We start from the raw sequence: 68962 nt of genomic DNA, 5'->3' as shown, positions 1-68962 counted from the left end.
ACATTTCTTAATGCTGAGCTGATATAGTCCTATAAACCTTTTGTTCCCAGAATGGCGGCCATGGTTATGGGGCATTTTACACAAAGTAACTAGATCAATGTGAAGCACGAGGTTTTTTAAGAAGTTAATAGACATGGAATTCGCCTATTACTGTGTTTCTGTATGTGGTATATGTTATTATGAGTAATAAGAGCTGAACTTGATTATGGGTCACAAATCTTTGCTAAATCCAGCTTTTTGGATATACTGTAAGGTGATGATATACTCCTGAAAATACTGAATGTCTCTGTAGGTAAATTTAGAACCAGCGCTGTATACTGCTGGTGCTTTTATTAGATTATATGACTGCAAGCGCATTTACATTGTTTATAAATGTGATGAAGGAAAAACAAAGTGTTTGGAAGTGCACTGATTTAATTTTTTTTTTGGTTATTGCAAGGATGAAACTGAAGGGTTCTTAAATTTTATTAAAAAAAAAAAAATTGTTGCTTATACCACATGTCCCTAATTGATCTAATTATTTGATGTTCAACTACACCTATGTATAATTTGTTGCTTAGATTACGTTTGGATGAGTGTTGCTGTTATGAAGATTTTGATGCATTCAAACGTGCACCTTTGGTTACTGAGAAAATGGCTGAAAGAGAAGGATATAAGATATTTGATTATGTTCACTTTGGTTTAAACAGACTTTTGAGTCCTGTGAATGCGACTATGAGAATTTTAGGTCTTTTTCGGTTACATGTGTTTATTTAAGTGTTGCTGTTGTAAAGCTTTTGATTCAGTCATAATGTGCACTCTTTGTTACTGAGGAAATGTGTGAAAGAAGGATATAAGATATTTGATAGTGGTGTTTGGTTTAATCAGACTCTGAGTCTTGCAAATGTGACTGTGAGGAGTGTAGATACTTTTTACTTGAGGTTACATGTGTTTGCTCAAGTGTCGCTGTTAAATAGCTTTCCATTCGTAATGTAAAATTTGATTTTTTTTTTGATATAAGATATCAGATAGTGCCGTTTTGTTTATGATACTTTTGATTTTTTGACTGAATCTTTATGGACATTAATAGCATAATTTGGCTTACAGAGTCTGATGAACCCTGCCAGATCCATCTCTCTTCATCTTTAGAGTCCACTACTGCAAATAATGGCGATTCCTGCCATATCTCTTGGAGTGTTAGCTAAATCAAGTGAATTTGATGGCTCAAAGTTTTGTTCTATGGGGTTGAGGTTGTAGCAAGCTTTCTCAAGCAAGCTCGGATTTTTTTCTTGAACGTTCTGCTGGTGTGGATGCTAGATCCAAGAAGCTTCTGGATGCACTGGTTGAGATTGTTATAGAGGGGGACTTCCACACTGTGCCTGAAGAGAGGGACCAAATTGCCAACTCCCCGGTTGCGTGTCTCTTGCAATGGATATGCTTTTGGTGTTCAGCTGCACTTTTCGTGGACCACTGCTATTTGAATTCTTATTGTATAAAGGCAGAAATGATCTGAACAAGCTTGAATGGTAAGACCTCTTGTTTTGGGAGTTGATAATAGTAGGTATGCTTTTACTCTTCCATAACAGAAGGATTATGTTATAGAAACTCTAGTGACTGCTCCTTTTCTTTTTATACTATGATAGCTTGTATTTTATTGGCTCAGTCTAGCTTTTCATGGTTGTGTTATTACTTATTACTAGGAATGAGAACCCGCGCGATGCCGCGGGGAAGAATTTCTACTTTATGCTTGCTAAATTTTGTATGTTTTTAAGTGTTTGATTAGCATAGATAACTAAGATGTGTTTAAATGAAACGAAAAATTCTCAAAATTCGAAAGCCAAAACACGCAGATGGTAGTCTTGCATATAAGTCACATGAAAAGGATTAACACACAGAAAGCAATGAAACAACTAAGATATTGATTCGATAAATCTGTTAAGGTGGAATATTACTCCTATACATATATGCAGGCCCTAGGCTAAAGAAAAACTAATAAAGAGTCAAAAGCACAAGGCACATGAAGTTCAGAATCCTATTTGTCTATCCCTTTTGATTGGTAATCAATTACCTTTTTCTGAGGTTTTTCTGCCCCCCATTTTTCACTACATTACTATACCTTTTAGTACTAAATATCAGTTAGTTAGATTTTCTGGAGCTCCAGCAACTTCTAGAAAGTTGGAATCTAGTTAATGGTCATTTCTGTTCAATATGAGACACTATACACTTACAACCTTCATCTCAATGTTGAAGTAATTAAAAATTTACATGAAAGCATTCCTTGTACAGTCTTCTTAGACACAATTGTTTGTCACCTAGTCCTAGCCTTGATATACAGTATTCAAATTTTACATTCTGTATCCAAATCAAATCAAACAACCAAGCTATTTGTTCATTCACACCACTCATTGGAGAAGAGAAAGTAAGAGATATACTCTTATGGATTCCATTTCTGCATATCGGATCTTCAAAACTGATGATGCATGAATTTCATTGGTGTCGCATAACTGCTTCATCAGCGCCAAAAGTACATCATTGCCTATTCAATAAAATTAAGAAACCACAATTAATCATCAAACATGTCAATCAAATTACAGGAAAAAATTTTGTAAATGAAAACTGTATTTGCCTATTTGGTCAAACCTTTTTTATGATTGTTGTTTGAAGTAATAAAACCTTCTGCTAGAAAGACAACAGCCACACAGAGAATTTTCGCTGTTTGTATCAATTAACCTGTTTGTATTAATTAAGGCTCATGAATTCCCCAAACATCAGTCTGCTCAATGTAAGTACTCTAATATCAACATGACCCTAATCTATTGCATTATTTGCAATAGTAATTAGACCAGACTAACCTGTCTTTGAGCCAGTTGCGGGGGGTTGACTATAGAACTGAAGTGTAATTGAGATCCGCCTATAAGACACATTAATCGTTATAAATTATGACGATAACAAAATAAAAGTCTAAGATGTTTAAATTAATGAAAACAATCCAATTACCGTTTAGCAACTTGATTCTTATATAAGTATAACCTTCTGTAAGCAGCTCTAATGTCTCTTTTCACTATCATCAATCGTCATGGCTGAAAGTCTCTCCAAGGTTATGCCTGCTGCAAACAGATGACCAAAATTGCTACAGCATTGAAGACATAAGGCATACATGCATGATATAAAAACTAAGGAGGATAAGGAGGAAATTTATAGTTTTCTTTTTACCTCTCAACATCCTCATATCTGATGCGAATATTTGAAATTGAAAGTTTCAAATTTCCAATTATTCTGGTGATCAGGGATCCCAACCATGATTAATTCTTCAAGGAATCAAAAAGTATAAATAGCTAAAACCATTATACATACAGAACATAGGACCTCCAGCAGAACAAATCTACAAAATTCACAAAATAATTTACACATCTCCTTCATCAAGAAAATGCAGGTACGTATTATGTATAATGAAAGTAACCGGTAAATTTGAAAACCAATAAAAACCGCCAAAACAAAAGCAGCAACATACAAAGAGAAAATATAAACTGAGACATTCATATATGTTAACATTCTCCATATATCAGTCAATATCAGCAACTAACAGCAATCAATGAACTAATAAAAATTGAACAATCCTAAATTATACACATAATTTTCACTTTCATACCACATAATTTACATGCAGGTTTCAGTTAGCATAGAGAAACCATTAGTACAGTTTATAAAGAGACATCTAATGAATGAAAAGCTATTTGTGTGATACGTCAATTGCAGTTAGAATTTTTTATGCAGAGTTCTCATACATTAAGCAATTTCATGTATGATGAATACTATATACTGTATTTTTTCTTGCAGTAGAGTCCCTGAGTTTTTTGGTAAAACTATAATATTAATGTTGCAAAGTACCTGACCAAGATATGTTTTGCTTTATGACTCTTCCCCGCAAAATGTATACTATTCATCTGCATATATCTAAAAAGTTTTGAAAAAGAACTCAGTAAATGAATTCAAGTTGTAAGCTTCGGTTACCTACATGTCAATATGCACATTCCAGTAATAAAATAGAAATAGAAGAAACAGCAAGGAGAGCAAATGGTACTGAATGGCATTCTAAACACTAAAATTTTAATTCATACTTTTATATTAGGAGGGTATGGAACTAAATCTATTGAAGTTTAAATGGTTTTTACCGTTTTTTAGCTTATTTAACCTAAATCTATTGAAGTTACATGTATGATTGTAGTGATACCTTTGGTTTCCTCTGCTTCAATTTAATGAATGAATCTGAACATTTTAGCTTTCTGTTTTAATTTCATCAATTCTGTTCAAACCAAGAACATTGACATATCAACTTCGGATGTGGATTGTTTCAAACTCATTGCTATAAAAATGATATATAACAATGTTCTAAACCTTTATGTTCCTCTTTATCCTGTTTTCTACTTCAATCATCATTGATTCTGTTGAATTAGTTTCCCATCTCCAATCTCAATAAAAATTCGAGCTCATCTCTATCAAAACCCACCAAAGATTCAAACTTTCACACACATACATACATAAGCAATAGCCAAGAAAACTAAAACCCACAACGTTTTTCTCCAAAGAAAACAAAGCCGTGAGCCGAAAACGGTGAGAAATGAAAACGTACCAAGTGAGTTCCCATTTTCTTGATGCTGAAGCTATAGCTTGAAGCAGTGGTGAAAACTCTTGCTGTGTTGTGAGGAGAGGGTGAGCTTTTGTTGTTGGTGACTGAAATAGACCGGCTTGTGGAGACAAAACCCGACCCGGAATTGGAATCTCCGATGAAGACGCGGTTGAAGAGGTGGCTGTCTGAATAGGTCAGTGGCAGAACGAAGAAAGGAGAGCAAAAAGCCTCAGTCTGGGAGGATTAGGAAGAGGGGGAAAAATAGGTCAGTGGCAGAGCCGTAAAAAAAATGTCAAATGAGGGCAAAATAGTCTTTTCGCCCACGAATGAACAGTTAACTCATCTTTTATATCTATTATTATAGAAGGATAAATGGAAGTGGTTTGTTTCTTCCTAGTTAATAAATACGCCTGCCCATCTTTTCAGATTGGATTAACCAGGAAGCTGTTCCAAATCTAGTAAGGCCAGAAGGAATCACATAGGTGGAAAAGAGGGGAGACTTGGTCAATTGGTAATTGGTAATTGGTAATTGGTTTGTCTCTTTAACCACAAAAATTTCCGGCAAAGCATTTTGTGACCTTGGAATAGAAATACAAAATTGGAGCATTATGCAACGAATTCTAATTTTGTCATTAATGGGGCATTCAGCACTCGGGACAAGAAGAAAAAGCTTACTAATGTGTGTGGCATGACAGCTTGATTTCTCATTATGTTGACATATGTGAATTTTGAATTTAAGTTTCTGCTATCACTCGAGTTTATTGGAATTGGTTTTTTTTTTTTCTTTTCTCTCTTTTCTGCATAATGCACAGAGAGTATCTTTGTTCAAATTGTTTCATTTTATTGGATTTTGATAATCATCCATAGAATTCTGTTTGTCGAACAAAAAGAAAGTTGTGTCATTCGTTCCTTGAGAGTCTCTCTCTCTATCTCTCTGATTACTCTTTTAGTGGATTGAGGTTGCGATGGGAGGCATTTGATCGATATATTTCCTTCTCCTTCTCATCATCATCTCGCTCCCGGAATCCTAAATTCCCGAATTTGATTCAGCCCTTTCTACGATTTCGATTATGATTTGTTGTTTTGCAGGAGTTCTTCAATTCACCAACAAACACTCCCAGTCCGTGCACGATTTGATCAAAGGAGTCAACTTATTATACGCTTATGCTTCCCTAAGGAGAGCTGAATCACAGGGAGATAAACATCCCGAATTATTTACATGGGTTGGTACTCCTAGTCACCACGAGTGTTTGGAAATTTTCAGAGAATTTTTTGAAAACTTGGGCTATTTATTACTATTTTTAGAAATTACTAAGTGATTTTTTTTTTTTTTGAAATGGCGGATCTAGAAACTTTTTCAGGGTGGTGAAGGCTAAACGGCTATCAATACAAGAAAAAAAATATTACTCATATAATTAAAAATTAATAAAAAATGAATCACAATAAATAAATCGATAGAACTTACAAATAAAAATTAATAATTAATTAGAATTCAAAAAGAATTCTCTAAGAAAAAAAAATGAATCGGTGAATTTCATATCAAAGATGTTGTCAACTCCAACTAATAACTTCAATTGATCCATTAATCTAGATAAAAAATGACTAAGGGGGTGTATTGTATTTGGATTTCTGCAGACTTTTTTTAAATGACAGACTTTTTGAAAAGTCCACAGACTCTTTAAAAAGTTGATAGACTGTTATGGATTTCTTAAAACCATTGATTTTAGCAATAGACTTTTATTGATTCATGAAAATCTATATACTTTATTATTAATGACTTCTACAGATTTCCTAAGATGTACAAAATATTAAAAAAAAAAACAAAACAAAACAAACAAAAACAAAAAACAAAAAAAATTAAAACAAATGCAGCTCAAACACAAAACAAAATAATAACTTGTTGTCTCTTCAATGCTCCAGTATCTTCTAATAGAAATTGACTCAAATAAATTATTGTTAGTCTGTCTAGCGAGTTTGTTCTTATTCCTAATCTCCCAACAACATAAATATACAATATAGATCACTTGATGTTTATGGTTAATTATTCTCATCAATTTTGTTTTCGCCGATTAACATATATTATAGCAATATTGGTCAATGTCTTGATCTATAATCAATGAATTGAAATTCAATTGTTCAATCTTTTTTTGAACTATAATATAAATTCAAATTAATGAGAAAATAATTAATAAGATAAAATTTAGTATGGTTCAAGGTCTTAGGGTTAGACCACAATATTTGAGTTTTAGGGTATCATAAATCATTTTTATTGCTATTAGGGTTCAAAGTATCACAATTGAAAAAAAACAAAACAAAAATCACATTCAACAACTACAATGAACATGTTGGGTATCAAAAAAGGTTGATATCATAAAAGGGGAAATTCTACAATATGTTAACGTATGACATGCATACAATTGTCTTAAAGATTAGTCCTCAAAGTAGTAACATGAGTCCTTAAAGTGGTAAATTTTATTAGTTACCACATGAGTTCTCAAGTGATAAAATGAGTCATTAAAGTGGTAAAATGAGTCATCAAAGTAATAAAAAAAGTTGATATATGAGAAACATTAACATACCATAGCCTTACCCTCATAAAAGATTAGAGAAAAGACAAAAAATTAAGAAAGAGAGATGATGAAGGACAAACTTCTTCGTGCGTGGAGAGAAGAACTTTGATAGACATTTTTTTTTTTTTTTGAAGAGGAAACTTTGATAGACTTTTTGAAATCTTTGGTCTGGAGGCTGGAAAATTATTGGAGTTTGGTATATATAGTTAACACTACAAAGTCCATGATTTTCTAATTCCATAAGTATGAATGATATTTTGAATACCTCTACTTTTATTCATTTTTAAAAGTCCTAATTGAATACCCCTAGATTTTGGTGGAATTCATGAAGTCTTTAAAAATCCTAATTGAATACCTCAAGACTTTCATGGACTGTTAAAAGTCTATATTGAATACACCCAGACTAGATTTCTTTAAAAGTTCCACTAATTTCATATACAATACACCCCCCTAAATGAATTGATGAAGGCCCTTACCCACTTGCACGGAAGAGGAAATAAAAAACAATAGTAAGTGGATATCATGCATGATGATGTTAGGCAGCACGTGTGGTGCATGTGATTGCAGTAAACATAGTTTTACTGACCTTAACATCAACAGAGCGTGTAAGACACGCACTGTTAAAATCCAGTTGGATAGCCACCCCATGTGGTCAGCATACACTGTTTGTTCTTCGAGTTCCACTAGAACCCAGCTATAACCTGCTTCTCTTCTCTTCTCTTCTCCTGCAAGTTATTCCATAGGGACTGCTTTTTCCAAACTTATACCCTTCTAGCCAATCACCCATATTAGTTGCTGACAAACTAGTGCGTCCCCTACTAAACCAAACCAAAAGTAAACTCAAATCCATTGCTGCGTAAAATTAAAGTAATTTGGTAAATTTAGTTCTCAACCCGCATGGAGAGCTTTTCGTATAAAAAAAAAAAAAAAAAAAACGCACGGAGAGGTATTAGCAATCGAGTACATCTACCTATGCTTGTTGTTACAATATTATTGCTTGATGCCTTATCCCGAGCATGGGCTAAAAAGGGTTGCCAACAGACCGAAATTGATCGAATCAAACCGCAAAAATTAAGCCGCTTTATATCTAATTATGTTGCTTTGATTCGGTTTTGGCAGGATCAAAGGGTTTGAGAAGTTGATAGTTTTCCTGTGTTGGCCGGAGATGGTTCGAATGTGAAACTGAGTAGCTAGTTTCTAATTAATCCTATGTTGTATAGTACTGGTGTGTCTGTGTCCTTGCACGTTTTGGGTAACCTCTTTTCTATTCATTTAACCATATATATCACTATATCATATTTCATTGAACATGGTCAAGGAGCTGAGATCTGAACATTCTTTTTGTGAATAACCAAAAGTGGATATGTTTTAATGACCTAATACAATCACATCATGGCACTTCCTACATACGACTCTCTCCCAAATTGAAGAGAGCAGAAAGAAAAATAAAATGGATTAAGTTCACAATGACATTAAAAACAAACTAAATAAAATCTAATCTAGATCTCGAAACTAGAAATGTCATGACTAAGAGGGATGTCAAAATTGTCACAACTCACAAGTATGACGTATTATTATTATCTAATGTTCCTATATATGCTGTGCAGATTTGTAGATTGAGTTTTCCAAAAAGTCAAAGTTTGAATCCCTCTCCAGTCTTCACTCATATTACTGGATACCATATAACAAAAGAAAGTGTATACACAAACCCCAGGGATCAATAATCAAATTGGCCCTCACTCATAAAGTGTCATAAATTAGGAGTGCTTTTCATATCTTTATTTTTCTTATTACACTGGAATGAAGGAAATCGAACTCGATCATGACCTACTTAACCTCAATCCTCACTCACTACTTGAGCTAACTCGAGAAACTAAGTACGGATTATGATTACAATTAACATGTTGGACCCAAAAATAGGGAAAAGTTATCAGCTTTCCCCTGTTTTGGAGGTTGAGTGTGACTGACAGCTATAATTAGCTTTGGTAAACTAATGAGCATGCATTACAACTTTAGAGAAAGTTCATCTATCATTAGACCCTCCACCATTGCTGCAGAACTGCCAATTAAGCACCATACCCAAAATTACAGAATGTAGGGTCTAATGAAATTGTTCTTAAACCTCCAGAACTAAACCTGATCAAAACTTCAATTAACAGAATCAACGTACTTAAGAAACGACTAACATTGTTCAAGTTAATAGTTCATTGTCATGAATTAAAACAAGTCTAAATGGCAAGAAATGTGATCTTTTTCTAGTAATCTATGAAACCTTCACAAATATCTGAAGCAAATTTGAACACAGCTGCTAAAGAGCTAGCCGGAAAATGTTGATTTCTTCCAAATTCCAAAGCCAATGCAGTAAATAAAATCAAGTCCACTTTTAACGTACTCAACCCATAATCATAAAATGTATGCCTGTTTCACCCTGTTACGAAATTTCACCACCACAAAAAACCAAAATTATATAATACTAAGACATGTACAGTCTATGTCTATTCATCTAAGAAGCTAAAACAAAACATAAAGGATCAAAGAATCAGAGGGTACAACCACAGAAGAGAAAGAAGAAGCAGAGCATGGCAGCCAAAACCAAGGACTCCACCACAGTCACCAAGGTCCACAGCACATCATCAACTATAGAAAAATCGAACCATATCCTGAAGCTCGACAAGTTCAAGTTCCACCCCGAAGTAAAGTAGGAGAAATCAAACACTCCCGGCCACCTGAAACTTCCAGCTGATGGCAACGAGAAATCTAACTCCTCCAGCCACCGGAAAGCTGGGGAGTACCACGCCGCCATGACCGATGATCTTCCCGCTGCTTAATATCTCCTCAGCATCCCGCAAAGTTGGATTTGTGGAATGAAAGAAAAGTGGGATATGCCTTCTGGTGAGTTTTTTAGTTAGAAATGTGCTGAAATAGTGAAATAGGGATTAAAGGCATATATATATATATATCAGCAAGTACACGTGTTCCAGCTAAGTATGATTGACCCAGTTGCCAATCGGGTGCTAACATAATCGACTTTTATACAGTGATACAGATTCTACTGTTTTCTCATGGTAGGTTCCGTAAGCATATATATGGTAATATGGGAATAGGGTAAGCATCTAGTTCCTTCTCTCTATCTCTTTTTCCATTTTAAAATGACTAAAATCCAATGCTGGAAGTTGCTCGGAGCTGGCAGAAAGTGATGGTAAAAATTTGGAGGTATATATGCAGTTGAAACAATCTTTTTAGTTACAGCTTGGATTGTGGTAGAAGTGAATTGATTAAGTTTAAAAAGGAAGTATTGGAACAGTTGCTGATCATTGTTTGAACTTTGAAGGGAAGGTCGATTTTGATGGCGCTCATATGGTAGCTGACTTTTAGGTGAGCAATTTGATCTCTTCTGGCAAATATATAACATAAACTATGATATTAATTTGTAATGAGTTGTTATCGTGTTGGGTTCTTCTATTGGTTAGCTTATGTAATTCGACAATGAAGTTTGAAAGTTCTAGTTTAGGGATTGAATGGACAATTGCATGTTTCTTGACCTCAAAGCAAGTAGATTTTATTTAATTTTTTCTTATAATAATAAAAAAAAATGACTATAACACGTGTGACATGTTTTACATGCCTAAATCAAATCGAGCATAGTCTACCTCATACTAGATCATGATATTTAAACTGGCAACGAGAAAGAAATTTTCATTTTCCGGATCTAATAATAAACATCGACGGATGAATACAACGTTCTATAAAAATGTCAAGTTTTGACAGACTAATAAGTCTAATACAATATAGAATATGTACAGAAGAAATTATCAGTGATGAATGATGATTTGCTTTGTGAGTTAGCTAGACTTAAACACCAGCTTGTGCTTCGTAGGGACTCTAAACCACATACTACCCAAGTGATGATATATCACATAACCCACAAATCTAACATAGACCAATTATTGTATTCCCAACTTATGCATAATTTTCCGATCTATTATTAGCATGGGAGCTGTTCAATTGCATTATATCACAAATCCACATGTTATTTCGTGCTTGAATAGTCTAACGTCAATATTGAACCGAGAAAACAGGAGAGAAACCTAGGTTTTGGAAAAAGCGAAGAAGAGTGTATTGCTCGTCCGGCGGCGCCGCCTAGTCGGCTGTGGCTTCCCGTCTCAGCGACGAGGGGCAGGTGTTGCCGGACGGGAGATGGGGGTCTCGGGACTCTCAGTTCTGTCTACTTTTCGTTGGTCTGGGCTATGCAAGTGTCTTCTCTACTCTCAGGCAGAGGCGCAGGCGTGGATGGGGAAATCGGCGGCGGCGCAGGCTTGGAGCAAGGGGCCAGAGGCCAGATCATGGCGGCGGCATGCCATGGATCGTATGGTGCTGGTCTCTGCTCGGAGGTGGGTCGCTCGACGATGTTGCAGAGGTGGGTTCGGGCTCCCAGGCGGATGGACACAAATGGGTGGAGCTATTTCGCTCCGAGGTGGAAGGGCACGGTGATTTCCTTCTTGCTTCTCGGTGGTTTGGATTGGAATGGATCTGTTTCTAGATCTGGATCCGGCCAACGACAAGCTGGTGAATCAGTGTGGCTTGCAATATTGGTTGGGTATCTCCGGGGAGGTGAGCTCGAAGGGAAAGGTTTGTGGCGGTGGTCTGCCGGCGGGGAAATTGGAGAGAGGAAAGATGACTGTAATAGCTTTGTTCTGGCCTTGTTTAGAGTATTATTTTTGGTTAGGCTTTTGGTTAGTTTTTTTCTGGTCATTAGTATGTCCCTACTCTTTTGAGCTAGGGTTGGGTCAAATTGAGGTGTCATGGATTTGGTGTCATTCCTGGGGACGAGTTGGTTTAGTTTCGGTCTTATCTTATGGTCAATGTGCTGACAAACGATCCTTGCACGTGGTCTGGTATCATTGGGACACAGTGTGGAAGAGGGCGTTGGTTGTTATGGCGGTTGTCTATGAGGTGGTATCGAGATTCTCGGGATTCTCTGTAGCCCGAGAGGTTGGGCGATCTAGGTGGTTAGGGGGTGGGCCCTTTCGGCTCAAGGAGGTCATTCTGGATGACGGACCCGTAACTGGTTTAGGCTCTAGGGAGGACAGTGGGGAGTTCTTGTCCACCACCGGTCATTCCCATGTTATGTAATTTTGGTTATCATCAATAAAGGTTTCTTATTCTCAAAAAAAAAAAATTTGCATTATATCACACCCATGTCACATATATATAAATGGACCGCTCGGTTGAGTTTTTGACTAAATTGGTATTTGATCGATCACTAATTTTACTATTCTTATCGCATTCAGTATGCATGGATATTAAACAACATAAGGATATGAATGCGACCATGCTTTTTCTTATCCATAAGAACCAAATCCGGCCTCGCGTTTGAGGCGAAGTCATTATTGTAGTGCAAAATTACTTGCCTCCAATGTTGAGCAAAACCAAAGAGCAACATGTATTGTAGTTCATCATAAAAGAAAACTTATCAATAATACAATCGAGTGGAAAGAAATGGAGTCATTTCCATTCAATTATATACACTGAGTTCATGCATGATATGGTAACTATCCTGAAAAAATAGACTCATTCCTCATACATATTCAACAATCCAATTGAAGGAAGACGTAAGAATAAAGAAGGTAGAAATTGGTAGTTTTGAAGAAGGACATTTTCATTCAATTCCAAACCCTCCCTCATCACTTTTAGGCCCCGTTTGTTTTATTGGAATTGGTGACCAGAAAAGGAAACAATTTCATTTTCCAATGCTTTGGCCTTAATTTTAGGTACGGAAAGGAAACGAAAGAGCGAGCTAATATGGAATCAATTCCGTGTTTAGGGTGGAATTAGATTAATGCCTAGGAGGTGGTATTTCAATTCCAACCATATTGGGAATAGCCAAATGACGTTATATACCCCTCATTAATTGTAGACCAATTTTAAAACTTAATCTCGAGTCTATCTCCTTTAATATTGTTGTATCGTCATCAAGGTAGACGAAATAAGATTGATGGAAGTCACTACAGTAACAAATGGATCATCCTTGATATTTATATATTTGCTTTCCCCCAGCCATTTTTTTTTGTCTGCTCCTTATTGATCAGTGTAATTCTACTCTATTCTTCCATGCATAGATCATGACAGAAGCCTTTGCAAAATTCAGTCTTGATTTTACCTTGATCTACATATAACCAACCATTAGTGGTGTTTTAATTTCTCTAACTTTTATTCCTCTTGTACAATTACTGTGGTGAGATACGATTAAAGCAACAAGCTCATGAACTGGAAATTTGTATGAACGAAGGACGCAGGACTCTGCAAATACACCATTATACAATTTCTATATTATGAGTCCATAATCCAAATGAATCATGAGTAAGTGCAATTGCAACGTGTCTCCTTGTCAAGTGCAATTTGTTTGATTTACTTGTGATGGCTATAAACATTACTTTCAATACTTTTGACATTTTATGATCTTTCATATCCAAGGACGAGTATTATTAGTAATAACTGTATTATTGCCCTGGATATTATTGGAAAATCTGAAGACCAGTTACCCATTTTTAACCTAATATTTGCCCAATCACTCCACCTTTAACTGTTTGTGCCCACTTACCCAATTCTACTGTGTCATGACTCATCTAGGCTCCGGATGAAATTGTTATTACGGTAGTGCCACTACACTAAAACCGCACGACTCGTCAGTTACCCATCTCTATCAAGCGTCAATCTGGGTCAAATCTCTTCCTCCCTCCGTAACCGATTCGTTTTCTCTCTCTGCCTCACTCCCTCTTTCACTATCTCTCCCTCTCTCTCTCTCTCTCTCCCTCCGTAACCGATTCTGACCGTTCTACGGCGACGACGCTTCAAGGTCCGGCAATTTTTTTCCCTTCTTCGGCTTCGAAGATATCTAAACAGGTAAAAACACAATTTCCGACTCCGTTTTCCAGTTATTACATGTTTTCTGAAGAACCTATTACAAAATCTTACGTTTAAAGTAATTTGAAGTTTCATTTTGGTTACATTTCTGTGAAATTTCTCGAACGACTTTGCAAGTTCCAGAATCGGTGAAAATATAGGGTGTCTGGTATCCTCACTGAGAAAATCTGATACGAATGTTGCTTGTCGATTCATTTAGAGAAAATGAGGTGTTATTGAACGCCTATTCTGGGGTCATAACCATAAAAGTTGTAACATTAGTGCCCCCCAGTAGACTTTGTATTGGGGGCGAACGATGACTGCTTTATTTATTGACGGACTGAAACTGATATTCCACAGTAAATGTAGTGTTAAACTGCAGTAGTCGATAAAGGAAACAAAATTGTGTGGTTTGTGTCAGTCTACTGGGGGGCAGTAGAGATATTATTGACCATCATAATGTTGGTTTTTAGACATTAACTGTTGCTTTGAGTGTGAATAAATTCTATAAACAGCGAAATATAGGAACCGGTGTAATGTTTGATGGAAAGTGTGAGGTTTGTGTCAGTCTAGTGGGGGGCAGTAGACAGATATTGGGGTGCAGTATGTGAATACTTGAATCTGTTGCAATTTCTGGTGGTTTAGTGGGGGCAGTAGACTCATTACTTCCCCCCCAATTCTGTCTTCCTCAGAAGACAGTCATCATCTCTTGTTGATTCTAAAACAAATATTGTGTTTCTTTGTGATGATGTGCAATACACTGTGAATACTTGAATCTGTTGCAATTTCTGGTGGTTTAGTGGGGGGCAGTAGACACATTACTTCCCTCCAATAATGTCTTCCTCAGAAGACAGTCATCATCTCTTGTTGATTATAGAATGATCATTGTGTTTTGTTTTTCTTTGTGATAATGTGCAATACACTGTGAATCTTTCAATCTGGTGAAATTTCTGATGGTGTAGTGGGGGGCAGTAAACACATTACTACTCCCCAATAATGTCTGCATACGGGGTCAGAACCCTTTTCTTTACTATTTTAGAATGATCATGTTGGTTTTGTTTTGGTGTAGAATGGGTAGACCAAGATTCACCATAATGAGTGACTCAGAAGAAGATGACAGGAGTTCAGAGAGTTCAGATAACTGCACTGATACAACGTTTAACCAAACCCTGCAAAAAAAATTTGACGACATCAGAAAGAGGAAGCGACAACAGGCAGAACATCATTCTGATCAAGAATCTGCTGAAGAAGAAGTGAATGAAGATTCAGGACGACAATCAGAAGAAGAATCCGAATCAGAAGGTGAACAGACAACGAAGAGGTTCGTAATCAAAACAAGACAACAACCAAAAAGGAAACCTGTTCAAGAGGAAGAGGATTCAGAAGAAGAAAAAACAAAGAGGAAGAAGGCCAAGAAGAAAAAGAAAGCTGAAATCAAGAAGGAAGAGCAGAAAAGTGAGACCCAAAAAGCAAAGATTGAATGGAAGCAACAGAAGTGCACGCTCAGTGCATTCTGGAGAATGGTCAATGCACACAAGGATAGAATACCAGACAAGACAAAGGAGATTTTGAAGGGTACATACTTTGGAGAAATGATGGAACCGTTCTGGCAGGACAAGATAACCGAGATCCAGCTACACAAGCATGAAGCGGACCTGGAGATACTCATGAGGCACTTCGACCGCACAGACAACAAGTGGAAGTTTGGGGATGTTGTTATGGAAATAACGGAGGAGGATATCACGACTTTATTTCACCTCCCGGCCGAAGGAGAAGTGTTCAATGTGAACAGGAGGGTGGTGAGGGAAGAGATGGAAGACTCTCCAATTTTTGGCAGCCCTTTAAAGACGCATGCTGTCCTCAGAACAAAGGTGGAATCGTATTTGGTAACTGAGTTGACAAAGCCGGCAAAAGAGAAAGATGCCAGGAATATAGCCGTGCTAATGATCACATATCTATTCAGCACATTCTTTTTCACCCGAACCGGTGCTCAGATCACATGGGATATGGTCGCCGTATGTGAACGGATTGAGAAGATAAACATGTACAACTGGCCAAGATTAATTCTGAACTTCTTGATGGAAGGGCTACAAAAGTATAGGAGGAACAGTCCATCTGTTTTGAATGGATGCCTTCTTCTCATATATTACTGGTTCCTTGAGAAGACCAGGGCAAAGACCTGGATACTTGGAAAGCAGAATGAAACTCCACGATTCATCCGATGGTCGATAAAGGAAATATTTAGCCTGGAACAGCTGTACAGGAACGAGAACTTAGCCGTGGTAAGCAAATTACAAAAACATTACATCTATGTTCTTTCCAGTGTTTACTACACATTACTGACTTGTTAAATGTAACAGGATCTGATAAAAGCTGGACCGTGGCAAGGGAAAATTGGACTGGAAGACCTCGAGATGGGTGATGAGGTGCAGGACACACCAAGCTTTGACAACTGGGTGAGTGGCTCAACTGAGCTTGTCTGTTGCCAGAAATTGGGTTGCAATAGATACATTATTGGGACCCAGTAATTTGTTGACACATGTTCAATTATACCTTAAACTAAGCCTATGACTTGAATAACTGATGTTTGTTTGTTAATGTTTAAAAATTGGCTTGTTTAAAATGAAATATGAGCTTCTATGGTAGTCTACTGGGGGGCAATAATATTATTACTGGCCCCCAGTAAACACATTATGGGGGACCAATAACTTACAGGTTTTGGTTCAAAAATTTTGGCAGGTGCCCCAGGCAAGCCAAACGGAAGAGGAACAAAATGAAAGGCTGACGGGGAATATCAAGGAACTAATCAGGGAGATGGAAGCAGCAATTGGTGAGTCAAAGCCCACCAAAGAAATGGAGGCAAAGCTAGGAAGGCTTGCCAAAGCAAACGAGGAACTGAATGCACAGAACAAAGATCTATGGGTCAAACTAAAGGTTGCCGATGAGAGGATTAAAGAGCTGGAAATTGAAAAGAGGGCAAAAAATAACCTCATCAGGGCGTTGTACATCCGGCTTGAAAAGGAGAAAGGAGAGGTCCCCCCACCACAAAAACAACTTGAGATAGTTCCTTTCATGCCGAAAGTGGTCCCCCAAGATGAAGTTGAGGATGAAAATCCAAACTTTGGACAAAGCGTAGGAGAGGAGACCCATTATGCAGCCAGTGTGGGAAAGTCGACGGACACGGTGACGTCAGCGTTTCCTATTGCACAGGAAATACCTGGACAACAAGATGAAAGCCGTTTACAACCGGGGCAACAAGTACATGGGAATGAAGAGGAAGATGAACAGCTCGATAACATCATAAGGATTATTGCTGAGAAGGAAGCGATGGGAGTAATGGGAAAGGAAAAACCGAGGGAAGGGACCCCAGCCAAACAGGAACCACAGAAGAAAACTCCGGAGATACATTCTATAGTGAAGAACGTGAAGACATACCGGAGGGCTGCCAAGAAGGCTAGAGAGGAGGAGTGGGAGTACGACACTCCGGAAGAAGCAAAAATTACGAAGAGAGCTGCACCTAAGAAAGCAGGAATCATGCAGCAAGCCCAGAGAAAAATGTTGAACAATATCAAGATCAAGGGTGTTAAATGCGATAAGCCAACATGGAGGACACTGGACCCGGCAGTGGCAAGGCACTATAGAGACTTCTTCAACGTTGCTGTGAAAGACACGTAAGTACACAGCCTGGTTTAAAATGGGTACAACAATTCAATTTCTGTTTATCATATTGATAAAATCCGCATTGGAATCAAATGGTTTTGTTTGAATAGGACCGAGTACTGGACCAGCATTGATCTTCTACGCCGGATCACCAAGCACGACCTAAGAGTAATCATCCAAGAGGGGGACATCGAAACTGATGTAAGTCTTTCAATGAAAGGCTCCATTTAATGATTTACTGCCCCCCAGGACAATGATTACTGCCCCCCAGTAAAATGCGTATTTCACTCAATTTTCCTTACTATTGTTCACCTTTAATGTTCTGATGAAAGATCCAATGACCCAATTGCAGGTGATCAGCGTTTATATGGAGTTGTTGAAGTCTGATGCAGAAAAGCTAAATGCGCAAGTGGGATTCCTCACAGTCGACGCAGGGGTAAGTAGCCTAAACCAAACGCATTGAATTCTGTGTTTTTTGGAAAGCAACATTGTGTATTAGTCTAAATTATGGCATACAATTTGTGTTTATTGGGGGGAAGTAATCATTCTACTGGGGGGCAGTAGAGTGATCATTCCCCAATTTTTGGCACTGAATATATATCATTTTGTGTTTTGAAGATGTTCTGTTTATTTCTTTCGTATTGGATGTAAATCAAGTGGTATATGTCGGTCTATTGGGGGCCAGTAGGCACATTTTTGCCCCCCAGTAATGTGTTTTATTGTAGTCAGGAAAGGATTATTACCCAAATTTTTTTAGTTTGACCTTGAATTAACTTGGTTACGTTCTGTATGCAGTACTATGCTATAAAGTATGAACAGACCAAAGAACAAGATGAGGACACTAGACCTTTTGAGTGTGGTGTCGAGACAATGATTTATGAACCCCTGTGGTCAGTCTTCCGTTTCAAAAAGGTGCTAGTACCAATTCACCACACAACAAGCATGCACTACACATTGCTGGTAATTGACAATGAAACAAGGAGGTTCACACATATGAATTCATTGAGGCCACCAATCAATGAATTCACCAATGAGGAGAAGTACCAACTGAATGCAGCAAGAGTGGTATGTAGTAATTCCACAAATGCAGATTTATGTTTTCCATACTGTTATCATGCTTTTGTTGAACTAAAATTCCATGTCTGCAAAAAACAGGTAAAGCACATACAGAAATTCATACATGTTGTGAACTTGACTAAGATGAGAATACGGGGCGAAAGCCAAGATCCAAATATCACTCGAGAAAAATGCAAAGGCGAAGATGATAAGGAAAACCTGATTATTGTTGAAGAAGCAATGACCGAGGAGGAAAAACAAACCAGAAACTGGATCTTACAGAATAACGTTGTGGAGACAGACTATGAACTCTTTGAAGACTTTGACTGCCCGCAACAGAACACATCATCGTAAGTAAATTAAAGCAACCTATTTGTCATAATAGTTGTGTAAGATTTGTCGTTGCTGCCTACATTAATAAACATAAATTATTTTTACTTTTTTACAGTGGTGATTGCGGGCCCTTTATGCTCCATTACATGGAGAGCATAGTAAATGGCATAGAACCAACCAAGGAAGGCGGGGACAACATGAGGAAGAGATTGCTTGAGAGGTTCATGCACCTACTATTGGGCAGAAAGTGAGGAGCGAGATAAGATATAACATATTTAGAAATGTAGATTTTGTATCCGAAGAGTAGGGATTGTAAAGTTCTCGTACTAGCCTTATCTTGAAACTATGGTGAAATGAACTGCATTATTGGGCTGACTTCAATTAGAAGCATGCACCTTACACAAAATGATCCAAAGTAGACATGTTACTACCTCCCAGTAATTTGTTGTTTGTAGGTCAGAATACTATTGGGCCCCACTAATATCCCCAGTAGATGTATTGAAGTCACTCAGTTGGCTTTTAAATTTGTTGGCAACATTTGAACAGGGTTTCAAATAAGTAGATGTCATTTAAAAGATGACATTACTGGGGGGCAGGAATTTGTTTATTGCCCCCCCCCCCCCCCCAGAAACCTACTGTAAGCACTAAAAACAGCTAAACCTGTTGGAAAATTGACTTAAACTATCTAAAAGCAACTGCAAAGAAGCCAAACGTATAATTCTGTATTCCGAAAAGAATAATGCTTGTTTGAGCCTGAATATACAAGGAGTCCTTGAATTGATGTGTTTACTGGGGGGCACTAATATGTTTACTGGCCTCCAGAAACCACCTGTAAGCATTAAACCTGTTGGAAAATTTAAATTCAGCTGTGTAAAAAATCTTTTAATCATCCCAACTGTAAGAATCTGACATATTAAAAGAAAAATGATTATTAGTGCCTGAATATACACAATTACTGGCCCCCAATAAACCAATTACTGCCCCCCAGTAGACAAATTCAAAACGTAACGACTCTTTACAGAAACATATACTACTACTGAACGAGAGGTTCAGTGCAGCTCAACTTGTTATGAGTGCCCATTTTGCCACAACGACCACAACGAATCAGCTTCTTTTCAGCCTCTCCAACCGACTTGAACCGCTTCACCCTAGGCCTCCCGGGGGGCCTCTTCGAAAGGGGAGGTAATATACATTCAGAAGCAGATTCTGAAGAAGACATATCAACATTGGTTATCGGACAGATAGGAAAACTGTAGCTCTTCTTGAACATATCAACCTGAAAGTACTTATCAATATAATCATATACATTTACAGAAGCAGCCTGTAATGCAGCAAGGCCGTGAGGACAAGGAAAACAATTAATCTGCCATTTCACACATGAACATGAATGATCGGAGATGTTGACTACATATGAAAAGTCAGATCGAACCTCATAAACTCCAGGGCTAGAATAATGGACACTGAAACGACGAGATTTCTCCATTTGCTCCTTCAATCTTTCCTCCATTTTGGGAGTTAGTTCTGTGGTCCAACGTTCTGCCTCTTCCCTCCTCTTACCGGCCATCTCCATTTGTTTAATTCTTGTCTGGTCCAGCATACAATAGACTGGCATCAAACGCTCAATTGCAATCCAAGAGTTAAATGATTCAGCAATCCCATTAGCCATAATTCCATATCGGCAACTAGTATAAAATGCACGGCACCAATTTTCCACAGGCAATTCAGCAAGAAAAGGGTCAATAATATCGGCACCACCAACTGCTCTAAGCAACCGCAAATTGAAACGGTATTCCTTCTCAGTAGAGGAATATGCAACCTTAAAAAACTTCTGCTTAACATCTTCAATCAATTTTGAATTACCTTTACCCCTATATTTACCGGCAAGGTTCGCCACCAAGTGCTTGTAACAAAACAGATGAGGATTACCAGCAAATACCTTATCGAAAGCACTCAACAATCCAACACCCCGATCACTAATAAATGTGATAACTCTTCCTTGAGGTTCAAGCAGACTCTTCAAATGCTTGAAAAAGAATGTCCAGTTTGCATCTGTCTCAGAATCACAAAAACATATGGCTAGAGGGTAGAAACCTGCATAAACCAGATCACTGGAAAATCAGTCTACTGGGGGCCAATAATGTTGATATTGAACGGCAGGAACCTATCACAGCGTCGCACAGCAATGTAAAAATGATATCTATCACAATGAAAGAAACTAGAACAAGAAATATTAAGCACACAGATGAAACTATAACAAAAGCCAATATTACTGGGGGCCAATAATAAATGTAGGGGGGGCAATAAACAATACAGTTACCTTGATTCCCATTCCTTCCAGTTGCAGACAGAATCTGCCCCTTGTAAATGCTCTTACCAAACGTTCCATCAACATACAACACAGGCAAACAGAATTGAAACCCTTCTACACAACCTCCATAAGCTACGAAAAGCCTCTGAAAACGATTCGTCGATGGTTCAACTTCCAACACAAAAGAAGAGCCGGGATTACTCTGCAAAACAGCTTCCTTATACCAAGATAACTTGCTAAACGTGTCTGCATCGGAACCATAAATCGCTTCCTTAGCCCGATGCTTTGCTTTCAAGGCAACCTTGTAGGAAATATCAAACCCATAAGTTGATTTGAACTTGCTCATAATTTCCCTTGGCGTCAATGAAAGATTATAGCTAACATCAGCAGCAATGCAAGTCTTGACAACCTTGGATCCCAAAAGCTTGTGCTTTTGAGTCCTAACTACACCCTTGCAAGTGTGAATATTATTCAACTCTGTTATGTAAAGGCAACCATTGGCAGATGATGAAAAAGCACGAAGATGCCAATCACATCCTTCGGTTCCAACATTTGCACAGACTGCATGAATACGGTCCAAATCATTTCTCAGCAAAACAAACTCGAAACCAACTGCAATTGCATACTTCCTGAGCTTCTCACGGAGCTCAGCGGCACCATGAAACTTATCCCCGACATGATGAATATAAGAACTCCACTCATCAGACAAATACGTCTTGTGAACTTCAGTCCTGAATGCATCACCCAAATAATCATCTTCATCAATCACTTCCGACCCACTATCCACAGAACAAGTTCTCCTACAACCTCCCCCAATCTTTAAAACTGAAATATCGACACACTCTAACCTATGTATTCTAGCAGAGCAAAACAGCATCTGGAAATCACGATCGTTACGAAGAAAACAAACTTCACAACCTGGAACTGAATACTGAAGCTCAATAATATCACTTGGCAAAAACTGGAATGTACGGAAAATGTCTTCATACAACTCAGAGTAGCTCATGCATTGATTCAAAGGAATCATATAACCTTTGCCAGAGTAAAGGCACCTAGCAACCAGAGGATCAACCATAGACCTGCGAAGAAAACACAACCGAACGAATCTATTATTAAACCTACATCACATGTTACTGCCCCCCATTAAATTGAGATGTGCCCCCCAATGATTTAATCAAAACTACCACAACGAAATAGCAGAAGTACCAAATTACTTTTAAAATAATGAAAAGGATACCTAGACAACAATTACAGCGATTTAATATCACATCAAAACATTACTGCCCCCCAATACACATACTACTGGTCCCCAATAATGTAGTCAAAACAGCAAAAACAATTTCGAAAATGTAATAAATTGAAATGAATTCAAATAAAAGATCAGAAGGCAACAATTATAGATACTAAAATATCATTGAACACACATTACTGCCCCCCAGTAAAAATATTACTGCCTCCCAAAAATTTAATCAGAGCTACCAGATCACCTCGGAAACAGCTCAAACCCTCATCCAATCATGAATTCACCAATAAAAACACGAAATTAATACAGAAAATCAAAACTAACACAATGCACTCAAAAACACCTGGAAATTCATAACAAAACTGCAACAACAATTCAAAACCAAAACAAACATAACACGAATCTCTGATTCAGAAAATTCAGTTCGAAAATAACACAACAATTCGTACACAAGAAGATCTGTTAGTTAAACAGATTAAATCGAGCTAAAACTCAAACAGATTAGATAGAGCTAAAGAAAAAAAAAACAAACCGCAGTGGAGGAACACACAGAGCATCTCGACCTCGCTCCATTTGAAAATAGCAGCAGATATTCTCTCTCTAGGCTTCGCAAATCCTCTACCACCAGCTCTAAATACAAATCGCCGGAGAGCTTCCCACACTGAAATTGCCGGAGAGCTACGCACGCCGGAACCAGGGAGCTTCTCTCTCCAGAATTTGAAATCGCACGGCTCCTCTCTCTCTCTCTCTCCCTCTCTAAAATGATACAGCTCCACTATCAAAAACCAGGGAGCTTCTCTCTCTACAATCCCGGCCGATTCTCTCTCTCTCTCTAAACTCGGAGAGCTTCGCTCCCTAAATCACGTTTCTGTTACAATTTGAAAGCGTTTCAGTTATAGAGGGGCAAAAGGGTCAGCAAATTTGGATAAAACAGGCACGTGAGGAAAAGATTGGGTAATTGGGGTTTAAAAATGAAAACTGTTGATTAAGTGGGGAATCTCTTAGACTGTTTGGGTAAATGGGGTTAAATGACCCAAAAATTGGGTAAATGATCATTTTCCCATATGTTTTTCCCAATCATGATTGCAATTCCAGTTTCATCCAAACGTTGAAATGGAAATATTAAATCCCTTTCCATTCCAAGGTAGTTAAGGAAAGGAGTTCAATTCATTTTCCCTCTTTATGATTCCAGTAAACCAAACAGGACCTTAGGGTGATCTCTCAACGACTTGATTATAATAAATTTCTAAAAAAGGTGAATGAAGCGTTCCGTCAAGTAGAATAATTACTAAAGCAAGTGCACATCAATTAGTTTGCACTAGGCGAAACCCGAAAATTGCTTCAAGTCCTCAACTACAGAACAAGGATCCAAGCGAGGGCCTCGAGACTAATGAGTTCAAGCCGTGGATCCTCAAAACAAGTATTTATGGTCTCACTATGAGTTTGGATGACACCTAGCGAGGAGAAAAACAATGCAGTTTCACTAGATTTAGACAAATGAATGAGGTATTTGATAATAGTTGGAGAGATTTTTTTTTTTTCAATGCAGGATTTACATTCTCAACACGCTTCTGAACGTGTATGTATGGCTTTAAAGTCGTATAAGTAGAGTCGTGAACAACATAAGTGGAGAACTGGTGTCGTTGCGACATTCAACATAGTAAGGGTTGTTTTTTTTTTTATTTGGGTCAGATTCGGGTCTCAACCCGAAGTAAATGATAACCCGACCTAGCCCAACTACATGTGGACCCACTATCGAGATAAAAGAAAACCCTAGGGTTAGATACCTCGAACGTCGCACGCGTCCCTCGCACGTGAGTAGCCGGGTGATGAGGAAACGAATGTGAAGCGCCGCAGGAGCCCCATAAACACAAAATTACAAACAAGCCAACGAGCACCGTCAGATCTCTCGCCACGTCACCGATCCGCGTGAACGCTCGTTTCAACGGTTGAGATCACTGGCTTGCAGAGCTACTGGTAAAGCGAACCAAGAAGCTTCTCTCTCTCCCCCTCTCCCTCGTCCATCTCTCTCTCTCTCTCTCTCTCTCTATCTCACTCTCTCTATAATCCAACTCCCCAATTCGGTTTTTCCAGAAAACAAAGACCAAAATTCTCTGTGAAATTGTGAAAGATGAAGGTTATGGAGGAAGTTGTGGAGGAAAACGAAGTGAAGCCTTTGACTGCCGAGGAATTGGAGCAGTACGAGTCCGTTTCCGAGTCCTCCGACTCTGACTCCGACGACGGCCTCGAAGACGAGGAAGAGGACGGCGACGAAGACGAGGATGACGACGACGACGACGACGCGGATGACGACGACGATGACGACGATGAGGATGAAGATGACGACGACGACGTCCAGGAGGTCGTACAGTCCTCCGGTGGCCCTCCGGTTCAGTCAATAGACGACGACGACGATGAGGACGAAGAAGACGAGGAAGGCGCTGAAGGAGGCGACGACGACGACGACGGCGAGGGAGATGACGATGACGATGACGATGACGGCGAGGGCGAGGATGAGGTAATTAGCCGGATCTTTTCCTCTTTTTCCTTATTTGTTAAAGTAGCTTTCAGTACTTTCTGGTTGAAAATTTTCAGATCTGGTACTATTTGTTAATTTTTTTTAATTTTAATTCTATAGAACTATTTGATTTGCTTTAATTGGTGCTGCATAAAATTGAATTTCAATTTTTTTTATCCTGTATTTGGTGGATTCTCAATATTTATCCAGATCTGTTTTGTTTGGATTTATACCAGTCAGTTCTGGCCCTCCTGTTACTGAATATGATCAGGAATTTGTTACTTACAAAGATCTGGATATAGTAATTTTGGATCATCTATGATTCTGATACTGTTCATAACTACAACTAGGGGTTCATTCTGCTTTACCCTTTTCCTGGATCTGTAAACAGTTGGTTGTAGTCACCGATCTGTAAGCAATAGTTTTTAGCGTATTAATATTACTGTTTTTGTTTGGTATTTATTTGTTCTGAACAATTGTTTGGGATTTCTTAAAATCATCCTTGGAGGACTGCTTTATATACAGCACCTTATGACTATGGCTTCAGATCTAATACTACTTTGACTATGACAAATAGTTATTGCAGAGCCAATAGTTACCTTTTGAATGTCAGAAGCTTTACGCCTTTGGCAGACATCAAAAACCAACTCTTGAAATTGTTCTTGTTAACAAACACTCTGCAACTTTTATTAATTTTAATTTCTTTTCATCGTCTTTGTTGCTTACAAATTTACTCCTTTGTTTTAAAGTGACTAAAGCTGGTTCTTACTTTTCTGCAAATTTGTCATTTAGTTCACTGCTGGTCCTTTTGGCTCATTTGAAAAATTGGAATGATGTTCAAAATTCTTCATTCTTCAACTTTTATAAGAATCTCCTTTTTCAAAATGGTAGTTTCTCCTTATACCGCCTTTCTCGCAGAGTACTTGTGCACTTGTTTGATGGCACCCTTTTTCCATTTGTTATTTATGCATCTGTTTTGTTATATATGATTTATCTGTCAGTGGAATGTTGACTGACTCCTTGAAATCTACAGGATGACATTGGGACTGAATATCTTGTTAGGCCAGTAGCCCGTGCGGAGGATGAGGAAGATGCAAGTGATTTTGAACCTGAAGAGAATGGAGAAGATGAAGATGTTGAGGAAGAAGAGGATGACGACGACGATGCTGGTGGGAAGGTCGAGGCTCCACCAAAGAGGAAGAGATCAGACAAGGATGATTCAGATGACGATGATGATGGTGGAGAGGATGATGTGAGACCCTCTAAGCGATAGGGCTGGGTCCCAATCTTGGTTTGAGGACTGACTGACCATTAACAACTAGGTCAATCTCTCTCTCACTCTCATTCTATCATCTCTCTCTCTCTCTTAAAAACTCATGATCTGATCGTCTTGTTTGTAGAAAGGAGGATTAGGATGTGTTTCCTAAATTCTGTGCTGGTTCTTGTTGCTGTATTATCCAAATCATGGTGCAGTATAGTTTTTAGGTTTATAAGGAGTTTCAGCATCTGTTAATGCTTTAGTGTTATGTTAATGTGGATGATTCGAAAGGGTCTGGTGGTTTAGGATTTATGTAAGGGTTTAAAGTATTTGGATGAACTTTGTAGCTTTTAATACTCTTTTTTCCATCATCTATTAGGTTGATTGCAGCTTTCAGTGGTAGGGCCTTTTTGCTCATCATTTTTGGTTGTTTTTTTTTTTTTTTTTTTTGTGAGAAGATCAATTTTGGTTGGTAGTTCTCATGTCTCATTATGAATTCAGCATAATGAATCCTTGAATGAAAGGATCATCAATACTGAGTTATGCCCATCAACTATTTATTTATTAATTATTTATATTCGTTTAAATTTTTGTGTTGGGTGCATTTGTTCATAATAGGTGTTTTAACAGAAAAAAAAAAAAAAAAAAAAATTACAGGACCTGTTTGGTAAAATTCCAATTGTATACTGTGGTATTTTACCAATCTAATGAAATGCAATCTGGAATGGAAATATCATTGTCGTCCAACAACGGCGAGCATTTTTTTTTTTGTTGAAAATGGCGAGCATGTGGTTGTGTATGACACTATGACTAAAGTAAAGTAATGACTGGGCATAAATTGTGAGGCAAAGTAAATAAAAAGTCGTATAAATAAAAGATAGTGGATCGGCTCATTTTACGGCTTGGAGTGTTTGCATTTTTCTCTGTCGGTCATCCTATGTCGGCTATTATTATTCAGTAAATAACTCATTGTTTACGTAAATATGATGTTACAGATGACGACCCTGGTGGGGAGGGGTCCCTTGTAGACGTCGTCGATTTGTCTCCCTCTTTTCTATACCGCTTGCGCGTCTGCACCTCATTGCTGCTCGAGGTGAGTAATAAATGAAATTACTTTTTACCTGTTAAGTTTAATTCCGGTAACGTGACATTATTTACTGAGCTTAATTTTACTGTGGTGGCTCTGAGCAGATGTAGGGCAGAGGGAGAGAAAGGGCATTTGTCAATTACCGTTCTACCCTTCAGTTTGGGAAAGCCATTTGAATCTCTATGAGAGAAATATGAAAAACTATTTTTGCCGGCATTGGTCAGTGGAACCAAAAAATGGGCATGTCTATCCACGACCACAAGCACTTTGAATTTTGGAATCATTCCTCCTTAGAAAACAAGGAAGTGGAAGGAAAACTAACGTATAAAATTGTCAAAGAACCTTCAATGAGTTTGGCTTAAGTAATGAAAAAGTGGATTAAATTAAGATGAATGGAAAATGGTTAACCTGATAAATCTAGATAAGGGTTGAACACCGATTAGTGGAACTCACCCTAAACCCTACATTGTCAGTTCAATTCGGTTTGGTTGTCGGTTAGGTGAATATTGGCGAAAACTGAAAGCATAAATGATGACTAACCCAAATATGATCGGATTAGTAGCATTTTTCGTCATATTGCACAAGAAATGGTTTTAGTAACCACAATGGCTGGTTAAGTTTTTAGTTCTGACTAATGCAGTAAACCGCTGGCATCAAGTTCACCCATATCATCAGTCATCAGATCTTAATTCTTTTTAGTTTTTTGGAATACAGATATTCAATTCTTTACAACGGAAATAATAAAAATTCCACCCACATGGTCCAGTTCAGTTGGCAAGTTGACTGTGCTCCTTAAGCAAGTTGAGGGACTTGAGGCAGAAGTCTCAAGTTCGAGCCTTGTGTATGGAAAAGACTATGCGGGGAGGGCAAGCCCACCTATTTGGTGTACTCGATGCCCGGAGGGGGGGTGTCGCTGCGTCTTTGGCGCGGCACTGTGTTGGACTTCGGGTAAAAAAGGTCATTGCGTGCCTCCTTGTGGTCCTTCCCAGTACCTCCTTTTCAAAAAAAAATAATAATAAAAATAAAAATAAAAATAAAAATAAAAATTCCATCGAAAAAACAGAAAAAAAAAAAAAATAATAATTTATGATGATTTAAATGAATAATGATAAGAAATGGCGCTATCACAACAAAACAAGGGTCTTTTCTCATATTTCGAAAAATAAAAAGCGCCGAGTATTTCCATATCACCCATATGGTTGTCACTCATTAACTCACCGTCACCCTCTCTCTCTCTCTCTCTCTCTGTGTGCAACGCGCTCGTTCTTCTTCACCAATCAATACGTCTACGCTCTACGGCAGCGTACAAATTTCCAGACATTTATTACATTCCGCCAAAATCTAATCTCGATTTAGATTCTGAGCAAATCCGAGATCTGTGAAATGCTCGCTCATTGATCTCCGCCTCTCACCCCTTCTTTGCCAGAAATGGTGATCTTCAGCCCTGTGACTGTCGGTCAGGTACTCCTCTACTGCTTCGCTTCTAGATCCTTCTCTGATTTGAGTGCTTGCTTTTTGAATCGCTGTGATTTTGGTTCATGATTGCAGGTCTCGCTTTTGCTTGGAATTTTACCTATTATTGGAGCTTGGATTTACTCTGAGTTCTTGGAGTACAAGAAGAATTCACTCTCCACCAAACTGTGAGTTCTATTTTTTTTTTTTTTTGCTTTGTAGTGTATGTGTTTGTGTTTATGTATGAGAGTGATCAATGAAGTTATAAGCTTGTGTGTTTGTGACTGAATGGGATTTTTTTTTTTTTTTTTGGTGATACTAGTAGGCACTCTGAGGTGAGTTTAGTTGAAGTTGAGAAGGATGTGGTTAAAGAGGACGACAGAGCTGTGTTGTTGGAGGGAGGAGGTCTCCAATCTGCCTCTCCCAAAGCTCGAACTTCGGCTACCGCCTCGCCGATTTTCAGGTTTCTGAATGGCAATCGTTGAACTATAAGTTGTGAATTCATGATTTGTTGTGTTATGTGCTTACTCTTTGTTTTGTCTGTTTAGGTTCATGTTGATGGATGAGGCATTTTTGATCGAAAATCGGTTGACGCTAAGAGCAATGTAAGTGAAGTTTAGTGCAATCGATGGATCAGAGAAATATACTTGTATGGTTATTAGAATGTTGACCTATGCCTTCCATTTTTTCTTGCAGATCTGAATTTAGTGTTCTCTTAGCATACTTCTACCTGTGTGATCGTACAGATTTCTTCAACTCGTCTAAAAAGGTGACATTGATAATTTAACCCTGTTATGTTTGACATTTCGTTCTTCATCACTGGAAGCCATTGGCTTTCAAATAAAGCCAACCCCTAATTGATTACAGGAGGCTAATTTGAATTGTGAATGGAATATTTAACAATAAGAAAGAACCAGTGAAGTATTGAAAATCAATTATCTTCTCGATTTTTGCTCAAGTATCTTTTTTTTTTAGGAAACTTATTTTCTTGACTGTTGTCTGTATGTGCAGAGTTACAACCGGGATCTTTTCATATTTCTGTACTTCCTTCTCATCATAGTGTCAGCCATTACTTCTTTCACGATACATAATGAGAAGTCTCCACTCACTGGGAAATCCATACTATATTTGAATAGGCATCAAACTGAGGAGTGGAAGGGCTGGATGCAGGTATTTTACTTGTACTCGTTTATTATGTATGCTTGTTTATTAGGAATAAGATGGATGCAGCTTGTTCTGTTTGTATTGTTTTATGAAGTAGGCTTGTTTATGATGAACAAGATCTTTGGTTATGGAATACTTTTATAAGTTTTATTGGCTAGGTGTGAAGCATTTTCATTCAATTTGTAATCCTGTTATTTTCAGCATAAAAACTACGACTGTCAAAATGCCCGGACGTATTTCTAAACACATGCCCTGTAGGCCTCGTATCATTATCATCATTATGGTCTTGATCTGTTTTTCTATGTTGCAGGTGTTATTTTTGTTGTACCACTATTTTGCTGCAGCAGAATTTTATAATGCAATTCGAGTGTTCATTGCTGGATATGTGTGGATGACTGGATTTGGAAACTTTTCTTATTACTATGTTCGCAAGGATTTCAGCCTAGCAAGGTTTGCACAGGTATGCAATCCCCTAGGTCTCAAAGATGTCGTGTGAGTTGTCATATTAAGTATTTATCTAACACATCCTGTGCCTTCTTATTGAGCAGATGATGTGGCGGCTTAATTTCTTGGTATTGTTTTGCTGTGTGGTCCTCAACAACAGTTACGTGCTGTACTACATCTGTCCTATGCACACTCTATTCACTCTTATGGTTTATGGGGCGCTTGGTATCTTGAACAAGTATAATGAGATTGGGTCGGTGATAGCATTAAAAATCATTGCTTGCTTCTTGGTTGTTATCTTGGTATGGGAAATACCGGGAGTGTTTGAAGTGCTTTGGAGCCCATTTACATTCCTCGTTGGTAAATAACTTCTGAAAGTCTTCTTCTTTTTCATTTTTATTCTTAATTTTTTATTTCAACAAATTTCTGGTCACTGACCCAAATCATGTAAAAAACAAAAAAAATTGCAGCCTACACAGACCCTGCAAAACCAAATCTACCAGTCTTGCATGAGTGGCATTTCCGCTCTGGCCTTGATCGTTACATATGGATAATTGGAATGATATATGCTTACTATCATCCAACGGTAAGATTTGAAAAAAAAAAAAAAAAAACAAAAGCTGTCTATTTTCCAATGCAATTGTATCTTTTAGTGCAATATTTTCATGCTTGATTGTTGGGTGTGGTATATGGATGCATTCCTTTCATCATTATTTTCAGTTTAGTAGCTTACTGATTGGCACAAAGTCTTATAGGTTGAGCGGTGGATGGAGAAATTGGAGGAAGCAGATTGGAAGCGTAGAATGTCAATCAAAACAGCTGTTTCTGTAGTATCCCTGACGGTATTATAGTTCTCATTTTCAGAAAAATCTTGCTTCAAAGTTTCCATCTCTATGCTGTCTGATTGCTGTTTAAATGCGTAGGTGGGATATCTATGGTTTGAGTATATATACAAGATGGACAAGCTCACTTACAATAAATATCATCCTTATACCTCATGGATTCCAATAACGTATGATATCTTTACCAGAATGTGTTAACAATTTAGACTGTTTGAAAACCTTTTGTCTTTACTAATGTAGAATCTCCTTTTTGTCGATCAGGGTCTATATATCTTTGCGAAATGTCACCCAGCAATTCCGGAGCTACTCTTTGACCCTTTTTGCGTGAGTGACTCTTTTGATCCGTCTTTGTTAATTTTTTTTCTCATGTATTGGAGGCATATCACTTGCCGCAGACACCATTAGGTGTATTCTCAAAGATTCTGGTAGCTTTAAGTCTTTAGTTTTTGGTTCATATTACATCATCATGTGCAATTCATATTCATATGATTTTTAAAACTTCTGTTTTCTTTTCCCCAACAAGATGGCTTGGAAAGATAACACTGGAGACCTACATCTTGCAATTCCACGTGTGGTTAAGGTACGCTAAAACTCATAATTACTCCTCCAGCACCTTTAAGCCTTCACTCATTCACTGTATGCTCCAGTCATTTGTTAAAGATAGATGACATTAGTTTGACATTATGTCTTAACACATAATTTCAACCTAGTCGATATTACCCCACACATGTGAGATAACATGTTTAATTGAGTAGAGTAGGCTGCTCACTGAAATAGGTTATCCTTGTTTAATGGGAAAATGTTTTTCAATGTTAATAGCAGAAGTGGAAATGATCATCAATTTCCCGTTAACTGTAAGGTCACTTCTGATCTGATCGATGTCTCCCATCAACAATGCAAATGTTTCATATAGCTCCTTCTGTTAGTCAATGCTAAAAAGTGGTTTATTATCTTATTGAGAAATGAAATACTCTTAAAGCTTTATATTGAGTCTACAGTTTCCTTTTTTGGTTCAAGGGAAGGTTGCATTATAGACATATTTATGGATACGTTAGCAGGAAAATATATATCTTATTATGATTTCTATTGAACCTTGCAGATCAGCTGTTCCTGATGGTCAGCCAAAGTTGTTGCTTGCGATGATCCCAGACTACCCAATGTTGAACTTCATGCTCACTTCTTCCATTTATGTTGCAGTAAGTAAAGATATTGTTATCTGGCATTTTTGTATCAAAAAGAAAATCTCCCATATTTATTCATGCTCCAATTCTTGCCTGCTTGCAGATCTCTTACAGACTTTTTGACCTGACAAATACATTGAAAATAGCATTTGTACCCAGCAAAGATAACAAGCGCCTTGTCAACAACATAGTTACTGCCACAGCTGTTTCATGTGCATTATACTTCATCTCTTTTGTCTTCCTAAAAATCCCCCAAATGCTGGTAAGGGTACCCTCTGAACTGACTTGAGCTGAAACTTTGACATTTGTTCAGTCAAAATTTTGATTTGGAACACCAAATCCATTATCTGAGAGTTGAAAGTTGCAATATGTTTCGTCATCTCATTCTGCATTATCGTTGATACTCCAAACTTTTGCAGGTTTGAGAATTCAAATATGTGAAGATATAGCATAGAAAAAACCACTCTTATGAATTGCTGCGAGAGAGAATACAGTTCCACTGCATGAACTTTGCCTCAAATTAGAGGTTATGGCAATTCATCTGCTTCTGTGACGGGGTTATTAATGGAAAAGTAGATCCTTGTATTTGTATTCTTTTGGTCTGTGAAATCCTTGTATTAGTATTAGATTTGAGACAATTTGTATAGGAAAGGTGGGTAATTAATATGACCTCAAATTGAGGGGGATTACCTTTGCCATACTCTTTAGTCTGTTACTAGTAAAATCATCCATGAGTTTGCAAAACATGTACCAGATTTGCTATTCTGATACTTTTTATAATTTGCCAGATATCTTTATTCTTTTTTCTTTTTAATGTTCTTATTACATAAAATTACTAGTGACAGAAATTCAAGGAGAAAAAGAGCTTACTAATTGCCAACTCCTAGGTATAAGATGAGTAGCCTCCTCTAGCTTCATGACATTTCAGGTTCAGGACACTGCTGAGGCATCACTCATCCAGGTACCCTTGGCAATAGGTATTCTCCTTACCTTATTAGCCAAGTTAATCTTCTCAGATGCCCACGCCGTCTGCCCTAATGGGATTGGGAAAACAAAAACCGCTAGTCAGTAACTAATCCCAATGTTTTACCAAGGTATTTCGTGGGAGCGTGATCACCGGTCGATTTATGATCAGTTCCCAGTGTCTTCCTTAGCCATTTGTTACGGATGAAGCAGAGACATATGACAAAACCCAAATGGTGAAAAATGATGAGAAATCAGACTCAAAGAATAAGTGAAACGAATTGGAAGTATGGGAGGAGGACTGGTTGGAATATATGCATGCATTTCTTTTAATTTTGTTGCGTTTCGTTCCCTACAAATACTATAAAATCTCAATTGACAAAGAAACGCAAGGTGCATTTCTTTAATTAATAGTCAAGGAACATTATGGTACTGAACACAAATAGATCATATCCCATCCCATTTCCAATAGAACTAGCCGACTAATACCTCTTGTAATGCCATCAATTTTCTTTTCTAAATAGGACTAGCCGACTAGGATTACAATTTTCTTTTCTAAATAGGACTAGCCGACTAGGAAGAAACATAAATACTTAATCCTCACCGAGCTATCTAAAGTAGTTCAAATTCTTGCCTGATTACAATTTCTTTTGAGCCTCCTTTAACTAATTTGCTCCAAAGTTATTTAACTCCGTCAAGACCAAGTATGGCTCCTTATTCATAACTCGGCTTTACATAATGTTTCAATTAGTAGCTAATAAAACCATAACCCTGACGAAATAAATTTAAAGTTTCAAACAAAAACAAAAAGTAATTACCAATACAATAAAATATCAACAAAGCAAACAAAATTATATAATAGAACAAAGCAAATGTGTACACAAGTTGCATGGAGTCTTGGAGACTTGAATCTGAAATTTTGTTGAGCTGACACAATAATAATGCAGTACCCTTCAATAAGATTAGAACATACAATATGCAGAAAATATGACACGAATAGTTACAAGTACATCAGATCAATATCCAAACAATTGCTGCAGCCACAACCGCTGCTTCACGGGTAGCTTTGTTTTCCTTGGCGAATGGAGATCGGCGGCCTTGACCAAAACCATTCTGACAATGATCAACCCGTAGGATAACATCATTGTGCAAGCGTCGCTCTGCCTGTGCAGGGTTGTAACGTACAAACCTACCACCTAAACCTCTTGAAGTTAAATCTCCATAGATGTCTGGGATAAAAGCTCCCACCATGTAACCGTAATGATCATAGCAATTTCTGATTACGGGGTCTTCATGCCTAAGAAGCTCTGCCCATATTTTGTTCAGAGTATCATTTGCCTTGGACTTAACCACCTCGACCATTATGATGGCTAGGCCCTTGACATCAGCAGCGGAGCTTCGAGGATTCGATTTAAGAGAAGAAACACAAAGATTGTAGTTCGGTGTTTGTTTGCACGTTTGGTCAATGAGATCAGACCTGCAATGGCTTATTGGAAGAAACACATTTTGAATGATAAATATGGTTAGTAGTGGTAGAGATATTGAAATGATCTTCATCTTTGCAAGACAGAAGGGTTAGAAAAAGTTCTGGTTGTATACTTGTGTGAAGAGGTACGATATTGATTTTGTTAAGGTGTAGCTAGGTCCTTTTTATAGGGAGTATATGCTACTATAACACAATGTATAAATGGTGCTAATTGAGTTACAAATTAAAGTTTGAAATTGTTATAAATTTGGTAAGTTCAACGGCATGGAATTTGGTACGTTGGAATTTGAAGGTATCATACTAAATTCATTTCAATGAACATGGAATTTGGTACATAGTCAATACTTTGGACCATTTGCCTTCCTAAATTAATTTGAGTCAAACGTTTTGATGACACTTTAATTTGACTGTATGTTTTGGCTCACCTATATGATTTTGGCTTTGTAAGAGCAACTCCAACAGCTTCCCCATATTTTGATTTTTCTCTATTTTAGAAAAAAATGAACCTCTTTTGCTCCAACAGATTCTCTATAACCATCCCTATTTTAAAGAAAAGGAGGAAAGAGAAAACCAAATTCCCTATATTTACAGCAATCTCTAAAATTTTAAGAAAGAATATGGAGATTTTAGATATTGCTGTAAAATAGGGAATCTGTTGGAGTTGGAGAAGAAAAAGATGCTAAATCTTTTACTTTTGCTTCCCTATTATACAGAAATTATAGGGAAACTGTTGGAGTTGCTCTAAGTGGGAGGTCGCAATAGACTAGTTGTTGTATGTGACTATGTGAGTTGTTTATTTGATCCAAAAAAAAAAAAGTATATTTTTTGGGTTTGAACTTTTTGATTACATCGGAGAAATTGGACTGATTTAGCTTAATGTTATCTCAGTTTTCCATTTTCCTTCATCAGTCATCACTTGCCCTAACACTAGGCAAGTTCAAAACCCTAAAGCCATTCGACCTGCATTTGCATGAAAAATTGAGCAGAGTTGATTTAGCTTATATATTTAGTGGTTAATGATCTCTTTTCTTTGTTTTGCGTTTGTCTTTATAGTCCTATAGGAGTATATATTCTCATCAGAGTTGATCACAAATCCATTTTTATTTAGTTCCAAGAAGTTTGGCATTTCGATACTTGGTGAATCATTCTAGCACCCATCATTATGATATACTTGGACCGTACTTAGTTTGAATTGAAAGTGAAAACTCAGATAAGATTTTGTTCCGAGTTTGGCTGATGAAGCGATCAACTAATCATTTTGGCTTTCAAATTCAAAGTTCAAAGCAAATCATTAAGGCAAATGGTAACTGCTGCACTGCATTTACTGAATTTAGTCTTTTGAAATACCTTCAAAATCCAATTTGACAATATAACGTGAATTTTAGTACTATATAACACCCTTTTAGTAGTGCCAGAAATACCATTCAACTCAAGTACCACAACAAGTTCAAAACAAGTTCACAAAATGGTTTCTTCTTCTCCCTCAGTAGCTTGCATTGCTGTAATGTCTTTCATGGTTCTGATGAGCACTACTCCCTCCTCTGCTTTTATCCTAAACAAAGATATTTGCTCCAACACCAAGGTCTTGAGTCGCTCTTTTTGTTCAAAATTTCTGGGTTCTAATCCGGTTGTGATCAAGTCCCTCCTTCTCAGCCTCGCTGAGGCCACTATGGATGTAGCATCTTCGAACGCTACAAAGACCAGCCAGCTGATAATCAAGTGGCAAAACCAAACAGACAATCCTCAACTGAAGAATGCAATTAGTCTATGTCCGAGGCCGTACAGTGAAGCCATTACTGATCTCAAGGAAGCAAAAGAGAAGGTCAGGTCTGGGGACTATGTTGCAGTACAACGTGCTGTAGTTGATGCTTCTATAAAGTTTCATGCATGTGAGGAGAAATTCGAGGACACGCCACCTGATCCATCGCCATTGTGCAGTACTAGTGGTGAATTAGCTGCCATCTCTAGCATTCTTATAGCTGTTTCTGAGTTTCTGGTGAAATCATATAAATGATTTTGCAATATTTGTATTGAGGAATAATGAGGATTTGTACGTGCATCTTTCCAAATCCTTATATAGATAAGCTTTTATAGTGCTGTATAAAAATTATGAACTTTATTTTCTCATTATATGTATTGCTGTAATATTGCCTGCTTGTACGGTACACCAGACTATTTCACTTTTTTTTTATGGGACATGGAATAGGCAGATTAATATCTTTATATAAATTGGAGATAATCACAATTAGTAGAAAATTGAGTGCAACAATTAAAAAATATCACCGGGAAAGTAACAATCTATTGGACTTCCATCAGCCTAATGCTCCATCAGCCTCAGGGCTGGTCCTGAGAATTCGGAGGCGTTGAGCAAAAATTATAATGAGGCTTACTAATTGTTTATCCATCAAACATTATGATAATTTCGGTGCCGCAGAAAAAGTAAAATAAGTTTCATAACTTAATAAATGACTATAAAGTATTGAATATAAAGTTCTTTTTTGTGTGGAGGCGCTAATAACATAGAAAAATGCTTAGGTTACTCTCTCTGAGAGGTAGGTGGAGGCCGTGGTCTTATGGCGGCGGCTCTGCATATTGGGCTGGAGGAGATGGAATTTCCCTCTCATCTGGTCGCTGGGAGATTGAGGGCTGCGGGGTTCCTCGTAGTCGGCATCTCAAATTTAGGGGTGGTGGTGAGCCTGTGTTGCGAGGAGTTTCTCGTGGCGGATATGAGGGATCTGGGTCATTCGGGATTGAGGATGGCTGGACAGGAATGGATCCGGTGATTGGTGCTGGTTGCGAGGTCGCACAGTGGAGCTCCGGGCGGCGATCTTCCTCGTGTGTTCGTGCTGGGCTGAGTGGCTGGGTGCTGTCGGCGAATGGTGATATAGATGGTGATTGCGGCGCTGGGCTAGCAATGGCTCCACTGATCTGTGCCGGAGTACAACTGGCTGCTGTTGGGAGCGGCGACGATGGCGGTGGGCGGTGGTGAAAGTCTTACTCGGTCGGCGCCGTCGAATGGAGGTGGACTGGTACTCTGCCTTGCTGGGTTTGGGTGTCCATGGGTTTGGGTGGCCTTAGCAAGTCCAGTTGGGCTTTGAACCCTTCTGGGCCTAGTGCTAGGGTTTCCCTTTCCTTTGGGCCTCTATCTGGCATATGGAGTAGTTGGGTTGTTGGGCTAGGTTATTTTCATTTTAATTACTTTTATGTAAGGGTTCTCTATGGAGAATGAACTCGTAGCTTCTCTATGAGTTTTGTCGCCAAAAATAACCAGGATGTCTTGGCCTATTGATTCTCTAGGATGTTCGAGGTTAGATTTTGGCAGGGCTTCATGATCTTTAAAAAGGTTGAATTACTTAGGTAGTGACTCTTTTGACAGTCCCACAGGGATGGGTCATTATGTGTAATTTCGCTGATCAATGCAATGAGTTGACAATTCTCTCAAAAAAAAAAAAAAGAGTTCTTTTTTGTTGAGTTTCAGTTTTTTCTTGTTTGTTGTAAGGCTTAGTCCTCCAATTTGGTATTTTCAAAACGAACAGTGGCAAAAATTGAGAGAGGAAAGAGAAGAAAAAAAAATTAGAGAAAGAAACACAGTAAAAAAGGAGAAGAAAATAAAGGCCCACTAAATGAGAGATTAAAAAAGGAGAGAGAAAAAAGAAGAAATATAAAACAAAATTGAGAGGAGAGTGGCAGGGTAGTGAATCGAACCCACAATCAAAAACCATTTCTATCAGTTGTGTTGCCAATTCCACTGAGCATAATTATTAGTTTCAATGAAGCTCTTTTATTACATATCTACAAAATTAACTTGGCAACTTTCTCCAAATGCTAACAACATTCCAATAACATAACTAGCTGAAACATAGATTTACAAATTTGGGTTGTTAACAATGATGTTTCACTCCAATTCGATCACTGGAGAGTTTCTCTTAACTTGGCAACTTTCTCCAAATGCTAACAACATTAATTCCAATAACATATCTTGGTAGTTGTGTTAGTGGTAGATTGTACTCCAATTCGACCAAATGTTGTCAAAATTCGTGAGCAAATTCCAAAATCTTAGTTTCTCCCAATGTCTCATATATTCATTTTTTGAGTGAATTATAATTTCTTCTTCTTTTCATGATCCATGTTCTACAAGTAAGGGTTGCCATTTATTAGTTGTTGGTATCACACCAATTTAGGATATACACTATCATGTTATCTTGATGATCATGTTATAGGCATGCGTTGGTTCAACCAAGTCATGTGCCATTCTCACCTTCTTTTTTTTTTTTCCCCCTACAATTCCCCGTCAAATTAATTTAATAGATATTTTTTTAGATGGGTGGTTCTAGTTAGACTTCCAAATTTGCTATTTGGACATCTCATACTTATTACACATCTAATTTACTTTTTAGAATACTTGAAAAGCTAAGTAGATCTCTTTATTTTTACCAAAACACCCTTGAACATGAGATACAACAATCTGTTACTCTACTTTTTATCTGTATCTTCAACCACGAGAAGAAGAATGAATCAAAATCACATGATATTGCTCTATTATGAGTAGGTCACTCCTCCACCAAAATTAAGTAAAGGGTTGGTTCTCGATCTTGATATGTTGTTGGAATCCTTTGGGTTGGAAGATTGAGTAATAACTATATCATAATATTCAATAAATTTAGTTTAAGGAAATTCCAAATCAGATTGTTTTGAATTTACTTTTGTATTAAATGATGAGTCATCTATAGAAATTATTAGTTTTACTTAATTGTTTTAGGTAAATTATAAAACTATATAGACAATATAAGGAAATTCCGGAAAAAAAAAACAATTTAATTGAATGTTATATTTGGGGGAGGTAAAAGATGAGTATTTTTTTTAAATTTTTTTTCATTTTTCTCTCTTTGTTCTTATTTGTCTTTTCATATGACTTGACAAAGTCTATTAATAATTGAAAAAAGTTGGAGGTCCAACTAGAACCACTCTTTTTTAGATAAGTAATTAAGCAGTGGGTGTTTGATCTTAGTTCAACTCATCCTATCATAGTATCATCCTCAGTTGCTCAAGTAACTGGACTCCACGCTGTAGTCCGAGGACAGCTGCATAAGATAATTTTATCGAATTCATACTATATCACAGGAGAAAATTAGGATTATAAATCCCCTTAAACCTGATTCTACTAAACATTGTGAATATATAGAAATGCAAGCCTATGGGTACGTATGAGCAGTCATGCCGTATGAAAGTGATCACTTTTACAGTTTACTTCGGAACTTATGAAGTGATTTAAGTTCCAGAATTGTCTGTGATCATCTAATACATAGCTCTATGAACGAATGTATTGGATTGATTTGGAAAACTGAAATAATTGGATTGATTTGGAAAACTGAAATAATTGGATTGATTTGGAAAACTGAAATATTTGTAGCTAGGAGTTATACCTTTTTTTAACCCTTTAGTGAAAGATGGTTAGCTATGAACAATGTTACACACATGCAACTCATAATTCGCCATGTCATTCAGTGATTCAAGCCAAGCCAATATTAGCTTTAACGTTTCACTTTCACACAATTGTCTGAGTAGTGAAACTGATGGTCTATGCTTTCAATTCAGATTTACAACCAACCATTATGATCGCGTACTGAATAAAAGTAATTGCTCCACTGCATTGAAATGAATTTAGTACTTTCAAAAACCTTCAAATTCCAACATGACAAATGATCTATAGTGGTACATGAAATTATACCAGTTGAGTAGTTGAAACCACAGAAAATCACAAATTGTTTTTTTTTTCTTGTTCTTCTTCTTCTTCTTCTTCTCTCTTAATAACTAGCGTTCTGCTACTATCTTTCCTGTTTCTAACTACCACTACTCCATCTTATGCGTTGACGCTAGATGAGGATATTTGCTCCAATACCAAAGTCCCGAATCACTCTTTCTGTTCAACTTTTCTGAGTTCTAATCCTGTTGTGATCAACTCCTTCCTTCACAGCCTTGCCGGCTAAGAGCACTATAGATTTTCACATTTTCGAATGCTATGAGCCAGCAAATAATCAAGGGGAAGAAGCAAACATATAATCCTCACTTGAAGAATGCATACAGTTTATGTTACAGGCCGTATTGCTGCTCTCAAGGATCCCAAAGAAGGTCAGGTCTGGTAACTATAATGTAAACCTTGCAGCAGTTGAGGCCTCCACAAAGTTTAATGCGTGTGAAGACCGATTTGATGAGGACATATCTGATCCATCACCATTAGCAAGTGATAAAAACGATATAGCCACTCTCTAAAGTCTTGTTTTAGTGGTTCTGAAATTCCGCTGAAATCATATTCATGATTTTGCCACATATATATGATTATTGTTAGAAATCGGTCTTAATATCTATGAGCCTCCTTGGCTGTTTACTGTCCTCCATAGATTAGCATTAATGTATATTAGGTATAAGGATTTGTGATCCTAATTTTCTCTGGTTGCACTGTCATGATCATTTTGTCTTTGGAAGAAAAGTTTTTCCCTCCAAAAATATACCTTTTTATTAGTGTGAAGACGAAATTGGCTAAGTGGCAGTTGAATCTACAAGCAATCAGTGTCAAAGAAGATAGCGGTACCAGTGGAAGGACTCCACGGGATCAAGGAGACTAATGAGGTTAGCATCCTTTGATGAGTTGATCAATCTCTGTATCGGGTGTTACATCTCTGAACTCCAGTTTGCTTCCTCCATCTGTCTCTTTCTCATTTGCTCTTATTCTCTCTTACCGAGCTTCAGAATATAAGAATTGGTTCGATTTCTCAAGGATGATGTCCTATGGACCATGGGTGAATCTGTGGCAGTCCCCTTGCTTTGGTTGCTATGCTCTGCTTCTTATGTGGTGAGAATTGCTCAAGATTGGCTACTTCGAAAACATTTGGTCGTCATATTGGGGCTTGGATCTTGAGCCATCGTCTTTGTTCGAGCCATTTCTTCTCAGAAGCACAAAGGTCCTGGATATAAAATCTCGAACCCATGCCACAGTGTATCACACTGTCTAGTTACATGAACAGGATGAAAGTGGGATGTTCCAAATATGCTCAGTTTAAAGTATACTATTCCACAGAATTGCCTCAATATTTGAAGTTCCATTTCTTTATCTCTGCTCAACATTCATATTGGTTAAAAGAACTGTCATTGTAATCAAATAGCTGCTTTCATAAACATTTACCTAAACAAGAAAGTTCAGTAGCTATTGTCAAGCCTAAAAATGTAACCTTTTAGCCAAATAGTATTCATGGGGAAAGATATAAGCGGACAAAATCTAAACAATGACAAGGTTTGATACAAAAAACTGAAGCCATTTCCAAATGAGCAGCAAAAGACTACATTGCAGGAACCAGCAGCAGATTTACTCGACTTTCGATATAGAAATAATCACCAGCAAAACAGGACTTTTTCTGTTCGAGATGCCGCAGATACTCCCCCTCAGAATATATGCACAATGTCATAAGCAAACGTCCAGAAAAGCACAAACGACAGAAGCCCACCCAGGACACCATCGAGTATAATCTGGTTCCAGCTGTCAAAATACGAATGAACCTGAAACCCTGCCTTTGCAATGAGTCCAACCGAAGTGATGGCCATAATAAGAAAATACAAAACAAATCCAGAAAGGCCGGTGAACCCCAAAATTCCAGCAATGACCCCGCCAATGATAGACATAAATGTTCGGCTGCACAAGGGAAAATACCAACACTTGTGTTAAATGAGAGCTTCGGAATAGGTTATAAGCATGTAATTTCTAACTAGTCATTAAAAAATTTGTGACATCTTCTTATGTGTTACAATGATGTATTATACTAGCCCGATATCATTTGGTAACCAACCTTGGGTAAGACATGGAACCACAATCTGTCCCAACATTTACAAGAGCCCGAGAAATTTTATGATAAACTAGTGGGTGAACTTGAATGAACTCCAAGAGTAAAACAACAAGAAACACTGCACTTATTGTCCCCCCCCCCCCCCCTCTACCCTCTCTCTTTCTCACACAAAAGACTGATTTCCTATCCCAAAACAATAGAATATATGCAGAGAGCAAGCTTTGAGGCTTGACAAACAAAATAGACAAAAGTAACATAAAACAAATACAGGGCCAAAAAGGTTGCTAACACAAACCTGTAGTAGATAATTTTCATGTTACTTTGCAAACTCTCCGCATTCAGGGTCGGAACATCATTTGTGGCCTCGCTAGATTTCTTCCCAGATGACTCATTATGTCCAGCCATAGCTTCTGCTTTTTGTAAGCTTGTAAACAATATCTGAACAAAGCAAGACAAATTCAATAAACCATCCCTTAATTTTGCACAAACCATCAGCCTAACCACATTGAAATAGGTAACTGAAAGCAGTTCACGACAGAGTCTACAAAAGATGTAGACTGTAGAACAGGAACTCAAACATGCTTTCCTCTATAGGAAGCAATGATGCAGAAAACAAACACAAACACCACATCACATACGGAACTCCTCGACACTCCGAAACTCAAGAGAATATTATATCTAAAAGTATCACCGGATGGGAAAGAACTAAAGCGGCCAAGGTCAAATGGGCTGTCATGAAAGTTCACAATCACATTGAACACTCGGTTTCAGAACAATGATAAATCAAATTATCAAAAAACTTCATGTATAAACAGCACACAACTAGCTTAAGCATACTTATCACCCATCTTGATGCAGAAATTGAGCTGGGTTTTCTTTCTCTACGTATTATGAGCATAGGAGTGTCACTAAACAGCAATAGAATCACATAAAAATCCAAATTCTCACTAGGAATTCTTGAATAAACTAAACCTCCATCCCTAATCAAAAACCTAAAACAAAACAAAATCTGGGTCCTCAAGTTTCAGATTCAGTGTAATATACAACAGATTACGGTACAAGATCTGTACTTTCTAAACTGATTAAAGCATTTAACACAGAATTTCATCACAAACAAGAACAAGCAATACGAAATTCGAATTGGGGAGCTGAAAATTTCAGACCTTTACACTCAGAAGCGATCAGAGGCCTTCTCTGGTTGAAACGACGAGCTTTGTTTTTGGGTCCAAGTCTCAAGTCTGAACCCAAATAGCTAGCTCTTTATTAATTTTCACATGCACCCCAAAACTTTCCAATATTTTCATTACTGCCCCATATGTTTTTAAATTCAATAAATCACCCCAAACCTTACTTCTTCAGTTAAAACTATAACCTTTCTCTGCAACCCTAAAACCCTCCAAAAGTCTTCAACTTTGGTTGATCAGCGACTAATGAAATTTCTCAACTTTCAGATGTTTCTCTCTTCACCATGATCGAATTCGTAACCTTTGCTTCAGCTGGGCTTGGAATTTTGGTGATTTCAGGACCTAATTTCAGCTCATTCTTGTAATGTATCTGAAAGAAGGATGCTCCTTACTGCTAAAACTTCACAAACCCACAAGACCCTTTGTGCTCAGCACAAACCCAGTTCCCAGCTTAAACCCTAAACCCCGAATTGAACCCACCCAAATTCTCAAAGAGTCTGATGTGTTGCAGAGGTTGAAGCATGAGCCCCAATTGGGTTTGGCATTGGAATATTTCAGGTCCATTGCCAACTCCAGAGCTTTCAAACACACCCAATTGACCTACCAGGCCATGATTGAGAAGCTTGGGAGCCAATGTGAAATGGATGGTGTGCAGTACTTGATGCACCAAATGAAATTGGAGGGGGTTGGTTGCTCTGAGGAGTTGTTTATAACTGTGGTGAAGTCTTATAGGCGAGCTGGGTTGGCTGAGCAGGCATTGAAGATGTTCTATAGGATAAACGAATTCGGGTGCAAACCCACTGTGAAGATTTACAATCACTTGTTGGATGCATTGCTTTGCGAGAATAGGTTTCAGATGATAAATCCCATATATGGTAACATGAAGAAAGATGGGATGGAGCCGAATGTGTTTACGTATAACATTCTGTTGAAGGCATTGTGTAAGAATGATAGGGTGGATGGTGCACACAAGTTGCTTGTGGAAATGTCTAAGAAGGGATGTTGTCCCGACTCGGTGAGCTATACGACTGTAGTGTCTGCATTGTGTAGGCTTGGGAAGGTAGATGAAGCGAGGGAGCTTGCTTGTAGATTCGAACCCAATGTGGCTGTTTATAATGCTTTGGTAAATGGGTTGTGCAAGGAGTTCAAATTTGAAGAGGCATTGGCATTGCTGGTTGAAATGGCGGGTAAGGGAATAGACCCTAATGTCATTACATACTCGACGATTATTAGTTCTTTTTCTGATATGAGGAATGTTGAGTCTGCTCTTGCAGTTTTGGCGAAAATGTTTGTGAGGGGATGTAGGCCTAACATTCACACCTTTACTTCCTTGATAAAGGGTTATTTTATTGAAGGCAGAGTTAGTGAAGCTCTTGACTTGTGGAACCGCATGGTTTGTGAGGGATTTGAGCCCAATGTTGTTGCATATACAACTGTTATACATGGTCTCTGCTCTGTTGGGAATATGCGTGAAGCTGTATCTGTTTTACATGAGATGGAGAGAAAAGGTTGCTCTCCAAATGTGAGCACATATAGCACTCTTATTGATGGGTTTGCAAAAGCTGGCAACCTTGTTGGTGCATCGGAGACTTGGAACAATATGATGAGCCGTGGTTGCCGTCCTAATGTTATAGCATATACCTGTATGGTGGATGTTCTGTGCAGGAAATATATGTTTCATCGAGCTCAATGTCTTGTAGAAAATATGACTGCCGAAGGCTGTCCACCAAATACAGTTACGTTTAACACATTTATCAAAGGGTTGTGTGAAGATGGAGAAGTAGATTGGGCTGTTAAGGTGCTCAACAAGATGAGGGAAAATGGGTGTTTGCCTAATATTATGACATATAATGAGTTACTGGATGGTCTGTTCAAGGTGAACAGATTCGAAGAAGCATTTGGACTTGTCAAGGAGATAGATGAAAAGGGACTGAAACTGAATTTGGTAACATACAACACCATTTTGAATGGTTTTTGTCGCGCTGGGATGACCAAAGAGGCTATGCAGGTCTTTAGCAACATGCTAACACGTGGAATAAAGCCTGATGCCATTACATATAACATACTGATATATTTCTATTGCAAGCAAGGCAGGATAAAGACTGCTACTCAGCTTTTCAACAGCACTGGTGGAGCAAAGGAGTGGTGCCCGGATGTAATAGCTTATACTAGTCTTCTATGGGGGATTTGTAACTCGGTAGGTCTAGATGAGGCCCTGGTTCATCTTGATAAGATGATAAGGAAAGGTATCTGCCCCAACATTGGCACATGGGATGTGTTGGTGCGGTGCTTCTTTAGCAGCTTAGGTCATTTGGGGCCAATCTACATACTGGATGATATTCTTCGTGAAGGTTCTTCGTGAAGGATAAGAACCATGATCTCCGATTTTCTTGTAAGGAATCATCTGTTAATCACTTAATCCAACTTGTTGATGAAATGACAGATGCTAATCTTAACGTAAGCGTCTGCCGTGACATCCTGTTTGCTTTCCTATGCCATGAGCAAGCCCGAGGACTAATAGCACGGTATAACACTGAACAGCATAAGGGCGCAAAGGCCGGTGCACCAGGCTAGCTTGGAAGGTGCTCATACATTGAAATCCTGTTACCTGTGAACGTCTAGAGTATAAGCTCATATGCCGATTCGTGGCTTGCAGAAGTTTCACATGCTGTGACGCTTGGCCTTATGGTGACTTTGTAATGGCAATTGTGCTCCTTGTAGACCATGGTGATGCAAAATGGTTACGGCAGCAGAAATTACTGGTTTAAGGGCAAAGGTCAAGGAAATTATGTTGTTGCACCTAGTAAGTAGTAACAGGTCACCGGAACCGTCCTATGCACTTATCTTTCCTGTAATCCACATGTTCTTTCGCTCTTGTCGGATAGAAAATGTAATGCATGTGATTTGCTCATTGTGTATGTATCATGTTTGTAATAGAAAACTTGGGAATTTATTCAACACAGTATAACAATATATTTTTGCTGTATCTTCTTCCTTCCATCTACTTTACATGTTTTCTTGCTATCTAATATATGAACCGCCAGTCTATGAGTGAGTTAACGTTGGACTAGTTTTAAGTCTGTATCCATCTTAATTTTACTGGTTAATTTGTCTTCTTTGTTTCACTAAATTAGTGATTGAAATGAAAAAACAAGGAGTCTGAACAGTAGAAGCTGGAGACAAATTCCTTGATCACAATCATTAGGGAACATTTATTTCTGTCTAGAGAAAGAACAAACTTTCTAAACAAGGTAAACTAAGATGAACTAGTATTATTTCTTCCAGTTCTATTCATTTTGTAGATGAGATTTAGCAATACGACCATCAGCTCCTTTCGGATAGAAACCCCCAGGGACATGTTCATCACCTGATCCATATACAATCCTCAGTATCTCCTCCGGTGTTCTGTCATATGCAACTGAATATCCATCTCCGGCAAGAACATTGCCACGGATTTTTCCCTCAGCTCCTTTATATTTTGGAACCAAAAGGCCTTCATCTTTCAAACCTGCTTGTCCCAGCTTGTCCCTCAGATCAGAAAGCCGATTTGTGAACTCGGCCACTGTTATATCATATGGATGCACTTTCACCAGAGCATGCTTATACAGCAATGTTCGAATCACTGCATCTTGTCCTGATTCCACACCCAAAAGACCCGCAACAAGCTGAAAACAATACAAATTAGCAGAGCTAGCTGTTAGATACTCAAGGAACGTTATGTTATTTCACTGCCAATATAATTTCACATATAAAAAAAAAAAAAATCAGCGGAATCATTAATCATGATTCATTTTACGTCTAACAACATAATATGTTAAACTGTTTGACAAGAAGACGTTTTCAAGTGTTGTTCTTATTGGGTTTGAAGATTACCCTTTTGGAAGTAGAGCCTTGGAGTTTTGGGTTTGCTCCAACATAACCAGTAAGACCAACATAAGGGATCAAATAGGATGCAAGGAGATAGTTCAAGCTATTGGCATAAGGATCAAATGGTGGCTTCAAAACACGCCCAAATGCAAGATTAAACACTTTTGCAAATGATTTTGCACTTAAATCCAACTGTGGCCTTGGGAATCCTTTCACTGTCTTTTTAATAGCTCTGCAAACAAAACGAGGTCCTGAGTTCAAATTCCCTTTCCAAATACTATCAACTATAAAATAAAAATAAAAATAATACTCGAACACAAAAATCGGTAAGAAAATGAAAACATATATAGAAGATTTGAAACCTCAAGTGTCCAACTTCTTGCCATGCAAACTGTTCTATCACATCCCTAGTGAAAGGGTCCAGTTTGGCTTTCTTAGCACCAAGGGGTTTTGGACCTCCCAATGTCAAGTTTGGTGCAACTTTGTCCAAGCCAAAACCCAAAGAGCCATACAGGAAGAACTCAGCTTCCAAGTACTCAAGGTTCAGAGGAAACTCCAAGAGATCAACATCTGAATCTGGTACAGGTGAGGACTCAAGGCCATACTCATCACTCAAAATGGACTCAGAAGAGTAAAGAAGGATGAGGAAAGCAAGAATAGCGGTGGTGCTGGTATGAGCAAAATGTGCCATGTTTTGCTTTGACTGTTTTGCTAGTGAGATGTGTGTGATCTCATTCAAGGGCTTTGCTCTGATTTATAGCCTTTGGCTTAGGAAAGGTGGCACAAGGAGAGTAACCGAGTCAAACTTGGGTTTGCCACCTGGTTGACTTTTAGTTACTTTTTTTTTTTTTCTTCTCCTTTCTTTTTCTCTATTTTCTTTATAAAGATTTAGAACAGTTACTGATTAAAGAAGAGATTAGGATGGAAATGTGTAATGTGTGTGAAATTTCTAAAGCAAGTTTATCTTTGCATGCACGTTAGAATGAGACGGAGGATGTGGGTATAAAGGTTGCTACGATTGGATTTTTATGAGGATATTTCATAATTAGTATTTAGATTTTTATAGAATATTTCATAATTAATAAGGGAAATTATGGAAAAGGTCATATTAGAGTATGAAATGATAAAAATGTCACTTAGTTTCCCACTTGATAAAAATGTTCGTAATGAATTATTAGTAATATTAATTTAGTCCTTATGAATAATAAGTAATGTTAAAAAAAATTAGTTTTTAATTTTTTTGATTCCCATTCTGCCCTTCAAGCCAACTCTCTCTCTATCGTCTTCTCCTCATCCACAAGAGACACAGACCTCGAGAGAGTGCGAATGGCGAAAAACGACGCGTCTTTGGGATCGCTATACGAGTTCTTGAAGCGGTGCCGACTCGCTGGTAATCAAATCGCTCTAGATCATTCAGGTCGATCGGGCGTCGTACGAAGCCTCTTCGTCTCTTGACATACTTGTCGAGATTGGAGAGCGCGATGGTGAAATCGAACGCCACTTTGCGCTCGACGAACCCGAGGCCGATGAAGGCGTGCTTGCCGGTGCCATCCTCGATCCTGAGGATGAAGTAGCGCGCCGATTCGAGCACGGTCTTGACGGAGGTCGCTGGAATTTGGATCCTCCAGTCGGATCTCACACCGGTCCTTGCACGACCTTTTCCGCTCTCGGCGAGCTTCTCGTCGCTGCTGGCTGCATCACTGACTTTGATGAGTACCGCTCGGTGAGTTTATCTTCCCCGGTTGTTTTGATTCGTGCTGCTTAGTTTCTCAGAATTGTTAGCTTAGTTTCTACAATAAGCTTATTGCATTGGAACTGTGGAGCTTAGTTTTGTTAAAGTTAAGAGTTTTTTGGTGAAATTTAGATAGGCAATAGTGAATTTCTAATGAACTGTACTCGATGAGTTATTGAATTGTAGGCTTTATGGTGTTAGATGTTTAATACTAACAATTAGCAAATGGACTCAGTATTGTGATGAAATTGATTAGTTGTTGTGATGAACTGTTGGATTTGTTTTTCGGTCAAGAAACTTAAGGTGTTGAACTGAAAATTGTGAATCCGATTCTGAACTGGAGCCAGCTGCTGCTGGATTACAGGTTACATCAGATGGAAACCCGAAAATTCTAGATGTTCTTGATTGGTTAGTAGATAATAGTCTACCTTAGTATGAAATTGGTGGTTTTTATCGTGCAAGATGATAAAAACCCACATATGAATAGTTTATTTCGTATAAAATCCCAAATTTCAATTTTGTCATGATTTTTTTTATGTTAAGGATATTGTTTGTTTGCTATCACATCTTGCACCATGCAGTCATTGGTTAACACTAGGGATTTATGTTTTGTGTTTTTGGTTCGTAACTTGGTAAACTCTTTGGTGTCCTGTTATGGTGTGGATCTTTAGGAGATTCCTGTTCCCAAGTCCATATTAGACATTTGTGCCCTTTGGAAACTTAAAGATGATGAGAGAGGTAACATGATTTAAGCATGGTAATATATCCATTTCCATGATTTAAGTTGTGCATTTCGTTTTGTGTTGTTTAGGTTTCTTAGCAATTACACGTGCCTATGGTGCATGCATAATTGCATACATAGCAGCATAATTGCATACATAGCAGCATAATTGCATACACTCATATCCATGCCTAGCTTACTTTGGATGGTCTAAAGGCATCTCAGAGTTTCATGTCTTGAGGCAATGATTACAAAATTGCAGCTAGTTTATAGTGTTTCTCTCTGCTTATGATTCTAGATTCTATTTCATATTGTCTATTTTCATTGATCTGAGGTTAGTCTCTTTCCCTCTCTCTATTGTCTATTGTGTATGATTGTGGTCTCTTTGTACTCTTGTTTATGGAACGCTTTATAGAAGAGGCCCTTAAAAGGCTGAAAAAGAAAGAGGTCTCTTTATACATTTCATACTGATTGGTGTTTGCCCTCTATATCTGCACTGGATGCAGTACAAATGGAAAGAACAACATTACTGGGAAATTCCTTCCAATTGATATTTTGATGTCATTTATTTGTTTGCTCTTTGCGAAAGAGTTGGCTAATATTTGAAATGGTTTCAGGATGTGGAGGCAAACAATCGAAAGGTGAAAGTGTATGGTAGGAATTATACATTCATTGAGACCAGATGGAAGAAGCTCAGAGTTGGTGATCTTGTCAAGGTGCACAAGGATGAGTACTTTCTTGCTGATCTGCTTTTGCTTTCATCAAGCTATGAGGATGGCATTTGCTATGTGGAAACTATGAACCTTGATGGAGAAACAAATTTAAAATTGAACCATGCACTGGAGGCGACATCCCATCTTCATGATGAAAATTCCTTGGAAAGATTTAGGGCAGTGATCAAGTGTGAGGACCCAAATAAAATTCTATATTCATTTGTTGGGACTTTGTTTTATAACGGCAGAGAACACCCACTTTCCTTGCAACAGATGCTGAAAAATACAGAATATGTCCATGGATTTGTTGTTTTCACTGGGCATGACACAGAAGTGCGGCAAAGTTAGACAACTCTCTTTTCTTTCAGTGTCTTTTTTTTTTGCCCTTATTTAATTATTGAATTTCTAGTGTTGCATGTTGGTCTGTATGTTAGTTTGGTTCATGGTAGTTTTGGAGGTTTGGATTGGTTAATTGTGCCAACTTGGCCTCAGTTTTGTTTATATTCAAGAACTGATTGTTTGATTACAAATCAGAAGTTTATCCAGATTATGTGACTTGGCTACTGACAGTTACTTGGTTAGTGACATTGTCAGTGACATGTAATGTGACATGGTCAGTTAGTTAGTAACATGTGATTAACAGTGACTTGGCCATCAACTTGTGACTTGGCTACTGATAGTTACTTGGTTAGTGACATGGTCAGTTACTTAGTTAGTGACGTGATTAACAGTGACTTGGCTATCAACTTGTGACTTAGCTACTGACAGTTACTTGGTTAGTAACATGGTCAGTGACATGGTCAGTTACTTAGTTAGTGACATGTGATTAACAGTGACTTGGCTATTAACTTGTGACTTGGCTACTGACAGTTACTTGGTGGTGACATGGTTAGTTACTTAGTTAGTAACATGTGATTAACAGTGACTTGGCTACTGACAGTTACTTGGGTAGTGACATGGTCAGTTACTTAGTTAGTGACATGTGATTAACAGTGACTTGGCTATTAACTTGTGACTTGGCTACTGACAGTTACTTGGTTAGTGACATGTAATGTGACATGGTCAGTTACTTAGTAACATGTGATTAACAGTGACTTGGCTACTGACAGTTACTTGGTCAGTGACATGGTCAGTTACTTAGTTAGTGACATGTGATTCACAGTGACTTGGCTATCAACTTGTGACTTGGCTACTGACAGTTACTTGGTTAGTGATATGGTCAGTTACTTAGTTAGTGACGTGATTAACAATGATTTTTGGCAGTTACATGATCAGTGACTTAGTTAGTTACTTGAGGTTAATAGTTACCCAGACAATGACTTGAAAATTCCAAAATATGTAAGTGACATGCAATGTGACTTGGGTCAATGACATGGATATAATAATGACTTGACAAGTGACATGTTATTGACAGTGACTTGGCCGATGATTGACAGCGACATGGTCAGTTACTTGAGATTAACAGTGACTTTTGGCAGTTACATTATCAGTGACTTAGTTAGTTACTTGAGGTTAATAGTTACCCAGACAATGACTTGATTAATGACTTGACTAGTGACTTGACCAGTGACTTAAGGAGTTTGGCTATATTCAACCATTTGTTGTGTAGGAACATGCCAAGAGGGAATACAAGATCAGAAAAAGGAACAAGGCATGAGAACTCAAACGCTATACTGACTATAGTTCTAATAAGTAATACATGGTCAGTTACATACATTGTAAGTTACATGGTCAGTTACATGATCAGTTACATAAGAGGTAAAGAAAAAACCCTTTTTCATTGAAAGAGTAAACAAAATATTGACCTCACTGGTCAGTTACATATATTGTAAGTGACATGGTCAGTTACCCCTTTCATCAACAAACGATTTTAATCTCAGCTCTGCAAGCCACTCCACTTCTTCCAACCACACCAACTTCATTACTTGCATTGTTGTTCTCCAATTGCTCAATAAAGTTTGGCCATCACTTATACATTACCGAAACCTGAGGAATCTTGTCATCCCCACCAGATAAGAGAACATAATTTATCATTAATTGCTATAACAATCTTGTGATCAAATACACATTAAGCACACAGTATGCCTTAGATGGAAAACTACTAGCTAAACTTGTAGTTTCTTTTAGAAGGCCGTGCAACTCCAAGCAATAACCATATATAAGAATCACTTCATAAGAATAGTAGATTATGATACACTTACTCTTATTTTCTAGAAAGAATATGCAAAACTAACAAAGCTCCATGAACTTGTTGGTCTTGCAAGTTGTGCTTCACCTAGTCTAAAAGTCGTGGCCACCGCTCAGGGTAATCGACATAAATAATTGTCTTTAGGCACTCACCCAGTTGTACCTTGTACAATGACATTAGATCACCAACAAATAAGCAGGAACATAATTTCTCAAGGCATTATATAGAAGTATAGAACTAACAACTTAAAACAAAACATAAAGACAATCTGCGCGCAGTCACAAGCCCACTTTGCCACAGTAGCCGAAACAGCAAACAAAGTACCTTAACAATGGGGGAACCTGTGTAACAAAGACAAGAACGTGCTCTCTAACCACGTCTTTGTCAGCTTGTGATATCTTATTTTGCTCATCTACAACAATCAACAGGTGAAGAATAAGCATAGCTAGACTCATCCATGGATTTCGGATACTAACCAAAACCCTATTCAATCAATCATTACATACCTGGCTCATAGGTAACCAGTTCTTTCCAATGAAGTTCTTGAAATGGATGCTGGCAACCTGACGTACACCCATGTCGCAGTTACCGTCCACAATAATTTGCAACAGTCTCACCAAATGCTGCGGTATATATATACTGAATCTGCAAACCAAAACCCCCAACATCAACATCATCAGATAAAAACCCCCACATACATATGAAACCAATTTTTCTTCAACCACATATCAATTCCCCATGAAACAAATCAAACAAAGAACTAAAAATCAATCAAAAATCGTTCTCTCCTACTCAAAACCCAGTCTCGAATTACACAATTATGATCAACACGAGTCAAGATTACATATCCAATTAACCCAAAAAGATTATCAAAAGGTCTCCGATACAAGTAATCACAAGAACCTAATTGAGGCTGTGCTCGGTGGCTTTACGTTCAGGATGAGGATGAACAAGGAAAGGACATTATCGAAAGCATTCCTCAAGGCTGTACCGTTGGAGGTCTCGAAGGCCTCCATTGACAATCAGAACGAGCTTCCGAGCTCTTCACACCAAAGGCGGCGGAGTAGACGTAGTAGGCGTGCTCCTTGAAGGTACGAATGGAGGCGGGGCGGTCGACGGTCCAGAGCTTCACGGTGTCGTCCCACGAGGCGGTGAACAACGAGTCGCGGCGCGTGGGGTTGTAGTCGGCGGAGCTGACCTCACGCGTGTGCTCGTGGAAGGAGTGGAGTAGGTTAGAGGTCTGCGAGAGGGCGAGGTCGTAGAGCTTGACGAAGGCGATAAGGAGGGAGTCGTGAGATTCGGACTAGACGACGTCGTAGACGCCTTCGGCGGTGTCAAAGGGCGATGGCGGTGAAGTCAGTTGAGAGAGAGGGGGGGTTAATTATAGTCTGAAATAGATCGGGGAAGAGAGAGACGATGCGACGATGGCATGAGTTGTAATTTTTGTTATTTTTAATGGCAGGTTGTAAAGCGGTGACCTTAATTATCATAGGGACATTTGTGTGTCTTTGATTATAATAAGACACTTCAAAATGACCTCTTTTATCATTGGCCCTAATTAATATTTAGAAGAAAGAGAAGTTTGCTAGTTTCTTCATTGATGGATGTGATATTGTGATCTGGAAAATCTCAATCTTAGGTGTCATGCCATATTATGGGAGCTTGACCAAAAGCCTCAAAATGAGCCAAAGTTATCCCACTTACCCCAGCAACAGATTTTTATTCCCACATACACAATTTAATAAAAAAATGACCATTTTGCCCTCAACTCAATTAAACAATTACAACCACTGCCACTCAACACCAATCTCTCTCTCATCCCGATCTCTCTCTCTGCCCCTCCCTCTCTCCCTACTAACCTCTGGCTTCGGCGCACGACCCAGGCTCTCTCTCCCCTCCGGCTCCGGCATTGGACCCAGGTCGTCTCCCTTTCTTCCAGACTCGGGCCGCCCACCACGGCATCGTCACCAGAGAAATCGACCTCGACGACTTGGTCCAGATTGGAGTCGACCTCGACGACTGGTTGGTCCTAGTTCACCGCCGATCATAGAAACGACCACAGCGCCAAATTCGAAGTCGACGATTTCTCCGTCGACGATGACTGCGGTTCCACTCCAAGTCCTCCTCTGCCGCAGCGATTCGTCGAACACCTTGAGCTATAGGTCGACCAGTAGCCTCCGGAAACTCGATCTCATCCCACTCCAAAGCGGTGACTGACCTCCGCAACATCACTGAGCAGATGATCCCCGTCGGGTACTCGAGGGAGTGCATCCAGGTCTAGGAAGCGGAAATCAATTCTCTGGGTGCCCAAATCACTCTCTATTTCGTTCTCTCTCTCTCTCTGTTTTTTTTTTTGGGGCAAAGTCGGGGCAGAAGGCCAAGAAGTAAAGAAAAATAAATAAAAAAAGTTCTATTGGGGCAATAGAGGTCCGTTAAAGGTCTATTGCCCCTCAATAGACGTTTTGAATTGATGTAATATTTTTTTTTTTTTTTCTCCTTAATCAAAGTTTTATTTGTCTAATTTCAGGGATTAGTTCTCATTTCGGTGATCAAAAGATATATTGGGGGGGCAATAGACGTCTATTGGGGCAATAAACCTTTCCGGTGAGGTTTTCAGAAAAGTCCGGTGGCCAGTGACCGGATTCCGGCGACGGTTGGCCGAAATCCGGTGAAATTGGCCGAAATCCGGCGGCCGGTGAACGGGCTCCGGCGAAGTCCTATGGTTTCTCTCTCTTTCATTCTCTTTCTCTCAAAGTAACAAAAGTGAGGGTAAAATGGTATTAAAAAATAAATAAAAACAACAAAAAAATCTTAATGAGGTATTAGAGAAGACCTCCTTAGAGTGTTTTGGGTAAGAGGGAATTAAAAAAACTTAATGGGGTAAGTGGGAAAAAAATCTCTAGAAATGGGGTAAATGGATAAAAACCCTATTATCTACACACATCACTAATTTGTCAAGTCATGTCAAGAATTACTTGAGAGAGAAAAAAAAACCACCTTATCCTTCTAAAATCTAATGACTATAAATTATTTATTTTGGCTTTCTTCTAAAAAAAAAAAATTTTGGCTTTTTTTCATTACACTCATGCTTAGATTTAAACAACAATTTTTTTTTTCAATCAAGAATAGTAAAAATTTCATGTAATTTAGTCATTAGATTTGCACGTACATTCGATTAATAGATTTGTATAACACATGTATATGAATTCAACCTTTGTTGGGTTCCTGCAAATTTTGAAAATATAATGTGAAAAACACATATTCATATGATTGTATATATTCTTTTGTTCATTGTTTTCTCTTATAACACATGTATATGAATTCAACCTTTGTTGGGTTCCTGCAAATTTTGAAAATATAATGTGAAAAACACATATTCATATGATTGTATATATTCTTTTGTTCATTGTTTTCTCTTATAACACATGTATATGAATTCAACTTTTGTTGGGTTCCTGCAAATTTTGAAAATATAATGTGAAAAATACATATTCATATGATTGTATATATTCTTTTGTGTTATAAATATTATATAAATGTGGTTGTCCACTGTAAATACTCATTAGTTATGTCCTTATGATGTAAACATTACTCCTATATAAAGGGGTCTAATGAGAATGAAATACACATCTTTACCTCCTCCATATTTTGTTTCTCTCTTCTATCTCTCTCTTATTCTCTAGTTTATAACACGTTATCAGCACGAATTTGCTCTTATTTTTCTTCTTCTTCTTCTTTGAACTCCATGATGATCCGCAAGCCTTATGGTGCAACATAGTTGCTTATGACCAAGGCTAATGATCTATGAGTTTTTCTTCTTTCTCTCCTAGATGAATATCAATTTTCTTTATGCGATCATTTACATGTATTTGTATGTATCTTTTATATAATATAATTGTTGAAAATTTATATTTCATATACGACAATGAGAACTACATGTTCCATTGCTCAAGACTCGAGTCCTCTGACCGAGTAGTCTTAGAACCTATGGTTCTATAGACATCACACGAATGTTTTTCTCGTGTGTTCCCTATGGGATCCATTGTTCATATTTATGAACTCTTCGAAACCTTTGTTTCGTATATGAATTTTTCATAGAACATAGTGTTCTAATAATTATGGATCCTAATATATCTCATCTTTTCTCTTTGTAGAAAGATGACGCATCTAACAAAATTGGACTATGATCCTCTTAAAATTTCTGACAAGAACTATTTGATGCTGAAATTCACCTTATGGCTAAAAACTTTGGAAATGCCATCAAAGTTGACAATAAGTCATATGTGCAAGATCCCGCCAAGCCTATGATTTTCTTGCGTTATCATCTTGATAAGATCCTAAAAGATGATTACCTTACGGTGAAAGATCCACTTGAGATTTGGCAAGCATTGGCTGATCAATTTGCTCACCAGAAAACCATTGTTCTATCTAGAGCACGATATGAATGGACGCATTTTGCGCCTTCAGAACTTTAAATCTGTCACTGATTTTCAATTCCGCTATACATATGATTATCTCCCAACTAAAATTATGTGGAGAATCTGTCAGTGAAGATAACAAGCTCAAAGTCTTTGATTTTTTTGTGGACAATGGAAAACATATTGATTACATGATCAGCGGCGGTTTTCTTGATACCGATAAATTTTAAGCCTATGTTTAGGCGTTTTTTTTGTCTCTATTTATTTTGTTTAGTCATTTTAAGCCTATGTTCTGGCACCGATTAAACATAATTATGTTTCATTATCTTTATCTGTTTAATCACATTTATTATGTTTAAATTACCTTTATTACAATTCTTTCATAACTGAATTTGTCATGAGAATTTGTTGCAAAAGTTACAATTATCATGATAATATTTCTAATTACCATTATCTGGTAGTTATTGTTATTAATAACTCATTTTATTATCAATTTTATTACCATTCTCCGGTAATTATTGTTATAAGTAACTCATTCTATTACCATTATTCGATACTTACCATAGTTATTTATTTTATGCAATCATAATGAACATTTATTACTTATGATTATTTTTGTCATATCTACCTCATATGATTATGTCGTTTGTGAAAAAATAACAAAATTCTTTTCCATAGCTGGGACTTGAACCCAGGTCTTTTTGGATGCAAACCAAATATATTAACCAACTAGACTACACCAAATTTATGATTATTTTGTTACAATGTTATATTAATGCATGTTTCAATTACTGACTCTAAATGAATCTGTCTCTATTTTAGAATATTCTGTTACTCACCAATTGATATCAACAATATTAATTATATTTCCTACAGAATCGAGGTATGTATTTTTCATGAGTTTGACGACTTCAATTTGATCTCCTCTTATTATCTTATCTAATAATTTGATATAAAATTGTCAATTTATAATGAGATCGAAACTACATGTTTCTTGATTCAATTTCATGAGGACTTAAAATTCCTCCGCTGATTGTTATACAATCAAATAGATCGAAACCTCTTGTTTCTTGATCTCCAATTATGTTAGGACCCTTGTCCCTTCTCTTTATGAGTACACGTGAACCTCTGTTCACTCCACTCTTAGAACATGCTTCTAATTGTGAAGACTCAAACCAAATGTTTTGAGTATGAGGGCTATGATCTCTAAATCTATTATTTATTGGAGGATATGCTTATACTCATATGGACTACTGTCCCAGACTCAAATTTGAGTATATAATTTTGACATTTGTTTTCAGTGTCAAACAATAATATGAACCACGTGTTCATTAATAAATTCATTTTGAACCATGAATGTTCATGATAAATATAATGACAAACATAGTTGTCTTGCACGCATATAATGCAACTATGGACATGATCCATTGCAATTGTTGATAATTTTTCACAATTGATACTTCCAAAAGCTAAGGTAACAATGACAGGACCCGCCCCGGATTTCACCCTGAAATCCGAAGAGGCCCTGCGGGGCCCACTTTAGAAGAAATTCTACCAACAATTTGACAGAACTTCCCCTAAAAATGGACAACCCAAAACCTGTAGAAAAACATCCACACTTCCAAATCATCCATCCTTATTTTCCTGGAGCCACCCTGCTCCCTATATCACAACATCTCACATCTCTCATTTCATAAACAATTCTGAATTTAAGAATATTAATCTCATAGGTTATCAGAGCAATCTAATGTACAAGCGAACAAGAGAATAGAAAGCAAGATAAATGACCGATACTTTTATAATGCGGAAGCTATGACAGCTATGCCTCAACCCCAAGTACGCTCGACCTCAAGCTAAACTGGCCTGCAAACTGGGCATTTAAAACCGAAGGGCCCAGGGGAAAACATTTAAAATCCGTTAGAGTGAGTGGACAAAAAAATAAGTAATTTCGAATGAATAAGTAAAACTTAATGTTTTCCCAAGTTATTCTCTAAAATCTCGCATGCAGTAACAATCTTGAAAAATACTTTTAATCATCATCTTTACTGCAATCTAATCGCGTAGAAATAAAACATCTTAAAATCTCTTAAAATCTCATCCTCAATCCTTATAAAAACATCCTTTTCAAGAGGCTTGCTTGATAACTCGAAAGGACTGCTGTCTAGTCATCTCATGCCATCTGGGAGGGACTGCCACCCAGATGACGCATCGGAAGGGACTGCCAACCGGAATAGGAGGCGGTGGTAGAAGGGACTGCCAACTAACCACAGGTAGTAGACGGGACTGCCGACTAACTACCTCATGTCATCTGGAAGGGACTGCCACCCAGATAACGCATCGGGAGGGACTGCCAACCGGAATAGGAGGCGGTGGATAGAAGGGACTGCCAACTAACCATCTCATGTCATTTGGGAGGGACTGCCACCCAAATGACGCATCGGAAGGGACTGCCAACCGGAATATAGTCTGGAAGGGACTGCCAACCAGATTATTACCTAGAAGGGACTGCCAACTAGGTAATATGCGCATGCGCCGTAAATAACCTCCTCAATAAACTGAATAGCCTCCTCAATAAACTGGAAACAGCCTCTTACAATTACCTGCTTTCGGAAATAAACTCGATAATACTTCAATAAATCATTAATAATCCACTGAAAGCATAACTCAGGATTATCCCGCTAACTCATACCTCAATATCTCAATAAATCCTCGAAAGCATAAATCAAATACTCTGTAATCAATAAATGCTTTCGGAAAGAAAACTCAATCTTACTTCAAGGCTGAAAAGCTCAAAACTCAATAAATCTCGATAATTCAACTATGCTCAAATATTTACTAAATCCTTCGTACTCGTATATCATCGTATCAACTGATATTCGAAATCAATAATTCTCATAATATTTTCTTAATCAGTCACTTCCCGAAAATCATTTTTCAACTCAATAACTCCTGAATAACTATCTCAAAAATCTACTAAAAGCCCTCGGGAAGGAATTTCAATACTAATCTCGTAATTCATGAATAAATCCCGATAAATCAACGCTCAATAAACCATAAAACCCAATAATTCAAAACATAATTTAAATCTCAATTGGAAGGAAATAATAATACTGCATGCATAATTAATTTAAAAACAAATGTCCACTCACAGTACTATTTAGGCGATCACGCATACGAGTTCCTTCATCGAGCAATAGTTCGGTATATCGCCCTGTACACAATTATAATTCGTGAATAACTATTCAACAATTAAATACGATTCTCAAAATCAAATCCTCATAAATCATCTCGCCACTTCTTCTCTGATTCAACCCAAATTTTACCACTAATACCATTTCGTTAATTTAAAGGTTCCAAGGCAGAACCGAGAGATATCCGACGGCCGGATTCTCGTAATTCATAATCGAAACCCTAAACTTCAAAAATTCATAATTAATTCCAAGCTTCTCCAAAATTCACCAAATTTCATATACAAGCTCTACAATATTTATAGGATTTAACTAGCTAAAAAAAACAGAATATAAATCACTGTTCATACACCGCACTATTCATGCAGCTACACTGTTCATGCGGCGGCCAACTCCTCCTCCGGCCACCAAATTTCAACCACAGAATCATCTCAACATTCTAAGCACTTTTCATAACTGTGACCAAGTGAGAAAATACCTTGAAATGCTCCAATTTTGCCGATGAACACAAACCCGGAAATCTCCAAACCCACAAATTTGGAAATCCTTCAAATTCACCTTCCAAACGTGGAAATTCCAACTAGAAGTCTTGAGGGAAGATGATCAGTGACCCGAGGCGCTCCTAATAGAGCCAATTTCACCGCCGAAGATAGCCGGAAACTGGAGAATTTCGCTGGAGAAGCAAACTGCTACAGTAACAATGCTTGCATAAATTCGGGGTTTGCCGGCCAAATCGCCGATACCCACTGGTACCATCGTGTAGAGGAGGAAGAGACGGTCCAAGGACAACTGGAATCACGTCCATCGGACGCCGAACGGTGAAGAAATCAGAAAAAGAAGGAGAGAGGGCGACGCGGGGGAAGAGGGAGAGAAAATCGGGGAGAGAGAAAATGACGAGTTACCACAGTAACTCGTCCTATTTATAGAAAGTTACCATAAACAGTAATTTTACCTTTTCGCTTATAACTTTCGCATACGAACTCCGATTTTTACGTACCACATATGCACGCGCTCGGTTTAACGTCCTCTACAACTTTCATGAAGAACATTTTCTCAAATTTTGACCCGAACAAAAAGCCAACTTTTAGGGCCCCTAAAATGTAAATGTAAATGTAAATGTCGTTTACCCATCGAAATACTCGTAAACTGGTAAATTTAGGTTCGGGACGTCACAAACAATCATCTCAAGAGCTGCAGATCTTGATTGATGGCCGACTCCAACTGCGCTCATATTATGTTACATATATGGAATACCATTGGTGATGAAATTTCCACCTACTTTATGTTGTATTAATAAACTATGAGTATACTACTGTATACTATATCATGAATTAAAAATTTCATTGAGCCAAATAAATTTATTTTGGCGTGACTAATGTGTCATTACTATGTCATGTAGACTCATCTACATACATACTCTACATTATTGTATAATACAACAATAATTGCAAACTTTCCTAACAAGGATATTATAATTTATCGCATATCTGCGAGTTGTCACTTTAATAAGACAATTCTCCCGTCATTAGGGGGAGAAATATTATGAAAAACGATATGAATTAGTGTGTGATATTTATCCACCATGTCTTATTATTATCTTAAGAAAAAGTCTCAATCAATTATGAGAAATTGAGAAAGTGACACTTATTAAAGACAAGTTTTTGACCTAAAAATTGGTTTGGGCTCGCCACCCACTAATGGATTTCCAATCTAAATTTTTTGCACGCATATTTTGCGAATGGTCAAACTAGATGGTCTTCCCGCCGTTAGGGGGAGGAAACACTATTGTAACGGCGTGCATTATGTGGGATATATCCACCAAGTCCAATGTTTTAATCGCCCTGTAAGGGAAAATTATACAAGCCCTATAACGCTCTTCATGAGGTTATACAAAGATCCACATTCTTTAATTAATTTGTCCTTGAGAGACAACAAATGCCCTAAAAGAGGCATGGGTACCTGATATGAATAAGCTTTTTATAGCTAATGCATGCATATATTTTGAATGTGTGATAGATCTCTAATTGATGATCATTGATGATATCTCATCTGTAGTTGCAACTAAATATCATCAAGGGCTATATACTACCACGTTTCATTGTGTCGACAAATCATACTATTGGCCAAATTGGAAAGAGGCAATTCCAATGAATTTAAATATTGTAAACGTGATGATATACTTGGACTTTATCTACCCTAAAAATAACAAAGGGTGTACTAAAGTGAATTGAAATCACTATGACACAAGTCTCTTTATAGAGACATGGGCTTATCATTCTTCTCCAAGCGACAACTTTTCTATAAGTACAGTGTTACATATAGCTGATATATTGACGAGAGGCTTATAGCAGGTTGTCATGATTATTATGAAGATCTTAAAGGAAAATTGCTAAAAGCAAATCCCCAAATCCTATGTGTCATTATAAGCATATTGCTTAATCAAATCCTTGACCGATTCATATTGCCCAAGGGCAAGTCTATGAATGAGTAAAAGAGCTTAAAGCTCACTCATGGAATCAAAAGTCTAAAGCTCATACATACTCATTCAATTATGGTCAAAGTGACTTATTGCCTCAATGAGTACTATGACAAGACTAAGAAATCGAATTCGAATCATGCTCACAATGTTGCAACATATTCTAACTTCCACGAAGTTATGAATTTATCTAGAGCTCATATTGAGCCTATATGAAATTATCAATTACACTAATTGATATTTATGGCTAAGTATGCCATACTTAAATTTCAATGCTCGGAATATTGAATAAAGGTAAATGTGTCAATTGTTGTTCCTTTATATTGTTATTCTTTAACTAATATCTTTATCTATAATTTGAGCATATGAAATTGGTTCTACTTGAGGTAAGATTTATTATCATAGTTTTATTGGTATTACCCTAACCTTCGCAGGAATTGAAATTCATGATGAGTCCCCTTTATGCAAAGCACACATAGTCTCACTTATGTAATCGACACACCATATCTAATATACATGATGCATGTATTTTATTACATACATGATTAAAGCTTGCAAAAATCAGGGGGAGATTCTCATCAGGGAGAGCATTCAAAATATGCTACCTAGGACATATGAGCGTTGTACTCTTTTTCTCCTTCGACCAGGGTTGTTTTTGTCCCACTGGGTTTTTGTTACCTGGCAAGGTTTTTGACGAGGCAACATTAAGCGCGTCCAACACCATATCATTTAGTGGTGGACATCCAAGGGGGAGTGTTATAAATATTATATAAATGTGGTTGTCCACTGTAAATACTCATTAGTTATGTCCTTATGATGTAAACATTACTCCTATATAAAGGGGTCTAATGAGAATGAAATACACATCTTTACCTCCTCCATATTTTGTTTCTCTCTTCTATCTCTCTCTTATTCTCTAGTTTATAACATTTTGTTCATTGTTTTCTCTTTATGTAGCTAGGGTTTAAATGTTAGATCTGAATTTATTATTTTTTGTTTGTCTTTCCCTTATATTTAGATTGTAAATGTTAATTAATGGCTGCCAACGTGTAATTTGTTCTTACCTCTTAATTTAGACATAAGTATATCTCAAATTCAATTTACTAATGCTATATTTTTTTTGGGATGAAATTAATCAATATTTGGAAAGAAAAGTTAACATCTATTTCGATCTTGACATATAATTCAATATATTATTGCCATTTGGGAAGAAAAATTAAAGGAAAGAATTTAATTAAAAAAAAAATATTGATCAAAGAATCTGTAGACATATCTCTTATTAATAGCTGATATTTTTTTTGTCACCTAATTAAATTCATCAATGTAATTGATTCACCGCCTAACATCTAAAAGGAAATGTAGAAGGGTAAAGTTAGTGTTGAAATAGTATGATGTGGCAAAATATATTATATGGAATTGAAAATAAATTTTTATTTACTTACATGGCATGACACCTAAGATTAATTTGAGGCTACAAATCTTAGGCCTCAGTGAGGCCCCATATCATTGCCCATTATTTTTTTTTGAAAGGATTTGATTTTATTAGATATCAAAGCCATGAACAAACATGCCAGAGTCTAACAGAACTTACATAAGAAGAGCCGGAACAAACCGGATGTCATATCTAAGTCACACCTAAACTCATTAAAGTCTAAATGGTCGCTCGCTGAAACAGCAAGCCAAAAAATTAAGTAAGAATAATCTCGCTTTCTAAGGCAAAATCAATCATCTAGTCTAATCTGCCAAACACTCAATTGTGGTACACATATCAACTAGAAACATCTTAGAGAAGCATATAGAAATCACTCCACTTGAGTAGGCTTGAAGTTCAGAATGTCTTGAGATTTTGATACCTTAAGCAAGCACCTGCTCTTTCCCCTTAGGGTTAGAGCTAGTACTTGCCTCAGACTCATCAGCAGCCAACAACCTCGGCATCAGGTTGGTCTTCTTGCTTTTCGTCTTGGCAGATTCTCCATCTTTCTTTGCATTCCCTTTTCCTGTTGTCCCATATGGTAGTTTGTTGACACTGCCAATTGGGCGTCTCCTCTTTCTTTTAGGTGGTTCATTGGCATTTGAAGGTCCCATATTCACTGCATCCAAATTTTTCTTTCCAATAGCAAGATTCAAACGGAGTTTTTTAGGAGAGATTGTTACCTCATCATTTTCTCTGATCCTACGCAGTCCGGTAATTGGATTTTCATTGTGTCTTGGTTCGAGCAGTTCCCGAATTTGTACCTGTCTCTTATGACGTCGCATGTTCATCACCGATGGAGGAAGAAGAGCTTCTGGTATACTCCTTGGCACCTGAGCTTTGAAAATTAGGGTTTGGTTATCTATCACCACCCTGTTAACATTAGGGTTTGGTACTGTTTGTTCCCTCATGACAGCCAAGGCTGTGGGTGGCGCTACTGCCCCTACCGGTGTATCATTATCTTCAACTAGCTCCGGCCCGGAGCAGGGGAGGACAACATGAGTAACCAAACCACATGTGCCGCATCGACCGAAGATCTTGTCATACCTGAACTGCACTACGAACTGGACTTCGTCTTCGACCCAGAAGCAACGGCGGAATAACAGAGGTTTCACGTAATCGATCTCAACTAGGATGCGCATAACCCGATTCCTAAACGCCGGACGATTGATTTCCTTGAGGTCGCCTAGCGTGCTTCCAATGAGGCGCATGATGCGCTCCGATCTGAATGCAGGTGGTATTCCTTGCAGCGTCATCCAGTATGATGACTTCTTGAGGGGTACATCCACCGCCGGGTTGACACCGTCATACGGTGTAAGGGCTATCGGAGCTCGGTTATAGCCCCATGGTCCGCCTTTCCAAACACGGTCAACATCGTTTGGGTCTGTGAAGGAGAACAAAACTCTGTCATCTTCTCCAACTTCCTCCACCCTGAGGTTACCATTAATCCTCCATGTAGCCCGGAACATTTTCAGGAACGATCTGCGAGAGTATTCCCTCGCCGTCAGTAATTTGCCAATCATGAAAGCCTCGGGTTGTCTCAAACCCTTGGACGGGCGCAGATCCACCGGGTTCTTCCCATCCGCTAGGGCTAGGGAGGAGGCCAGGCGGGCTGCCATTGCGTCGATCGTTGCCATTGACGTGACAAAGAGAGAAAAACTACGAAGTCGGCAAAGAAACCCTAACCCTAGGTTAGAGAGCGGCTGCGGCTTGATATCATTGCCCATTATGATCTATATGAAGTTGTTTCGAGCATCCTATATATTATTAATTTACTATGCTGACAATTCTTTTTTCTTTTTTTTTTGATGAAATTAATCAATATTTGGAAAGAAAAGTTAACGTCTATTTCGATCTTGACATATAATTCAATATATTAATGCCATTTGGGAAGAAAAATTAAAGGAAAGAATTTAATTAAATGAAGAAAAATATTGATAAAAAAATCTATAGACATTATCTCTTAAATTAATATATAATTAATAGCTGATTTTTTTTGGGTTAATTACATATAAGTGCATATTTGAATGTTCTTTTAGCCATAAGGCCACCAACTATTTTTTTTTCCCTCATAAGGCCACTAGAATAAAAAAGGTGTTAAATTTTAGATATAAAAATTAATATATTTACATAAATGCCACTAGAGTAAAAAGTTAACAATCATCCTCTCTCCTCTCCGGTGAGGTCTCCGGCCAACTCCGGCGGGTCTCCGGTCGACCTCCGGCCAACTTCCGGCGACCACAAAAGCTACCGTCACTAACACCAAAAGCTACTGTTGCCAACAACAAAAGCTACTATTACCAACAAAAACTACTCCGGTGAGATTTCTAGTGATGTCACAAAAGCTACTGTCACTAGTAACAAAAGCTACTGTCACCAACAAAAGCTACTGACAGGACCCGCCCCGGATTTCACCCTGAAATCCGAGGTGGCCCTGCGGGGGCCACATTAGAGATAACTCTACCGAGAACTGGCCGAGTCACCCCTAAAGTGGACTACCCAAAACACTAACCCACAATAGATCAGAGCCAAACGAGAAGTGCGGAATCTATTCGTCAACTATGCCTCAAACCATGTACGCCCGACCTCAACTAATAACGCCTGCAAACTGGGCATTAGAAACCGAAAGGCCTAGGGGAAAGTAGACGAAAAACGTTAGCGTGAGTGGACAAAAATAAACAATTTAAAAGAAAAAGGATTTCATACTTTCCCACATTTATTCTCTTAAAAATCTGATGCATGCAACAATAAGAAAACACATTTGGCTTTAAATCCAAGAATTTCAAAACGATAAACCGACTAGCCTCGCTAGTCACAACATTCAAAAAATATATCGTAAAACCGAAATCTCGTTTCTCAAAAAAAAAAAGATCGACCAGCCCCGCTGGCTACAGTGAAAATCGGACTAGCCCCGCTAGTCAAGCAACGATAAGATATGGGGAAGAGGTATCACCATACGAAAGAAGGGAGCCTCCCAGGCTCGGGTCGGAGTGTCCCACACTCTGGAGCATCCCATGCTCTGCTCTTACTCACCCACGAACACATAGTAAGCAGGGATGAGTACTAATAGGCTAGCTAGCAATAAATATGACGACCCAGGTATGGTGGGTTAAAATCATACGAAAATTGAAAATCAGTAAGGCTTCCCCATAAGTTCCGCGAATAAAGAAAACATGGGTACAATTCCCAACCGTACCCGGAAATTCTCATAGTAAGTCACAAAAATCAACAGTGTGTCCCACACGCTAAAAGAATAATTAAATCAACCGTTTCCTCAACAAAACTTCCATTTTCGAAAACCCTTCAAAATTCTCAAATCAACGAATACAAATACAATATTTAAATCCGAAAACAATTCATTCCCGAAATCACTTTATAATATTTCATAAATCTTAAAACCCAATCAAATCCAAAATTATTTTATAATCCGAAAACCAAAATCACTATCGGTAGCAAATCATCATATGCTCAAAATATAAAAGATGATAATTAAATAAAGCATTACTTTAGAGGAATAAATACATGCATCAATATTCAAAATCAAACGTCCACTCACAGTACTAGTTGGCGACCACGCAAACGAGTTCCTTCATCAAGCGGTAGCTCGATATATCGTCCTGTACACAAGTACACTTCCATAAACGACAATTCGAATAAATAATTACGAACCTAAACGAAACCCGAAAATCCCTATCTCCATTACTTCTCGGATTCAACCCAAATCACACCCATAACACCAATTCCTCGATTTACATATTCCACAATGAAAACGAGGGAAATCCAACGGCCGGATTTCCCACAATTCAATCACAAAACTCCAAACTTCGGAAAATCACAAACAATTCCAAACTCCTCCAAAATTCACCAAACTTCACATACAAGCTCTACAACATTTATAGGATTTAATGGGCTAAAAACTAGAATCAAAACACTGCCCTACACGCTGCAGCCGCCGCCCACAGTGGCGGCGCCGCCGCCACTGCCACCAGCTCCGATGGCCACCAATCTTTGGTAGTAGCACCTACTCAACAGACCCAACAACTTTCTCAACTGAGACAAAGTCAGAAAATGAGTAGAAGTACCTCAACAATTAAG

The 68962-nt window shown here is 37.9% G+C and overlaps 10 protein-coding genes and 1 long non-coding RNA gene across 25 annotated transcripts; 5 read left to right on the top strand and 6 right to left on the bottom strand.

Moving 5' to 3' along the window:
• Nucleotides 1–2217: 2217 nt before the first annotated feature.
• LOC133709862 (uncharacterized) lies at nt 2218–4818 on the bottom strand. 11 transcript variants are annotated; one of them, XR_009846397.1, is made up of 7 exons: nt 4610–4818; nt 3868–3933; nt 3193–3361; nt 2977–3109; nt 2832–2890; nt 2620–2709; nt 2218–2515 (listed from the first exon to the last, which is right to left on the bottom strand). XR_009846397.1 is itself a non-coding variant. In XM_062135792.1 (6 exons), the coding sequence occupies exons 3-6, from the start codon at nt 3045–3047 to the stop codon at nt 2382–2384; spliced, it is 336 nt and encodes a 111-aa protein (XP_061991776.1). In that variant the 5' UTR covers nt 3048–3086; nt 3193–3361; nt 4610–4818; the 3' UTR covers nt 2218–2381. The 11 variants fall into 11 exon arrangements, 4 of the variants coding, with proteins under 4 accessions (XP_061991776.1, XP_061991778.1, XP_061991777.1 ...); XR_009846393.1 differs by having other exon boundaries at nt 2977–3086; XR_009846396.1 differs by having other exon boundaries at nt 2977–3083.
• A 4715-nt stretch (nt 4819–9533) lies between these two features.
• Nucleotides 9534–10173, bottom strand: LOC133710260 (uncharacterized). Its single transcript, XM_062136284.1, has one exon. The coding sequence runs from the start codon at nt 9977–9979 to the stop codon at nt 9716–9718; it is 264 nt and encodes an 87-aa protein (XP_061992268.1). The 5' UTR covers nt 9980–10173; the 3' UTR covers nt 9534–9715.
• A 9787-nt stretch (nt 10174–19960) lies between these two features.
• On the bottom strand, nt 19961–23324 carry LOC133712182 (uncharacterized). 2 transcript variants are annotated; one of them, XM_062138266.1, is made up of 4 exons: nt 23212–23324; nt 21446–22515; nt 20558–21219; nt 19961–20334 (listed from the first exon to the last, which is right to left on the bottom strand). In XM_062138266.1, the coding sequence occupies exons 1-4, from the start codon at nt 23250–23252 to the stop codon at nt 20272–20274; spliced, it is 1836 nt and encodes a 611-aa protein (XP_061994250.1). In that variant the 5' UTR covers nt 23253–23324; the 3' UTR covers nt 19961–20271. The 2 variants fall into 2 exon arrangements, with proteins under 2 accessions (XP_061994250.1, XP_061994249.1); XM_062138265.1 differs by having other exon boundaries at nt 19961–21219.
• A 1355-nt stretch (nt 23325–24679) lies between these two features.
• Nucleotides 24680–27935, top strand: LOC133707825 (uncharacterized). 3 transcript variants are annotated; one of them, XR_009845314.1, is made up of 4 exons: nt 24680–25197; nt 26231–26519; nt 27451–27548; nt 27647–27935. XR_009845314.1 is itself a non-coding variant. In XM_062133307.1 (3 exons), exons 1-2 carry the CDS (start codon nt 24811–24813, stop codon nt 26468–26470), a joined length of 627 nt encoding a protein of 208 aa, XP_061989291.1. In that variant the 5' UTR covers nt 24680–24810; the 3' UTR covers nt 26471–26519; nt 26598–26851. The 3 variants fall into 3 exon arrangements, 2 of the variants coding, with proteins under 2 accessions (XP_061989291.1, XP_061989289.1); XM_062133307.1 differs by lacking the exons at nt 27451–27548; nt 27647–27935 and adding an exon at nt 26598–26851; XM_062133305.1 differs by lacking the exons at nt 27451–27548; nt 27647–27935 and having other exon boundaries at nt 26231–26851.
• Nucleotides 27936–28731: 796 nt separating this feature from the next.
• Nucleotides 28732–33325, top strand: LOC133707824 (protein REDUCED WALL ACETYLATION 2). Of its 2 annotated transcripts, none has more exons than XM_062133304.1 (16): nt 28732–29003; nt 29091–29182; nt 29320–29457; nt 29543–29599; nt 29691–29763; nt 30006–30164; nt 30469–30618; nt 30707–30962; nt 31073–31188; nt 31358–31444; nt 31526–31614; nt 31706–31768; nt 31968–32024; nt 32544–32640; nt 32729–32887; nt 33045–33325. In XM_062133304.1, the coding sequence occupies exons 1-16, from the start codon at nt 28971–28973 to the stop codon at nt 33048–33050; spliced, it is 1632 nt and encodes a 543-aa protein (XP_061989288.1). In that variant the 5' UTR covers nt 28732–28970; the 3' UTR covers nt 33051–33325. The 2 variants fall into 2 exon arrangements, with proteins under 2 accessions (XP_061989288.1, XP_061989287.1); XM_062133303.1 differs by having other exon boundaries at nt 29317–29457.
• Nucleotides 33326–36539: 3214 nt separating this feature from the next.
• LOC133711238 (pectinesterase inhibitor 2) lies at nt 36540–37088 on the top strand. The gene has a single exon (XM_062137393.1). The coding sequence runs from the start codon at nt 36540–36542 to the stop codon at nt 37086–37088; it is 549 nt and encodes a 182-aa protein (XP_061993377.1).
• Nucleotides 37089–42220: 5132 nt separating this feature from the next.
• On the bottom strand, nt 42221–44129 carry LOC133708775 (uncharacterized). The gene is made up of 3 exons (XM_062134297.1): nt 44071–44129; nt 43205–43347; nt 42221–42758 (listed from the first exon to the last, which is right to left on the bottom strand). The coding sequence occupies exons 2-3, from the start codon at nt 43312–43314 to the stop codon at nt 42512–42514; spliced, it is 357 nt and encodes a 118-aa protein (XP_061990281.1). The 5' UTR covers nt 43315–43347; nt 44071–44129; the 3' UTR covers nt 42221–42511.
• A 117-nt stretch (nt 44130–44246) lies between these two features.
• Nucleotides 44247–47079, top strand: LOC133708772 (pentatricopeptide repeat-containing protein At3g48810). Its single transcript, XM_062134295.1, has 2 exons — nt 44247–45280; nt 45368–47079. The coding sequence occupies exons 1-2, from the start codon at nt 44458–44460 to the stop codon at nt 46453–46455; spliced, it is 1911 nt and encodes a 636-aa protein (XP_061990279.1). The 5' UTR covers nt 44247–44457; the 3' UTR covers nt 46456–47079.
• A 183-nt stretch (nt 47080–47262) lies between these two features.
• On the bottom strand, nt 47263–48682 carry LOC133708773 (desiccation-related protein PCC13-62-like). Its single transcript, XM_062134296.1, has 3 exons — nt 48323–48682; nt 47967–48192; nt 47263–47758 (listed from the first exon to the last, which is right to left on the bottom strand). Exons 1-3 carry the CDS (start codon nt 48649–48651, stop codon nt 47381–47383), a joined length of 933 nt encoding a protein of 310 aa, XP_061990280.1. The 5' UTR covers nt 48652–48682; the 3' UTR covers nt 47263–47380.
• Nucleotides 48683–49089: 407 nt separating this feature from the next.
• Nucleotides 49090–51650, top strand: LOC133711237 (probable phospholipid-transporting ATPase 8). Its single transcript, XM_062137392.1, has 3 exons — nt 49090–49119; nt 49369–49683; nt 51031–51650. The coding sequence occupies exons 1-3, from the start codon at nt 49090–49092 to the stop codon at nt 51472–51474; spliced, it is 789 nt and encodes a 262-aa protein (XP_061993376.1). The 3' UTR covers nt 51475–51650.
• Nucleotides 51651–59265: 7615 nt separating this feature from the next.
• On the bottom strand, nt 59266–61785 carry LOC133708776 (uncharacterized). Its single transcript, XR_009846034.1, has 3 exons — nt 61399–61785; nt 60882–60943; nt 59266–59602 (listed from the first exon to the last, which is right to left on the bottom strand). It is a non-coding gene; the product is annotated as an uncharacterized LOC133708776 (long non-coding RNA).
• Between the last annotated feature and the right edge of the window lie 7177 nt (nt 61786–68962).

Source organism: Rosa rugosa, chromosome 5 (genome assembly GCF_958449725.1).
Source record: "Rosa rugosa chromosome 5, drRosRugo1.1, whole genome shotgun sequence".
Taxonomy (NCBI): Eukaryota; Viridiplantae; Streptophyta; class Magnoliopsida; order Rosales; family Rosaceae; genus Rosa; species Rosa rugosa.
The sequence above is the reverse complement of the archived record's forward strand: the minus strand, read 5'-3'. Positions and strand labels throughout refer to the sequence as shown.

Excerpts from the sequence above, each read along its gene's own strand:
- LOC133707824 (XM_062133303.1), top strand. The coding sequence starts at position 28,971 with ATGGTGATCTTCAGCCCTGTGACTGTCGGTCAG. Across the intron at positions 29,004-29,090 it reads GCCCTGTGACTGTCGGTCAG|GTCTCGCTTTTGCTTGGAAT; the intron begins GTACTCCTCTAC and ends TCATGATTGCAG. Across the intron at positions 31,769-31,967 it reads TACTCTTTGACCCTTTTTGC|ATGGCTTGGAAAGATAACAC; the intron begins GTGAGTGACTCT and ends TTCCCCAACAAG.
- LOC133709862 (XM_062135792.1), bottom strand. The coding sequence starts at position 3,047 with ATGATAGTGAAAAGAGACATTAGAGCTGCTTACAGAAGGTTATACTTA. Across the intron at positions 2,891-2,976 it reads AAGAATCAAGTTGCTAAACG|GCGGATCTCAATTACACTTC; the intron begins GTAATTGGATTG and ends TGTGTCTTATAG. Across the intron at positions 2,516-2,619 it reads AAACAACAATCATAAAAAAG|GCAATGATGTACTTTTGGCG; the intron begins GTTTGACCAAAT and ends TTTATTGAATAG.
- LOC133710260 (XM_062136284.1), bottom strand. The coding sequence starts at position 9,979 with ATGGCGGCGTGGTACTCCCCAGCTTTCCGGTGGCTGGAGGAGTTAGAT.
- LOC133711238 (XM_062137393.1), top strand. The coding sequence starts at position 36,540 with ATGGTTTCTTCTTCTCCCTCAGTAGCTTGCATTGCTGTAATGTCTTTC.
- LOC133708773 (XM_062134296.1), bottom strand. The coding sequence starts at position 48,651 with ATGGCACATTTTGCTCATACCAGCACCACCGCTATTCTTGCTTTCCTC. Across the intron at positions 48,193-48,322 it reads CAAGAAGTTGGACACTTGAG|AGCTATTAAAAAGACAGTGA; the intron begins GTTTCAAATCTT and ends TTTTGTTTGCAG. Across the intron at positions 47,759-47,966 it reads AAGGCTCTACTTCCAAAAGG|CTTGTTGCGGGTCTTTTGGG; the intron begins GTAATCTTCAAA and ends TATTGTTTTCAG.
- LOC133711237 (XM_062137392.1), top strand. The coding sequence starts at position 49,090 with ATGTCACTTAGTTTCCCACTTGATAAAAAT. Across the intron at positions 49,120-49,368 it reads GTTTCCCACTTGATAAAAAT|ATCATTCAGGTCGATCGGGC; the intron begins GTTCGTAATGAA and ends AAATCGCTCTAG. Across the intron at positions 49,684-51,030 it reads ACTTTGATGAGTACCGCTCG|GATGTGGAGGCAAACAATCG; the intron begins GTGAGTTTATCT and ends AAATGGTTTCAG.
- LOC133708772 (XM_062134295.1), top strand. The coding sequence starts at position 44,458 with ATGTATCTGAAAGAAGGATGCTCCTTACTGCTAAAACTTCACAAACCC. Across the intron at positions 45,281-45,367 it reads ATTGCTGGTTGAAATGGCGG|TTTTGGCGAAAATGTTTGTG; the intron begins GTAAGGGAATAG and ends CTGCTCTTGCAG.
- LOC133707825 (XM_062133307.1), top strand. The coding sequence starts at position 24,811 with ATGAAGGTTATGGAGGAAGTTGTGGAGGAAAACGAAGTGAAGCCTTTG. Across the intron at positions 25,198-26,230 it reads ACGGCGAGGGCGAGGATGAG|GATGACATTGGGACTGAATA; the intron begins GTAATTAGCCGG and ends TGAAATCTACAG.
- LOC133708775 (XM_062134297.1), bottom strand. The coding sequence starts at position 43,314 with ATGGCTGGACATAATGAGTCATCTGGGAAGAAATCTAGCGAGGCCACA. Across the intron at positions 42,759-43,204 it reads ATGAAAATTATCTACTACAG|CCGAACATTTATGTCTATCA; the intron begins GTTTGTGTTAGC and ends TCCCTTGTGCAG.
- LOC133712182 (XM_062138265.1), bottom strand. The coding sequence starts at position 23,252 with ATGGAGCGAGGTCGAGATGCTCTGTGTGTTCCTCCACTGCG. Across the intron at positions 22,516-23,211 it reads CTGTGTGTTCCTCCACTGCG|GTCTATGGTTGATCCTCTGG; the intron begins GTTTGTTTTTTT and ends TTTTCTTCGCAG. Across the intron at positions 21,220-21,445 it reads TGGAAGGAATGGGAATCAAG|GTTTCTACCCTCTAGCCATA; the intron begins GTAACTGTATTG and ends TGGTTTATGCAG.